Raw genomic sequence first — 72,089 nt, 5'->3', positions numbered from 1 at the left:
CCAACAGGGCATTGTCCACATAGAAGGATATCCTGTCATTCACCACCTTGTACCACTGAAATTCTCAGAACAAAGCATCCACCCACATCCAGGCCATCAATGGCTCAATGGAGAGTGAAAATAGGATAGAAGAAAAGGGGCAGCCCTGGTGAGTCCCCCTCTGGATGCTAAACTAGGTGGAGACAGTACCCCAGTGGAGATGCACCCGGGCCGCCAGGTTGGTGTACAAGGGATTGACATAGTTAATGAAGCACAGGCCAAACCTATAGTGGTGAAGCAGGGCAAAAAGGTAGTCTCAACTAACTGTGTTGAATACTTTCTCAAAGTCAACCACTCGAGTGCTTGATAACCCAGGAGTTCCTGGCTCAGCTCTAGAGTATTTTAGACCCTTTGCATGTTATGCCTGGTAGCCCGATGGGGCATAAATCCAGACTGGTCGGGGTGAATTAACTGTGGAATAACCCCAGCCAGTTGAGTAGCCAGCACCATAGCCAAATCTTTATTTCAGTATTTAGCAGAGATATCCACCTATACTCTTTGCATTTGGTGCCTGAAAGGCTGGGTTTAAGGATCACAACTATCTCCGCCGCTCTTATGTCCCGGGAAAGTTCCCTACAGTCTATGGCCTCATTGAACATGCTTAGTAACAAGGGATCAGTAAAAGGCCAGAGCAGGTGCTAGAATTCAGCCGGAAATCTGTTGGGTCCCGATGCTGTACCCACATGGAGCTGGCCCAATGCGGTCTTTCATTCCTCACAAGTAACCTCTGCCTCCAAAGAATCTTGTGCTTTAGGTGTCAAGCGGGCAGCAGCACATCTGCCACATATTGTTTTAGGTCCTCATAGTGGCCCCCCAATTCCTGCCCATATAGGTTGCCGTAATAAGTTGCAAACTCAACCTCTATTTCCACACTATCATTAATGCAAGCAACACTATCACCTTCAACAAACACCACCAGGGTCCCAAATTGGCAGAGTGTGCAGAGCTAGTGCTGAGTTCTACTCGCTTTATTGCCCCATTGGTGTGTGCAGCTACGGGTGGCCAACCATGCCTCCCTAGCCCTCTGAGTAAGCTCCCACTTAGGACGAGTTGGGCATGGAGAGAGTCCCGAAAGAACTCCTCCCGTATCGTGTCAATATATTGCCTCTCCAAGGAGAGCACTTGTGTTTCTAGGACTTCCACTCAATGGTGAATTTGAGTCCACTGGCTCTTGCAGAAACATATTATGTTTACTGCAAAGTGTGGCCTTCTAAGCCTGCCACAAGATCCCGGGTGAGTCAACAAAGCCAAGGTTCTCCTCAGGGAACCTCTGACACATCTGCGCACATGCCTCTCTCAATTTTTCCCCCTGCAGGTACTGCCTGTGTAATCTTCATTGTGTCGCCACCAAGGAGGACCCCATTCCACCGCCATCAGTAAGGGAGAGTGATCAGAAAGACCTCTTGCCATCAATAGTATATTTTGAACACAATGGCCTTCATGGTGAGGAGTCAGGAAATAAAATAATTGAAAAAAGCGATGCGCTCCAGAATAAAAGGTATATCCCCTCTCTGGATGAAGTTCCCTCCAGATCTCGTCTGCCACCATGTTATGTAAAAACCCAGATAGCAGTGTGGGGACTCCTCCAACAAGAGAGGGTGCACCAGAGTGATCCAATCCGGGGTCACAGACACCATTAACATCCCCTCCACGAACCACAGTGCCTCGGGTAGCTCATGAAGAAGAGCACCTAATATGTTTAAAAGGGTAACAGTCAGAAGGGGAGGGCATAAAAACAGAGAATGGAAATTGGGGGACCCCCCCAACATGCCAGAGATCACTATATATCTACCCATGTTGCCATGCTGTGTCCACATCACTATCAGGGGGCCCGCCTGTATTCATCGTGACCCTCAATGGAAGCCCAAATAATGAAGCTGGGAGTAACCCTTCCGGGCCAAAAAGGGGCAATTGTTGCCCATAAGGTGGTTCTCTTGGAGCAAAATGGTATGTGCGCCATAACGGTTAGCCAACCTAAGCACTGCACTTGATTTTATCTAGCAGTTTTTTACATTCCAGAATAGGAACAACAGTGCCTGTGGTGGCCTTATATAATTTATCTCCTCAGGATGGGACTGAACTCAAAAACTTAACTACCCTTCCCACCTTCCCCCCCCCTCATACTTCGCAAACTAGAAGTACCTGTCATACACCTCTCAGGTGAAGCCAACTGGGCTATGCAAGGTGTCCCTGTTCCCCTAAAGAACTAACCACCTCCTAGCTTAATAACCCAACCTTTCAATTTAATATAGAAGAAGAACTTCCTAAGAATAGGACAGGCTGGAAAGGTGATGATAAGTCAAGCACCTGTTGTTTTTGCTCGTGCCATGTCTACACATATTTCAGTGCTGTGACAGTTAGTGATTCCAGTGTCTCTAAATGTTTGATGGAGGGCTTTGTGTATGTGTAACAGTTGAACTAGATAAGAGTGCGCCCGCCGTGGTCATGGAGGCATCATGTCTCTCGAGTGTTCTCTCAGGACCCGAATACCGGGCTCTCCTGTTTCTGCATCTCAGATGTTTTTTGGCAGCTGTGTACCATGCACTCAAGTTACCCCATACTACCCTCCCTCTTCTCTTTCCCTCCATCCCGCTTCACACCCTCCTCCACAGTGTGAAGATCCCCTGCTACGGAGATTGGGGCATTCCTCAATCCAATCACAAGTGGCTTCTGGAGTGTCAAAAAACAGAGTCTTTTCCTGGAAGAGGACCTTCAGGCAGGCAGGCTGGAAAGAGCTGCATGTACTTTATACCCATGGCCCTAAGTTTCTTCTTAGCCTCCTGAAATGAGCGCCGTTGTTGTTGGACCTTTTGGGTATAATCGGTAAAAATCAATCATAGGGAGGAGTGGCATGAAAAAGATCTCCAAGACTCATGCAGCCTGGATTGTCACATTGCACTTTGAAGAGTTGAGAACCCACACAATAAAGGGCTTAGGTGGAGTCCCCACTGGTGGCTTAGCCAGCATGTCACGGTGGGCTCTTCAATCACAAAATAGTTTGATAATTCTGTTTCTGGCACCTAGCTCTTAAGCCAGTTAGAAATAAAGGAGGTAGGCACCTTCCACATCTTCAGGGATGCCCACAATAGGGAAGTTAATGCATCTAGATCTTCCCTCCACATCCTCCAGGTGGGATTCCATCAGATTGACTTGGAGATGCAGGGTCAATAGGTGAGTCTCATGTGATTTAACAATATCTTCTGTTTCAGAGACTCTGTTTTTGCCCTCCATGACCCTATGCTTTGTGTTCCGCAAGTATGGGTGAATCAGGGCAATGTCAACTTTGAGTTCACCCATTTTGCCTTCTAGGGTATCCTTGAGGTCTTTGATTGCCTGCAGAATTGTTGAGTTTTGAGGATTCTTGTCCTGCTGGGTCCCTCCCACTGCTGCACCAGCTTCATCCATCGGTGAGATGTGTTTAATGAATTTCTCAATTTTTGTTTGGACTATGCAGCAGAGGGCTTATCTCTCACCATAATGCACTTGTGACTGGTCGCCACAACCCCTCAGCACAAGGGGGGCCCCGATGAGCATAGTTCTGCTCCCCCTCTGACCCAACCCCTCACACCACTACTTTGCAGAGGGCTCCCTTCACAGAGTGTCATGTGCCCCTTCTTTGCCCGCAAGCCCATCTGGGCTCCCTCCGTCTCCCTCATCTGGTGCCCGCAGGAGGTGTAGGTTTCCTCTTGGTACATGTATATCACCATGAGTAACAGACACACAGGGCCTCCAAATGTTCCTCCCCCTCTGGGGCATCACCCCAGGCACTCTCTTGGGGATTTGTTGTGTATAGGAGATCTGACAGTCTGGGCCCTCTCACTCATCAGCCCATCACCAGTGGCCCAAAATGACGCCAGTCAGGCCAACATCCTCAGGAGAGACACAGGCAAATCCTTCCCCCAATCACCAGCACAAACTGCCATTCGCCCCCACCATCCACCTCTTCAGCACTTTCAGAACAGTTCCCCTCCATCCATCAAGCCTAATAGAAGGGCTGCCTGTATATCAAACATTCATGGATAAAAAGTACTCCAGGAAAAAAGAGTGCTAAAAATTCTGGGAAGAGGCTAACTGACTGCAGAAAAGTGATTGTGCCCTGTAGGAGGATGCTCTGTGTGTGTGTGTGTGTGTGTGTGTGTGTGTGTGTGTGTATGTGTGTATCAAAGACAAAAAAACAATGACATTAAACTTAAAAACATTAACAAATAGAAACTGTTAGAAATGGGGTTATTGGTTGAGGGGATGGAAGTCCCACTAAGGAAACAACTGCAATCCTTGTCAGGATGAACCACATAAGTCGCTAACTTAACCTGGGATTAACCCTCTGGTAGCTTGGCACACAACAGGCAGGCTCAACCTATTTGCAATGTGTAAAGTATTTATGCAGTACACAAACATTAATAAAGTGAAAACATAACACAAGGAAAATCCCAAAAGATTTAGAAAAATTAAGTAAATGATAATAAATAAAATGATACCAGAAAGACAAAAATCCGATCAGGAGAACCAGAGATATGCAATTTTTAAGTAAAGTGCCTAAAAGGACAAAGCACTTTCCGCAGGCATCTGGTCATGCTAAACGAGAGGTAAGTCACAAACTCAAGCCCGACCGCTATTGAGAGTTGACTGGACACAGGGAACAATGTAGTCGCACTGAAAAAGCTATCTTCTCAAAGTGCAGCATGAAGAGTTCCATTTGCGTTGGGAGGGGGAACAGGGAGAGCGTTGCGGAATGTTGTTGCTATGGCATGAAGAGCAGGCCTGGTATATAGTCGTTGCTATAGCACAAACATCTGATTGGGCATCAGGGACGGTTGTCGTTGGAGCTTCACTTCATAGTCGGTATGGGCTCCCCTTGCTGTAGCCCAAAGTGCAGATTTTGCATTGCTGGTTGTTGTTGGCGGTTGCTATAGTGCAAAGAGTCAGGTTCACAGGAGATTCGAGTTGGCAGCCATAGCGGGTGGCAGAAGCGCGAATGCACTAGTTCAAGGTTGTGAAGATCCCAAAACTGCAGGATACCACCTTTCTTCACAGGATGGGCTCAACTAATGCTAGTCAAGGGTCCGGGACCTGGGGTGACATGTCTTGGGGAGCATTCACTCCAGAAGAGGTCAGCAGGGCTCAGGCAGGCCACGTTGCAGGGCCAGGCAGGTCCAGTATAGCCAGTCAGCTTGACACTTGCACAGAGGCCTCTGGAGCATTTGTGTCCCTGTAGCAGAGACAGATCTGCCAAATGACACTTAGAGTCACTCAGATCAGCTTGGGATGAAGGGAGCAGGTCCAGTCTTCCTTCTCAGAGAGCAAGGCTGTCCTCCAAAAGCAGGGCAGTCATGTAGTAGCAGCTGGGCAGTCTTTTGGAGGGGCAAGGCAGTCTTTCTCCTGTAAAGTCCACAGATAGAGGAATGTACTACTAATAGGCTCTAGAAGTCCAATATTTATACCTGCTGCTAGCTTTTGAAATGTGGAGATTGCCTATTCTGCCCCCACAGCAGTTTTTTGCCTTCCCCTGTCACTAGCTTGGGATGAAGGGAGCAGGTCCAGTCTTCCGTCTCAGAGAGCAAGGCTATCCTCCAAAAGCAGGGCAGTCATGTAGTAGCAGCTGGGCAGTCTTTTGGGGGCCAAGGCAGTCCTTCTCCTGTAATGTCCACGGATAGAGAATGTACTACTGACAGGCTCTAGAAGTCCAATATTATACCTGCTGCTAGCTTTTGAAATGTGGAGATTGCCTATTCTGCCCCCACAGCTGGTTTTTGCCTTCCCTTGTCAAGGCTCGAAGAAGTGAGGGATGACAAAAAATTGTGTCAGGTTCCTTTGTGTGTGCTGGAGGCAAGCCCTTTGAAGTGTAAGTAGGGTAAGGCACAGCTCCACTTCCAGCTATTCTGACAGGATGGCCCATCATGCCCAAACATAGTTCCCCGTTGTGTCACTGTCTGGGAAAAATACACAAACTCCAACAGCAAAGCCATTCAATGTAATGCAAACGAGGATACTGGCACTATCCTCAAATGGTGCGGAAAAGAAAGTGACAACTCTCTAAAAGTGGCATTTTCAGAATTGAGACTTAAAATGCATCTTTGCCATTAAGAAGGATTTTAAATTACAATGTATTTGAGTGTAAACACCATATTTCTATCTGTTCCCTATCAAACATTATCACTTAATAAATGCAATTAGGTAACCCAGTGGTAATCAATGGGACCTGACATTAGCAGTTTTTCATTACCAGGACATGTACAACTGAGTTGTCGGGCCTACCTTAGTGTCAATGTTGAATACCATAGTACTACAGAGGAAGATTTAGCCCTGGCAAAAGGTGTAATTTTCATGTTTCAAACTACTAAAATATTTTAATACACGTAAATAAATAGTAATTATTTTCAAATTAAGGGCCTAATTAAGAGTTTGGCAGACAGGAAAGCATGTCTGTCAAACTTCTGACAGTGTGGCTACCGCCTTTGTGGCAACCACCCCGCAAGAGTTATTAAGAGTTTCCTGCTTGGTCATCGGGCGGAAACTGAGGTTTCCACCCACCGGCCTAGTGGGTAACAGGCTCCAGAATTGTCTCTGGCTTGTAATCGAGCTGGCGGCAATGCTGTGGCCAGCAGGGTGCAACAGCACCCTCGTAATGTTCACTGTCTGCAAAGCAGTGATCATTGCAACGGTGCTGGGCATCAGGCTCCTGCACTGTCCATGCCAAGTGCATGGGCAGTGCAGGGGTCCCCATGAAAAGGCTGGCGGAGAACAAGGTCGTAATCTGCAGGGCAGCGCAGCATTCAGTGCTGCAGTGGCAGATACGACCTCCGCCACCACCGGGATCATGGATCCTAGCAGTGCTGGCAGATTCCTGGCGGCCTGACTGCCAGGATTATAATGTGGCAGTCTGACTGCTGCAACAATGACAGTCCTGACTGACACTGCGAGTGTGGCAGTCTGAAGACCACCAAACTCGTAATGAGGCCATAAGTGTCCAAAACACAGGTACCAACACTGCCAAACAATGACACAAGACAATGGAAAAAGAAAATTAAGTTACAAAACTATCGGGTCATTAAATTACGACAAAGACAAAACAAATTGGAAATATTATTAAAAAACTAAACAAAGATCAATAGGTAAAACTTTTCTTGTTCTCAACAGTATATTTGAAACAGAAGAATAAAGAGAATAAGAAAATGAATGGCTATCTAATAGAACAGAACCAGTGTTGTGCACTTAAGGACATAAAATATGCATAAAATACTGTATATTTTAATCATTCTCTAATCTGTGGATGTACTGTTGGAAATTGCAACATATCTTAATTCCCTAAAGGGGAAACTTCAATTAGGTTACTGAGGAAACCCCTATAGAAAACAATGCACATCTAGTGAAAGGGCTCTTTGAAAATGAACTAAATAGTCCACTAATCATTGCTATAGCAGGACCATTACCAAAGAAGATATGGTTGAAAGTGCAAGGGAGCACAATGAGCCTTATAACATGACTGAAATCCAAGCTAGGAAAGTCCTCCAGGACTTAAGAGAAGCGGACTGAAGGTCAGAAAAGCTTGCAGTAAGTAAATTATTAAAAAATATAAATCCCCCAGATCCTGGAGAAGAAACTGGTCAACTTCCTCCCATAGAAAATCAAAAAAAGACTAATAAGTAAAGGAAGGAGAATTACCAAAGATTCATTAACCCCTTCGCTGCCAGGCCTTTTCCCCCTGCTGTGCCAGGCCTTTTTTTGGCTATTTGGGGCAGTTTGCGCTTAGGCCCTCATAACTTTTTGTCCACATAAGCTAGCCAAGCCAAATTTGCGTCCTTTTTTTCCAACATCATAGGGGTCTATAGGTACCCAGACTTTGTGGGTTCCCCTGAAGGAGGCCAAGAAATTAGCCAAAATACAGTGAAAATTTCGGTTTTTTCATAACAATGGGAAAAAGGGGCTGCAGAAGAAGGCTTGTGGTTTTACCCATGAAAATGGCATCAACAAAGGGATTTTGGTGCTTAAATCACCAGCTTCCCAGCTTTCAGGAACAGGCAGACTTGAATCAGAAAACCCCATTTTTCTACACAATTTTGGCATTTTACTGGGACATACCCCATTTTTACAATTTTTTGTGCTTTCACCCTCCTTCCAGTCAGTGACAGAAATGGGCATGAAACCAATGCTGGATCCCAGAAACCTAAACATTTCCGAAAAGTAGACAAAATTCTGAATTCAGCAAGGGGTAATTTGTGTAGATCCTACAAGGGTTTCCTACAGAAAATAACAACTGAAAAAAGAAAAATTGAAATTGAGGTGAAAAAAACAGAAATTTTTCTCTACGTTTTACTCTGTAACTTTTTCATGCAATGTCAGATTTTTTAAAGTAATATACCGTTACGTCTGCTGGACTCTTCTGGTTGCTGGGATATATAGGGCATGTAGGTTCATCAAGAACCCTACGTACCCAGAGCCAATAAATGAGCTGCACCCTGCAGTGGGTTTTCATTCTATACCGGGTATACAGCAATTCATTTGCTGAAATATAAAGAGTGAAAAATAGCTATCAAGAAAACCTTTCTATTTCCAAAATGGGCACAAGATAAGGTGCTGAGGAGCAGTGGTTATTTGCACATCTCTGAATTCCGGGGTGCCCATACTAGCATGTGAATTACAGGGCATTTCTCAAATAGACGTCTTTTTTACACACTCTCTTATATTTGGAAGGAAAAAATGTAGAGAAAGACAAGGGGCAATAACACTTGTTTTGCTATTCTATGTTCCCCCAAGTCTCCCGATAAAAATGATGCCTCACTTGTGTGGGTAGGCCTAGCGCCCACGACAGGAAATGCCCCAAAACACAACGTGGACACATCCCATTTTTTGACAGAAAACAGAGGTGTTTTTTGCAAAGTGCCTACCTGCAGATTTTGGCCTCTAGCTCAGCCGGCACCTAGGGAAACCTACCAAACCTGTGCATTTTTGAAAACTAGAGACCTAGGGGAATCCAAGATGGTGTTACTTGTGGGGCTCTGACCAGGTTCTGTCACCCAGTATCCTTTGCAAACCTCAAAATTTGGCTAAAAAAACACATTTTCCTCACATTTCGGAGACAGAAAGTTCTGGAATCTGAGAGGAGCCACAAATTTCCTTCCACCCAGCGTTCCCCCAAGTCTCCCGATAAAAATGATACCTCACTTGTGTGGGTAGGCCTAGCCCCCGCAACAGGAAATGCCCCAAAACACAACATGGACACATCCCATTTTTTGACAGAAAACAGAGGTGTTTTTTGCAAAGTGCCTACCTGTAGATTTTGGCCTCTAGTTCAGCCGGCACCTGGGGAAACCTACCAAACCTGTGCATTTTTGACAACTAGAGACCTAGGGGAATCCAAGATGGGGTGACTTGTGGAGCTCTGACCAGGTTCTGTTCCCCAGAATCCTTTGCAAACCTCAAAATTTGGCTAAAAAAACATGTTTTCCTCACATTTCAGTGACAGAAAGTTCTGGAATCTGAGAGGAGCCACACATTTCCTTCCACCCAGCGTTCCCCCAAGTCTCCCAATAAAAATGATGCCTCACTTGTGTGGGTAGGCCTAGCGCCCGCGACAGGAAATGCCCCAAAACACAACATGGACACATCCCATTTTTTTACAGAAAACAGAGGTGTTTTTTGCAAAGTGCCTAGCTGTAGATTTTGGCCTCTAGCTCAGCTGGCACCTAGGGAAACTTACCAAACCTGTGCATTTTTGAAAACTAGATACCTAGGGGAATCCAAGATGGGGTGACTTGTGGGGCTCTGACCATGTTCTGTTACCCAGACTCCTTTGCAAACCTCAAAATTTGGCTAAAAAAACATGTTTTCCTCACATTTCGGTAACAGAAAGTTCTGGAATCTGAGAGGAGCCACAAATTTCCTTCTACCCAGCATTCCCCCAAGTCTCCAGATAAAAATGATACCTCACTTGTGTCTGTAGGCCTAGCGCCCGCGACAGGAGATGCCCCAAAACAGGGGCGCCCCCCCTTGCGTGACATTGGCGAAAAAAAAAAATCCCCAGTGCCTAGTGGTTTCTGCCCCCCTTGGGGGCAGATTGACCTAAAATCGTCTGATCTGCCCCCAAGAGGGAAAGAAATGGTCTAAATACAATTTTTTCCCCAGGGGAGCGACCCTTGCCTAATGGGTCGCTCCCCATCTCTAAAAAAACAAACAAACAAAAAAAGAATTTGCCCTGGCGCCTAGAGGTTAGATCGGCCTAATAACAATAGGCCGATCTGCCCCCAGGGGGGGCAGAAAAGGCCTTCCAAAAAAAATCCCCCCCCCGGGGGCGACCCTTGCCCAAGGGGTCGCTCCCTTATACCAGTTTCATAAATATAATAGAATTCCCTGGTGTCTAGTGGGCGTTTCAAAAGCCGGATTGCTTTACAATCCGGCTTTTGAAATGCTGAGAGAGACTTCAAAGGGAAGGAAATACATTTCCTTCCCTTTGAAGCCTCTCTCGGCCTCCTCCACGTGATCGGAAACGAAATGCTTTGCATTTCTCTTCCGAGCGTGCTGGAAGCTCAAGGAGGAGGCCTCTGTGACAATCAGTGCGCAATGGGAGGATAGGGGGGTGGAAGGGGAAGGGATTCCCCTTCCATCCACGACTGGGGGGTGTGGGTGGGGGGCACATGGGGGGAGCACTAGCGCTCCCCCCCTGTTCCCGGGTGCAGGACGAGGTGATCTCGTCCAAGGCACCTGGGAACCGGTGCCTTGGACTAGATCACCTCGTCCAAGGCACCGTAGGGGTTAACAGCACCCAAAGCAAACAAAGAAATGCCCATAATACACATACTAACCAAGATTTCTTACAGTATAGCAGTGCAAATAATGACATAAGAACCATTGTCTGTGCAGCTACAAATAATGTATTAATCCTAACACAGTGCAATGCATGAGTGATGGACACTGCATTTCAATCATGTCCACCACTATTTACACAAATATACGCTATACATGAAGAACAACATTAGACTAATCCCTGCAATACATGCATTTCTGCCAAACAAGCAAAGTACAACCTATTGGAAGCTCATAACCCTAATAAAATAAAAAACAAATAATGATAATCCCCAAAAAATCATTATTGATTTCGTACAAGCTAGGATTTTGACTAATTTAATAAAAAATACCCAAACACAGCAGTGCAGGGTGTGCTACTACTGCTTCAGCCCAAGTATGTGGAGCACCTACAAAAATCTACACTTAGCATAGCTAGCACACAAATTCTGAATGTGCATAAAAAGTACAAAGATGAATAACATTAGCATACATCCCCGGCATACAAATAAGCAAACACTACAGAATGTTAAATAGAATCCTCCTACTACCGAATCCTCATACTACCTAAAAGATGAAAGCAAACTCTTGCCACTAATTAACCATTTTGAAGACACTTGGATTGGCTGCCTGTACAGATTAGGATGCAGACACTAACCCAAATTTCATATTCTATGGTGGAAAGACTATAGCAGCATCATCTTTCATGATGCAAACTCAGGGGAGTAACAGAGGCCCCCATAGCCCTGTGCTGCGAGAGCAGACTTACCCATACTGGAGGGGGCCCTCTCAGCCACTACTGATGTGAGTGTGGGGGATCCTTCAGCATATCTTGCAGGGTGGGCCCTCATATTTTGTTACAGCACTGGCTAAACCTGACAATGCAGTGGAAGGGTGGCACAATTTCGTTGAAGGAACAATTGGATGAATCTAACCAGCACTCCATCAATTCCTAGAACTAATAAAAAAAAGAACAATGCTATTAACAGCAACTAGAACAATCCATAACACAACTGAAACTAACAATTATCAAACAAACTAAACAAATGCATGAAATGCTAGCAAGCAAAGTATGTCTACTTATTAACATATAACATAACATGACGGCCTACCTTACCTCAAAACAATAGCCAGAACACTTCTGGAAAACAACAACCAGAAATTAAATCAAAATACAATCTGAAAAAAATTAAGCAACCATAACCTACACAATTTTATAGAAACATAAGTTATAAAATTATTTTAGCACTCCAAATAAAATGATAAAATTAAAAAAACATTATTTAAACATGACAAAAAATTAAAATAATTATTATTATTTACGAAATACTTCCTCCAAAATGGCAAACGTAACAAACACATATAGCAAAAAGAAATAACACAATATGAACAAACACAATACAATGAAAGGTTTCTTCCGAGCAAACAAATAATATAAAAATTAAATTACTCACAGTTTTGCAGCAGAAGTCCTCTGTAGACAATAGGATGTCTGCGAAAACACACAATACATGAAATATCTGTACAAGATAGAGCCAAAAAAAGCAAAAAATAAAATAAAAGATATATGCCATCCAATGTTACCATCTAAAATCCAGGGACACCACCCAACTTCTGAAAATAATAAAAAAAGACAAAGTCTGTTACAGGAAAAGAGCAAAAAGCTGAAAAAATAAATAGTATGCTAAAACAAATCCCAAACATATTTCTGTATTAAAAAATTAAACACATTCACCACCCAAAAATTGAAGTTCAAATTTGAATAAAATACCTTGTCAAAGAAAACAAAGGAAATCCCACCTCAAAACAAATATGTCCCAAATAAATACTAACACACATGACAAAATACCTAAAAATAAATTCAAACATTCTCAAAAATACATAACCAGTAAAACTGAATTAGGCCTATTGCATGCACCTAAAACAAATACAACAACATCACAAACTAATAACAACCCAAGAAACACATTACCATACAAATCCTTGACTTGCTAACAGAGTACCACCTCCCCAAGACTTAGGGGCTCATTATGACATTAGCGGTCCCACTAAGGGACTGCCAATGCAGTGGGTAGAATGCCACCGTCATGTCAGCAGCATTTCTCCCCCCAGTCGTATTACAGTGTCCTCGCTGGGCTGACCGGTGGGAACATTGTATTACGACCTTCCTGCAAGGAGCCGAGGCCAATCCCTTAGCTCACCAGCATAGTCAAAATCACCAGCAAAGCAGACAGTGCCCACTCCGAGGGTGCTGGGCCTGGGGGGCACTGCAATGCCCATGCCAAAAGCATGGGCACTGTAGGGGCCCCCTGTGGCCCCGCGGCACTGGTTTTTCACCAGCTTTCTCATGGCCGGTTGACTGCCATGGAAGAGCTGGCAGAAAGCTGAGCTGTAATCAGCACGGCATTGATGAGTTCAGCGCTGCTATGGCTGAGCACAACTCAGACCGCCGACTACCTTTCAGGAACCACATTCCTGGCAGTAATGGCAGTCCCCTGGAGGGTCCGCCCACCAGGGTTGTAATGCTGAACTTTAGCAAAGAAAAGTAAAAATCAACCACGAAGCCAGCACCCAAAAATAGTGAAAATTGACTACAAAATAAAGCAAGTTGTAAATAAAAATATGGAAATAATCGAAATTTTAAAAAACTGCTTGACACCTTTTTACTATGTTAACCAACGCAACAAATAAATGCCGATAATGACTAAAGATTGCCAAAGAAATGCAAAATGTTCACATTTGTATAGATATGTAAAAGCACTTTTACAATGTCTTTATAAAATATAAATACGTATAGAAATTCTATTAAATAAATGAAAAACATGTATTTACAATATTTCTAAAATATAAAATTAAAATGAATTAAAAAAATTAAAAAGTTGTAAAAAGTGTGGTAAAATTTGAACAGCAATATGCTTGTAAATGTGCATGGAAAAAGTCCACAAAAAAATGTAAATGCAAATGAATATAATTTTTTTATGAATGCAAAATTTTAAAATGTTTGTTAAAAAAAATAACCGGTTTTATGTTCAATAACCATTGTTAGGATAAACTGAGTCACTTATCTATTGTTTAAAATATGTTTAAAAGGTTATACATTTTAAACATGTAAATTAAGTTTGTCTTTTTACTAAACAAAATATTAATAGTTTTAACTCCTAAGTAACATTGTAACCAAATTAACTAGCAACTCTAGGTCTTTGGGGATTATATTTACCATTGCCACTTCGAACATAACCACACTGGGCAAAGTGTTGGATTTGGAGGGAAAGAGGTCTAGATTTACCATTTCTACTCCAAACAAACAAACAAACAAACAAACATTGTATAAAATGTTGTACTTTGGGGGTTATGTTTACTATGCCTTCTCCAAACCTTATAACATTGGGAAAGGGTTAGACTTTGGGGATGTTAAATTTAATACATCCATTCCAAACTTAACCATAAACAGGAAAGAGTTGGGCACTGGGGGGTTAGATTTACTATTCCCACTCCAAACATAACCACATTAGGGAAAGCATTGGACAGAATTCCTGCTCCAAATCTAATCACTTTGGGGAAACTGTTGGACTTGTCAAATGGATTCTTTTACATTTTCCACTCCCAACTTAATCACATTGGGGAAAATTGTGGACTTTGGAGGTGTTAAATGTAATATTTCCATTCCACGCTTAACCATATGGGTGAAAGTGTTGGATGTTTGGGGGAGGGTCTAGACTTATAATTTTCAATCCAAACATTACCACATTGGGGAAAGCTGTGCTTTGCTGGGGATAGATTTACTATTCTCAATCTTAATGTAACAACACTGAGGAAAGTATTGCACTTTGGGAGGTGTGGCTTACATTCACTATCCCTAGTCCAAACTTAACCATGTTTGGGACACAGTTGGACTTTGGGGGTGTGGGCTAGACTAACTATTCCCACTCCATCTGAACCTCACTGGCGAAAATGCTAGACTCTGGGTGTTAAACTTACTATTACCTCTCCAAACTTAACCACATTGAAGAAAGTGATGGTCTTTGGCAGGGTAGATGTACTACTCCCACTCCAAACCTAACCACATGAGGGGAACTATTTGATTGGGGGGGAGCTACATTAAAAATTCCAACTCCACACTTAACCACATTTGGGAAAGTGTTTAACTTTAGGGTGGCTAGATTTTCTATTACTACTCCAAACTTCTAAACTTAACAATATTGGAGAAAAAGTTGGTTTTGGTAGGGTGGGTTAGGTTCATAAGTTCCCTTCTAAATATTGTCACTTTGGTAAATGTGTTGGACTTTGCAGTGGAAAGATATACTATTTCTACTATGAAATTGTTGGATTTTGTGGTCTTACATTTACTATTTCCACTTCAAATATAACCTTATTGGGAAAAGTGTTGGATTTTGTGTTGTTCGGGCGAGGGGGTACATTGAGCGTTCTCACTCCAAATGTAACCACACTGGGGGAAAGTATTGGATTTTAAAGAAATGGCAAAGCTACTATTAAATGTCAAAACAAACCCATGTTTCAGATGCATATATACACAACACATTACATAAAAAACTAAAACATTACATTAAAACAAATACATAACCAATGAAATATAAAACCAATGTATTAATAATAATAGCTAAACTAAAAGCTAAAGAGGAAAATTCAAAATTAAGTGAATTGAAACAGTTAATTCAAGGCAGAATGTGATAGAATATTTTTAACCACAACAGATTAAAAATGTTAAATAAAAATGTACAGTTTCTAAAAGTAATTACAAAATAACATAAAGAATTAACAAAAATATTAAAAAAACTTCCCACCCTATTCACCTACTAAACGTCATCTGAAATATGTAAAATCAAAACAGCATACACAATAATATTATAGGTAAAACAATTATACTATCAATTACTTTAAAAATATATAAAAACATATTAACAACATGATATACAACAATATTTAAAAACTCAATGTTAAGTATAGTGGCATTAGAAATGAATGAAAAACAAAAACAATTTTCTTAGCTGTAATACAATTTCACACAATATAAATGACATCACAATATTACAGCAACAATATTAAAGACTGACAATATTATTGGTAAAATATTAAGGCTCTCATTACGAGTATGGTGGACAGGAACACCCGTCCTTTAAACTTCAGACAGGGTAGCCACAATTGTAGTGGTGACCTACCCGGCAGACCCATTATGGCTTTCCCTCTAGGCTGACAGGCAGAAACCAAAGTTTCCACCCGTCAGCCCAGTGAGAAAGTGGTGGCAGCATTGTCGCCGGCTCGTAATGGAGCCAGCGACAATGCTGCCACCTGCAGGAGGTACCAGTACCCCAATGTAAGGCTGCATTCCCCATTCTGGCTCTGGTCCACCCTCTGATCCATTGTCCATTTAGCCATCCCTCAGGCAGTACCAGCTCTTGCCTTTTCCAAGCAATTTTTATTGATTTCGTAGCTTGGTGGTGCTTTGGCAGCCACCATTGCTTTTGAGAGGAGCTTCTCATGCTGCCTCTACAAGTACCAATATGTTTTTTTACTGCCAAGCATTAATTTAACATAGTCCAGCACTGCTGTTACCACTAACCATGGACACAATCATAACTATTGCCATCACCGCTATAACATTCACCACTATTGAGACAATACCGTCTGTCACCAGCATCAACACAACTACCACCACTAGCACTACAATTACTACCACCATAATACAATAGTCAACACCACCAACATCAACACCACAAGCACAGTTGCCACCGAAATCACCATTACCACCATTATGATTAACTCCACCATTACAACACAACTGCAACCACCATTACCACTACTATTACCACCACAACCAGCACAATTACAACTACCACTATTGCGAATAACATTGTTACTATCATCAACTCAACTATCACCATCATCAACACTATCACTCACATTATTATACCAACTACCACCATCACCACCACTACTGTCACAAACAAATACACTGCTACCACCAATTCAACCACCAGCATCAATCACTATTATTATCCCACAGCTCTCACCAACACTATTATCATCAACATTGTGACACTACCAATCCACCTGCCAGTACCAATCCTACCACTATAACCACCACTATCATCATCACTATCACAACCACTATCACCACTATTACTATCACCACCACTAGCGCTATTGCCGGTATTACCACCATCATTACTACTTTCACCATCAGTTCCACTACTATATCAACTACCACCACCACTATAGCCAACACTATAATCCTGACTACCACCTCTTCTAATAATAGCACCACTATTACTATCACTGCCACATCACTGCTACAACAAATACTATTTCTACTACTGCCGCTCCTACCTTAATCACCAACATTTTTGCATTTGCCAATGGTTGTGCAGTTCGCACTCTCTGCGGTGTGTTTGTGGGAGGCCAGCAAATGCCTCACTTAAACCCACTGGTGTGTCGAAGTCGAGGTGTGTTAAAGCAGAACCATCTAACGCCCATGAGAATTGCCTCTGTGGCAGGAAGGAAGGCACCACATTCCACTTTTCCAACGGGCGGAATCATCTCCGCAGGCGAGTGTTAAAAATCTTTATGCGGCCAAATGTTTACTGACTAAGCATAAGATCTGACTCAGGATCAAACTGTGGAAAGGTAAAGAAATCCCAATTCGTTCTGTGAATTCTTCCTAGGCAACCGTCCTCAGATTAGGAGAGCTGCCTAGGGACGCCGTTCAGCTTCTTGTGCGGTGGGAAATATTAACAAGTGTAAAATTAGCCGCAAAATCCGGATAATTGGAAATGTTCTGCTTCTGTGTGGGCCAGAGAAGCAGTTTTCTTGTGTCAAACTGACCGGGTACCATTCAGGCGAATTTTCACCAGTTTCACGCTAAATCTAGGGAGGCAGAACCGTGGTAATGAATGACCTTGTGCATTAACTAAAGACCAAATTTCGCTCAAAGGTGTCGAAAATGTTTCCCAAGAGTAGACGTTGCAATGCTGAACAGACCCACTAAGCAGTAGTCTGCTGTTAAACAACAACTTTATCATCTACATCATTTACATGGAATGTTACTGGAAATAATGTTTCTTCGCGTTTATTTTTATGACCATGTGTATGTGGTGCGATGGACACAAAAGCACTTGAGTATTTTAGAACAAATAAGATAACCGCTATCCAGCCATCTACCTGAAGTGATATACACAAACATATTTGAGAACACTGTACTGAATGAACATGATTAGTTTTATAGGAAATATAAAATCTCAAAATCGGGAACGAAAAGGCTCAGTCTTTTCATTTATGATTTACTGAGCCGTGATTAAGAAAATATTCTGACGTGTTTCCTTGTAACATAAGAGAGGGCATATTTGTGTACATGGCGATAACTAGAACAGAAATATTAATTCAGTAAGACTCTTTAAAGAGCTTTCATGCCATTATAATGACATACTGTGCACTATATAAATACCAGATAACAATTATAATATATATGTCATAATTTAGCTGAATTTATAAACGGCCTCATTCTTACTCTACAAGAATTAATATCTGAAAGTGAAAATTGTGAATTAAACATTGAAGGTAACTGTAATTCCTCTTTTAAGATTTACTAGACAATGTAACAACTTTGAAAGTATTCAGATCTCCTTTGGAAATTTAACCTGTGCATTACTGAAAAGGTATCATAATCTCCTACATGTTGTCCAGTATTCACAGGTCGATTATTCTCGAAAATGAAATTGTCTACATTAATGTATAGTTATGGTTCAGAAGCACTTTCTGCTGTATATTAATGTTTTGATTTGCCTATAACGCTTGACCAGGGCTCGGTGGAATTTCAGTTATGCCAGAGTAATCAGAGTAATTTGGTACTAGCATAAATATGCCTACGTAATCTAAAATGTAATTTGGGGGGGAAATCCTACTGCAACAGCACATTTAAAGAGAGTAAGGGGCTGTTCGTGCTGCTGTTTATGTTCTGTTGCATTTGGCACTAGTTTCTTAGTGCAAACAACATCCCTGCCTCCATACTTTTATCCCTCCTCGTTTTTTGTTTTTTTCTATGTGTCATGCATTCTGCAGCACACATAGAAGAAGCAAAATGCCATGGATGATTGTTTAAGTGCAGGAAGGCACACCTTCCTGCACATAAACAATCATTCAAAATGACGCTTTAGTACTTCTATGTTTGCTGCATTTTGCAGCACACACAGAAGTGCCAAATCACCATTATAGATGGCTTATATGCAGGAAGGGACACCTTCCTGCACATAATCAAACTATCCCCACAGTGCAGACACCCTTGCACGGTGGTGCAAGGATGCCTGCGTTGGCACTAGGCAGCTTAAATCAGCACCAGTGCAGGGGGAAACTCAGGGGTGCACTGTATTCATCTAAATAAGGTGCACATCTGCATTTCAAAAGTGGCGCAGTTCAGCGCTGCTATTTTTGGCGCAGCACCTCTCTGCGCCACTTTAGCATAAATCTGGGCAGATATATTCACACTCAATGGATCTTTTCATTGCAGGAGTATGGGTACTCATATGATTAACAATACAAAGTTGCGTCTATCCTCCTTGTTATGGAAGTATTTATGCCTTAAAGATCCTTGCTGCCATATTGCATAGACCACTTGAATATAATGCAATTACATATAGATAGCAGAGGCTGGTTTACATAAACTCATTGAGCACATACACATTCTTCTGATGTGTTTGTTTTTACACGAAAAAAGATTGGCACATTTTAGGCTTATGAATATCAATTTATTAATTCTTTATTTTTGCAGCTGATAAACTATCACATCACAATTATATATTACAAACATCTTCCCACTGCTCCAGTTTAGTATAAAAAACTAATTATGCATGTGAACGTTTTACTGCAAGTAATGTGAAGGTGGCTTGGTCGATTTTGCAAATGTGTCTGTCTAAATTGTGGTTGGAAGCATGTGAAAATGACCTGGGGTAGAGTGCGAGGCTGGTGCAGCAAAGAGGTTTGCAAGTTAGGAAGCAGTACCTCAAAGTAAAAGATTGAGGCAAACAAGCTTTGTCTTCCCACAGCTTTCCTGAGGCACCTGCCCGCGCCAATGAAAGTTAACTTTTCAAGCCTGTTTGTTTGCATTTTGTATCCAGTATAGCTACAGACGCATGGTCCTTGTTGTGATATTGTGTGTCAGCATGCTGTATGAAAAATACTATAGAAAAGACACCATCTGGCTACGGCGCGAGTGTTTTTTGTTAAATTCATGTGCAGTGGGCATTAATAACAAGTGGAACGGCGACCAATAAGTCCAGCTAATTTGAAATTTTCTGCTCTTAGTGTGGGCTGAGATGTTCTAACTCATTGTCAGGCTCCGCGAATTCCATTCAGTTTAATTTTCTGCACTTTCACGCTCCAGCTTTGGAAACAGAACCCTTCTGGCGCTCCCTCTTCCCCTGCAGAATGAGGAGTTTGCTAATGATGTGAAACATGTTTTACCAACTCAAATGAGAAGCGCCTGCTTTTACTCAACCTGCCAGTTACTTCTTCTACATATTCACATCTATCGACACGCCTACAGAGTGCTAAACAACAACTAGACAACAACCGCAGCATTCGAGACACGGCAAAGTGTCAAGGCACTGGATTGACAAATGTCAGTCATACTAACCCAGTGGTGACAACATAATGACAGTGCCTAGTTCTTTAACTATTATTGGGAAGCAAATCACGGAAAGTGTGGGAACAACCCTAGAACTGGCAGCAAATGTATCGAAGTCTTCAACCAATTACACTATAAATTAAAGTCACTCGACGTCTGAGTTGGGTTTATACCAAGCTTTTTGTTTCTCAATTTAAAACCCAGTGTTAGGTGCATGGATTGATGCAAGAGGCAGTTGCTAAAACTAGAGAGTTGCAGGATTGAACAAGACATTTTAGGTAGTGTAGGTGACCACAAAGGACGATGAACATGCACGCAGACGAATTGATAGATACATTTACTGAAGGCTGGACATGTCTTAATTTTTCAGTACGGGAAAAATTTAACATAAATACGTTTTTTAAGTAGATTGCAAATTTCAGATATGGTTTAATTATTTGTGAATTGGGGTCTAGTAATTTCTGATTTCTGTGTTCATGGATGTATCTTGGGTTTCATAGTCATAGTGGGTTAGGATCTTCTTCACCCTTGCTATTCCACTTCTTTTCCTGATATTTGATTCTTCTTCTATAATAAAAGAATCCGACTCTCCTTTAATGTAGATTTCTGCTATTACAAGGTCCGTCAAAAACACTTTTGTGGTACAGTGGTACAGTTTGCTTTAACTGTACATTTTAACGAGTGACAATGTTTTCTTTCTAAAATACTCAATGATAGCCTTGACCTTCGTGTATTTTTTACTTGTTTTGCATTTCTTTCTTGCAAAATTCAATAAAGGTTTTAGAAACGAAAAAAATATTGAACCAACAGTGACTGACTGTTTGGTTCAAGCACACTTTACAGAAAGACATGGATTAAATGTGGATTGCTCCTCTAGCATCAGACACTTGCAACTTGTGCGGTGTAATTTATTAATAAGCTGAACTCTAACTGAATAATTCATCTAGTTGGAACCATTCTGCTCCTGGCGCGCTGGTCTGTGGGTGAGCAGTAGCGCCCCGGTGTCCTACCCTGGATTCCCATTCAGCTCAATTTTTCCGCCATTTCACGCACCATCCTTTAGGACAAGATTATTCCAATGAAACTGGCACTCCAACCACAAACCAATGCGTCAACAGTTTGAATGGCATCCTGCTGCCATGACCCACTCTCCAATGTAGGGTCATCAGTCCCCAGTTGTAGCCCTCAATTTAGGTGCAGTACAAAAGACCTATCAAATATAATAAATCACTTTCTATTATTAGTTGTGTTACACCTGGAAGCAAAAATATGTTATTCCTCCGATTTTTGGACTGCAGATACATAATCGCAGGCCATTTGATGTTCTTCTAGGTCAACATTGACCATTATTTCTTCTGCCCGTCTTCTTTTTGCCAAATGTCTTTATCCCCTGATGATCAGTTCACTTTATACATAATTTTCACAGTTCTAAGATCTAACCTAGAGGATCGCACACATGAAATGGAACAAGGAGATCTATTATATCAATGGGATGATGTATTTGTAATACAGACCTTATTGGATGAATGAATTGCACCAATCCAACTTGCCACACGAGGTAGTTGTCCGAACAAAGCATTTCATTGTTATAGTGCACTGTGAATATGTATTGGAAACTCACTTTAAAAAACAAATACATTTTTTTAGTTTAAAAAATAATTTCATAAGATCAATATCTTGATATGCACAGTCTTATAAGGAGACGCTTTAGCACCATACACAATTAAACATGCATCATAAGTTTACATCCAACCGTTAACATGATTCAGGGACTTGCAAGTTTTCAGAGTCCCATATCTACGTGTGGTAAAGAAAGTCGAATATCTAAATCTTAATTGTCAAATTAATAAATTGACCGTTTAACAAATGCGCTTTCTTTGCAGTGATGCCGAATTTTCAAATGTATGAGGTTTGTTCAAATCCTCACTTTGAGTTTTTAAGATAAAAAACTATCTTTATGTTATATTAAAGTTTTTATTCACAATCAATTTCTTGCAAATATTTTGCGTCTGCTCATTAAGGTACATGTTTTGATGCTTTAACAATCTGCTGTCTTGCCCGCAGGTTATTTTAGCTTCTTGTGTGATGGGAATTATTAACAAGTGGAACATTAACCGAAAAATCCAGCTAATTGAAAATGTTCTGCTCTGAGTGTGGGAGCACGAAGCCTCATTTTAGCATCAAACCGAAGGCCGATTCAGATCCCATTTCCCTATTTTCACGCTTCGTTCCTGATGCAGAACCGTGGTAATGGTCCTTATGCACTAAATCAAAGGAATGGTCTGCCAACGTTGTCGTACATGTTTGTAGGACAAACATAAACCTAAAGATTCCCATGCCTGTTTGACAGTTTCAGTACAGGATACGCATCAGTGCATGTACCCCTTTACCCTCTTTGTGGATCTGAGACAACCGCCCTAGGAAAAATTTAGCACTGCTTTATTTCGCAACTGAAATGTAATTACAAGGTGTCCATATTGAATCTGGTGTAACCAAATAGGTGGTTGTTCTTTCGAATTTTAATGACCTTTTCTTATAATTTCCAAGTAATACAAACTCAATGATATATAATTTGGCAAAAACACCACAGCACAACCTTAACAAGTACCCGACAGCCAGTCTCAATCTGCAATCTCCAGCACCATATAGTATAATTTTTAGGCTGCAAATTCTAAATTAAAATATGTCCTGTTCAGGTCACCACCGGTGCTGGTTTCAAAGAACACACAATTCAGTTATAAAAACTACATGAAAAGCCGCACCTCACAGCACTGTAGTCAACATTTGTTTCCATTTTGTTGATGGTGAAATACGACTCAGAAAATATGTTTGCTACATAGCTGGGTAAGAATTTTCAAATTTAGTGAATGGCTGTAGTCGCCTCCTTTAGAATCAATTAAATGTTTTCTGCAAAGCTTGTTTAGAGCAGCTCCTCCTATCTATTGCAACACTATGTTAGTAAGAGGTAGATAAAAAAGAACTGACAAGGAATATTTTTATGAGCCGTTCAGTAAAAACAAGGGATCAATGGAAGCACAAATCAGGTAAATACTTCATTAAAAGTCTATTTTTTAAACTGATTTGTCCCGATCTGCAAAGCATTTTTGTGGTTGCAAAGCTCGAGATTTGCAAAATCACATGTTTTGCAAATGTAAAAAAACAGGTTGCATTATGCAAAAGGTAGGTTAAGAATTGTGAATCTTTTTTCTGACTCAAAATGCATCTTGCGAACCATAACCAACTGAAAGGTAAAAGGTGCAAGTAATGGACGTCCCCTTTTTTTTGGCACTCTGAAATGGAATGTCTCAGTGCTTTGCAACTGCAATTGCAGTCTCAAATCATTGTGGGTTGGGGCTCCCTGTGCCTCATGGTCTGCAGGGACCTAAGTTGTGCTCCTGGCTTGCAGGCCACCTATTGCTTACCACTGGTTGGCTCTACTGTCACTCTAATTTGCCTGCTTCTTATTCTGTGGCTTGTCATATTTCCACTTGTCAATCTTGTGCTTGTCCCTGTCATGGAGCATAGCCTCTTTACTATCGCTCTGATTTGCTGGCTTCTATGCTTTCATCGATTGCTGTTGGAGGAGTACTTTTTTCCTTTTGTTTAAGCACTCTATGAGAGTGCATGCATTTTTCAGCTATCTCCGTTGTGTGCTTTTTTCCCCCTTCTACTTGTGTTGGTGTCTCTCATCCATATACTCCCAGGGCTTGAAGCTGCTCTCTTTCACCAGCGTGTTTCTTCCTTTACCTCATGTTCTGTGTTCTCTCTCTTGCGCTGCTTCTTTCCTGCAGTGTTGCTGCATCCTTCACTCCCTCACCAATCCACCCCCACAACTTGTTCATCAGTTTACATTTTTTTGAAAATGCTTTTGCATAATATTGCAAAAAGAGCTTTCACGCTATGTTTTAGAACAGCACATTTATGCTGCTTTTTTTATTTACCGATTCATCTCAGATTGGTAAAAAAAATATGTACTTGTATCACATTGTAGCCATGCACATGCTTGTTGCATGCCCACATGCACCTACCAAAAGAGATACTGGCCATGTCATCACACTATTTATTCTATTTTTTTAAGCAATACTGCACAGCAGCCACAATGCTGTACTGCATGGCAAACAAAGGGGCAAAGTCAGTAGGTCTTCTAAGCCTCAACGTTTGGCTTTGGCCTCGCCTGTTTCTGAAAGCCACCCCTGCACTCTTAAGAGCCAGGGGCTGTAACACAACAGAGGCTGCTCTAAAATCATGCACTGGCAAAGGCAATTAGTTGTGCCGTTTTAAAAGTGATTGGTGAGCTATATGCTTTTGAGGTGCTTTTTTGAATTTGTCCCAAGCAAATAAAAAAATTAAAACTGCTGTCATTGCATGTACACGTGCTGTGACATCACGGCACATGGGTATCACATGGAACCCATTATAAAAAGACTGCAAAAACAACATTTCAGTATTTCCATGATAACGTTATTTGTTTATAAAGCACCTGTTACCCAAAGGGTGTCTTGGCATAATAAAGAAAGGGTATGATGGAAAAAGAGAGGCATTTTAGCAAGGAAAACACATTCCAAGATGGCCATCAGTGCATGTGTACGCATCACACATCATTGGTGGTCATTTTGGAATGAATTGTTGTAAGCTTAATTTGCAGTTTAAAGATGGCAAAGGCCGTTTTCATGCAGTAAATTATAAAATTCACGTGTGGCTGAATAAAAAGGAATGAGGTCAAGTAGCAGTATACAGCTGCTACACTTTCAGCAAAAATTTATTTTCTTAAAATAAATGAATAAATAAAAAACAGGAACGGGAAACAGCAGGGGAGAAATGGATGAGCTGAGGTCAAAGGGTGGACAGCAAAATGAAAGTGGCCTAGAAGCAGTGTGCAGCTGCTGGACGAGTGCTCAATTTGAGCTGGTGGTTGTTGGTTGGGACCATCAGCACTCATTTGTGGCGACCACCACTTGTCTCTGTGCAACGGCATTGGACTCAGGTCCATGTGGTGCCGAGCCCAATGGCGCCCACATTTTCCACTGGGTCAGCCCAGGGGAAAACTCATAATGGGGCCGGTGGCGAGCTTGCCACCACCGAGGTGGTCTCCTTATTGGGAGTTTGACACTCAGGTTTTTCCGACCACCAAACTCGTATTCAGCCCCGGAGTGTCTACCCAGGGCTGCAACACTAATTGTGCCACCCTGAATGTGGTAAAGGACAAAATGACTCCCAGCCTGCCACTGCAGACTAGAAGAGCAGTGTTTACGCTGCTAGTTGGATTTTGCCATTTAAACCAATGGCAAAGCCACCACTTCCCTTAACTTAATCTCTAAGTCTCCCCTAAGAAAGGCCTATGGATCCCTATCGCAGGGAGCTATATATTGTTAAGTAAAACATATATTTTTTATATGTCTTAACAGCAACACTTCCAAATGGCCTGTTTTGCTGGGGAAAGGTTTAGTAGCCCCATTGGCAAACACAGGGCTACCAACTGGCACCCTAGCCTGGCTAACTCCTGAATGGGACTACCTAACTGGGTACTTTAAGGTATCAAATTAATCGTGGCATTAAACCCGATCTGATGTCCAGGTCGAATTTAATGTTACAATTAAGGTTCTGCAACTTTTAGAAAGTTGCCACTCTGTGCCCCAGCTGGCCCAGTGGCCGCACATTGGCTCTTTCACACAGACAGCTTTCTGCCCACCTCAGGAGACATGTGGCCCACTCTGAGGCTAAGAACAAAGTCAGTTGCTGTAGACTGAGGTGTGACCTCCTCTCCCAGGATGGTCACTCAGGGTGTTAGCCCGAAAGGAGAGCTTCAAAAGGGAAGGTGCCTTTGTTGGGCAGATGGTGATAACATTCCAGGGCAGGCAGCCTTATATTTATGTAGACAAATTGGAGACAGAGAGGAAACCCGTTGCCCAAACAAGTTATCCTCGGGTAGCCACACCTCTTGGGTGGGTTACCAATCTCCTGATGACGAAGAAGGATTGTGACATCTTGAGCATGGCTAGAATAGTGCACTCTGGCATAGCCAAACAACTGCATGAAAAGAGGCTGCATCATCAAGGAATGCACCGGCTGCACTGTGGCTGGTGAAGTTTGGACTGTGCCTCCTGGCTTGGGGAAAAGTTGGTTCCTGGCCCCAGATCAAAGCAATGAGTTCAAGGATCAGTTGGCTGATCCCTTGGAACCTACTTCAGGGACAAAAGAGCTGAAGAAACCCAAATTCATGAGGTGGTGGCCACTGCAGATGTTTTGCCGCTTCCAGTCGCCAGCCACACCCAGAGACCAATCTGAGATAAACCAAAAGTTGCACCCGAGTCTGCCAGACCCAGTAGTGCTATCAGAGTCTGGATTCATCACCCACAAATTACACTAGCCCCCACCTAAGGATTTTGCACCAACCACTCTGTAAGGAGACCAGTAGCCCATCATCGGCTAGCCAGCAACTGCAACGTGGAGGACATTGAGGGACCCCCACCTTTGTGGCCAAAGTTGCCCTACTTTACCTGTGGACCGAGGAAGAACCATAAAGGCACCCCAATTTACCCCACCTCAACCAGAACATCCTTGAGCATCTTTTCACTTACATAGCCAGCATCAGGACCACTCCATTGAAGTCTATAGTGGTCGTCCCATAAAATTTGGAACTTACCTTAAAGGTGCTCTGGTAGTCAGGTAACTGTCCAAAGTATCCTTTCTGGTCCCCTAGACCTCCATCCTATTGAATTTGGATGGCCAAGCTGAGCTGGGTAGCTGAACTAACTCTTTCAAACTTTTTGATGACCAATGCTTGTTTGCCGTTGCATCCAAAAGTAATAATATATTTTAAAATCTGTATCTCTGGAACCCTCCAGTAGATTCTGTTTGTTAAGGTCTCTAAAAACTTACCAATCACCTTGGTTATATTCTTGATTTACAATGAGAGGAGGCAGCATATGAATCTGTAGTGGCTGGATTGACCTATGTAGCACACAGAGGTGTGGTGGATACAGGAAGACAACTCGTGAAAGTGCATTCTCACAGCAATAACTGCTTGGTTCCTCCAATTACTCAGTTCCATGGCATGAAAGCAGTGTTGGTACAAGGCTGGGATATTGACAGAACTTCCAAACCTAGCAACTGTGCATCTTGCTGAGGATTTGTGCTCTTATCTCATTCTGCAGCCAACCCTCTTGTAGTCCTTCCATTTTATTATCTTCTCCCCTTCTTCACTTTCCTCGGGTTACTACTGACTATCCACTTCAATATAAGTACTGCAGATACTTTTTTACTGAATCCCCTTTTCCACGGACAGCACCTGCTGATCCCAGTGACTACCTTTTCTCCCCATGTTATGGTGACAGTATCCTGGTATTTACACACAATTTTCACTGTGTTTCCTAATACCATACTAAACACATTTAAGTTGATGGTCCTTCTTTAGAACGTTTAGGGTTGAAATGCATGAGCTCCTGCAAAGAGGTTTGCTAAGGTACATACAGTTTAGAAGAGTTAACATCTACAGAATTTGATCAAAATTTGGCTACATACACCTTTTCTCCCAAGATTGAAAGAGGGCCCTGTTTATTAAATTTATTGAGGAGGATGCTGAGGGTTTACATTTACTCTGAGAACCCAGTGTTTAGAAAATGTGTAATTAGGGTGTTCTGGTGCAATCACTTATCCTTGAAGCGATTTGTCTCCTGTCTTCTCAAGAGTTTGGCTAAGCTTAAGTTGGTAGCCTGGACATTAGTTCCTTCTTTGGACACACCATACGTTATTGACACGTTAGAAAACCACCCTTTGATACTGTGATGTTGATCTTATCAAAAACCATGACTTTGCAGCAATAACAGTGGATAAAAGATTAAGGGAACTAGGATTAGTAATCAGGATTTTCACTGTCTCAAAATGGTTCCATAGTGGCAGTTCTGTAACATGGCTTTTAATTTCCTTCCCAAAGTAGCTTCGTTTACAATTCTTGATCGGGAAATTGTGCTCTCTCTGATGTAATGTCTGAGGCTAAGATGTGGATGCAATCTTTAATGAATGATTTAAGGGTAAGGCTGAGCAATTGCTCTTTGGAGAAAATGAGGTCAGTGGCGCCTGATTTATAAGTAGTTGATGGATTTGAAGGGAATGGATCAGAATTGTTCGAGGTGGAAGTGCAGATTGCTTCTGATTATTGTCCCAAAATGGTTAGTAGGTCATTTGAAGGTTGGTTAAAGCTAAGGGGATCTATTCTGAGTTTAAAGTGCTGTAACCTTAGACTAGAACTTGAGAAGCTTAAATGCACTCTCAGAAACAATGCATCTGTACTTCCTTTCCACATTAACATTATTTTTCAAGCATTGTTTCAGGAACTGTCCAGCCTTCTTCATATTTGCCTTCTCCAAGCAGAACCAATGTGGACTGCATTGGTTCTAGACTTTAAACTGCATTAGCTGGAGTGACGCTGTTATGTCAAGGGATTTGAAGATACTGGAAGGGCAGTTCTTCTAGAACCACTACAGCTCATTGCCCATTAGTGGAGTGGAATGGAATGCAATGAACACGTCTCTGAAGATGGCTTGGGCTACATTTTTCTGGAGTATGTCAGGACCAAAGCAATGGGAGAGGTTGTAATGGGTCATGGTTTGTCAAATGTAGCTATAAGCATGGCAATTAGGGATTTGTCTGATTATGACTGGTGCCAAATGAAGACTTTTCTATGTTGAATAATTGACGTTCTTTGAACAGTGAAAACAGGCAATGGGTCATTCCATTGGATAATATAGTGACATTTAGGATTTAAGAGAAGGTAGGGTTTCTAAGAGGCCATCATAGCATCTGTGTTACCTTTGGAGTCCAGTCAGCATCTTTCAAAAAGAGGAACAGACTGAATAGCGAAGTAGAGGTTCATATGTTAGCAAACGCTATGGTTCTCATGTGTAGTTCAGTTACTTTGTTTTGCCACGATGCATTAACTAATTGAAAAAACTATCTTCTAGGTGTATTAGTAGGAAAGCTTTCCATTTTCCAAACAATATTGATTTTGTCTCATTTTTCATTTTGTAACATTATGGAAAGAGTTATTTTTCATATTGTGGAACATAACAATTCATAAACGGGCACATTGTGGCTTTGTGAGGTAAAAAAAGAACAAATAATATTAAAACCTACAAAATGTCCAGCAGCCTTAGTTACAGATTGTAATACTACTAAGAACTTGCAAAAGGTGCACTAGTAAAAACGTGAAAAAATGTGAGTTAAAGTTGAGCTGGTGAGATGGTGCACAGCACAAGAAAATATAGGATTACCATTATTGATGCAAAGTTGTAAGTGGCACACAAAGACTCAGCAGGAAACTGTTGCAGATCTAACTTGTATCATGAAGGTTTGCATTTAATTTTAGCAGCAGACTCTCAATGCCTTTTAAAAAGTATCAACATCACTTTACAGGCTTCAGTTCTTGCAAAACTGGAGTGTACAGAGAATAATGCAGATGGGTGAACCCACTCTTCTGCAAAGGTTTTTATTGTAGGTGCAGTGTGAGGAGCACCCAACTTACTGGACCGTGTCATTAGGGCCCTGGATCCCTGAGGGTCAAACCCCTTCCCCTGTTTGTGACTTGCTGTACTGGAGGAGGGGGAGGGGCAGAATGACAGGATTGCCACAGGGAAAGTTGGTCCAACATCTTCGCTGGTGGTATTCTGGGTGTCACATTGACTCTCATTATCCGAATGAGGCTGCAGGATTGGGGCGGCAGCATCTCCTGAATTGTGGGGAACTGAGCCCAATCCCACACCATGTGACAACTGTCAGCCTAATCCGTTTTCGGCCAGCTAGGAGCACCTCATCTCCGACCAAGAGCAGGGATGATTTGCAGCAATCAGGCACATGACATAATGACTTCTCAGGGAAATAATGGTGGATCAGATCTCATCCTTTTCTCTCATTTATATTAGTCTCACACATGCAAGACAAACAGAGGCAGGAAATGGTTCAATAATGGTTATTGAATCAGCTGCGTCCTAGATAAAATGGCATGAAATGCAATAATGAGAATGATGAAACATACTAGAATCAAAATGGTAACAAGGAAAGTGAAACACTGGAAAAGTCCCACCATATTGTCACTATGCAAACTATATGCGATTCCTACCTAAACTATGTTAGAGCACAGCACGATATGCCCTAATCCACCCTTCAGGATTCCCCCTTGGGAAGACATCATTCCTAAAACCTGAAAATGATAGTAGCAAGGAAGCCTGCTGTCTATAGAGACACCATCCCCAGGTAGGCCCGGGAATCAATAGTCTCAGCAAGCAGCTGTAACAAAGTCAGTCAGCATGCAGTTGTGATCATGTGGCTGGAACCTCCCATTAATTTGTATGGAACAGGGAAAATGTTTTATAATAAAACAGCTGATGTTCTGACAAATGTTCGTACGTAAGTATACCTGTGTTTCTGTGAACGTTAGAGATGCAGTGCAACACTTGTGGCAGCAATCCTATCTTGCTGCAGCCTTGAGGAAAGCACAGAGTGAAAAGAATATTGTGCTAAGAAATCTGTCTGGAACCTCCCTCTAATCTGTAAGGGACAGGGAAAATATTTTATAATAAAACAGCTGATGTTCTGATAAATGTCTCTATGTAAGAATATGTGTGTTTCTGTGAACATTAGAGATGCAGTGTACCACTTGTGGCAGCAATACTATCTTGCTGAAGCCTTGAGGAAAGCACAGAATGAAAAGAATATCGTGCTAAGAAATGTAATGCTTTCCTAAGCAAAAGAACAACTAGAGAATGAAAATGAAACACCACCACGAATATGGCAGATTCTGGAATATTAATAAAATGTTACTAGGCTAAAGGGCACAAGCAGCAGGCCTTGTTGCTAAAATAACATGCCCAGAGACATCATGCTTTAAAACATATATATACATAAATGTCAATTATGGCAAGCTAAAACACAATTGAGCATGTGAAAAAATTGGAAGGAGTCAATTTAAAAGTTTAGCAGTGGCGCCAGTGAAACCAAATTCAAAAGTCAATGCCATTTTTAAAATCTCTAATTACAGCCGGGACATTTGAAGCAACAAAATGTTCCACTTCAGCAGGTGGTAATGTGACCAAATCGGTGCCAAGGATAACCAAGGAGCACTCATGTTCCAAACCCTGCGCTCCAGCTGAGGCAGCAGCATTCCATGTTGTGCCCGATGTTAAGGCAAGAGCAGCATGATCCATGAAGGGCAGGTCATAGACAGCTTTCCATAGCAAACACACCCTCAACGCGCACGTCTAGTAATGAGCCCTCAGCGAGAACATCAACAGATTAGCATCCAATGAAAGTAAGCGCTGCGTAGAAAGACAAACTTTCAGTGCACATTCGAAAAGGCACCAGAGGCATCGAAACACGGGCTGCACACAATCATAAACCGGTCTGAATGACAGAGACGAGTTGCAATCCAGTTCTTCTAGGAGTGGTGCTCTAAAATACTGCATTATGCGTTCGGGACACAGTTGCACTGATTGAAGAGCTTTCAGTCCTACTTGTTGAAGTGGGACAGCCATTGCGAATAAAAAACAGCAACGGGAAGATGCCACCTATTATAGCCAAAGTAATCGGAAATCCCCCGAAAATACTAAAAAATATTGAGTGTATTGCTGAAAGTATTAAGCCAAATATAGAGGAGAAAGTTTGAACAAACTCAGAACCAGCAGCCTTTAAAAAATGTACAATCCCAGTAGTACTAGAAGCACTAAACATTTATCCCACAAGCTCACCAAAGTGTCCCGGAAAGTTTGTATTTAAAAGTGACTGTATTTCTGCAGATGGCCTCACCACTTGGAGTGCATAGGTCGCGTGAGCAGATGTCAGCACCACGTGTTTTTTAAACAATAAAGCCTTTGGTCTGCTCAACTTGTCCAAATTCACATTTGAAGTAACAATGTAAGGCCAAAAATCTGCTACTTTCATCTGTTGTATAGGTGAAAAAAGGACATTCCTGCAACAGCGGACAATTTGGGAGACCGAAGCGAAGTAAGCAATTCCTGCTCGCATTCCACAACAGCTCTTACTGTTAAGAAGCACATACCTTCCATTGGAGAGCACCTGGAATGCAGGTCTAATTAAGGGGACTGGAACTCCCTTCGCTGTCAAAGCGTTACATGCCCGGTGCAAGGACAATTGCTTACAAACCATTGAGTGGCTCACAGAAGTCTTGCATTCACTGCTGCTAAGAAAGATCTCCTTTATGCCATTGAAACATTTGTGCAAAAAGTGGAGCTCCCACACCTCATGAATGTAAATATCTCTTAGCCTTTCATATCTGCCTACTGGAATGTGTTTCAAGCAGGACGTGAATTGCAGTGTTGAAATAGGAAGATTAATAACCCTGTGTATTAACCATTCAGCAGATGGTATTTCAGCCACAGTAAAAGGCAACTTTTCTAATTTATCAATGTTTAACATAACATAAGTCACTTCCTTCTTAGCTATTGTTTGTTGCTCACGCGTCAAATTAAATGCAGAAAATATATCCCTCGTGCTGAAATGTTGCCAGGGAACGAGACCAGATTTCAGTGTTTGTAGTGCCAACCCAGCTGCATGATGAAACTTAGCTGACTCTGTTCATGGTGTAAAAATGACATGTCACTTTGCACAATGTCTATTGCAGATAAAACAATGTTGTTTAAAGTGTATATGCATTCAGACAAGGTGTCAATCCCATTATCTACAACAGCCAAAGCTTTCTGTAAGTTTTCCTGAACTAGGCAGCAGCTTCTTGTTGAGAAAGTTTTCAAATTTCATTGTAGACTACATACAAGAAGCACTTTTTACACGTCGTCTGGGCCCTAACAGGAAATCCTGCAAATCTGTGTTATTAGACAGGAGACTAAGTGCAACTAGTGAGGAACTTTTTAACCATTGCTGGCATAATTTCCCTACACTGTGTGTCGTTGCTTCTGATGACATATAGCAAGGGTCTGGTCTATGCGTTCTGAAACCCCCTGTGGAGTTGAACAAAACAGGTGTGACAACCATTTGTGTCCACTTGCCACAATAACTACCCACCAGGATGTGAAAGTGATATGTACAATTTTCCATTTTGAACCCACCCATCGAGCTGATCTTCAGTTGCATTGATGTATTTTTGCCATTTATAAAATTTAGCAGGGGCAGTGATACTGGGCGCATTCAAATCCTTAAATTTTGCCATGCCTAAACAACTTGTCTGTTGTACAGTTTAATTTAAAATATCAGTTGGACAGGTATCAGGCATGCTCTAAATAAAGCTTCCTTCCCCCTTATTTGACAATTTTTAGTTCCCCATATACCTTTTAAATCATTCAACTTTAGCCAGTATTCATAGCCTTCTACTGGCAACCGGGAAACAAAGGAATCAGAATAAATCAATTTTGTATCAGTTAATAGGACATGTTGCATTTCCATTAATGGCAATTTAAAATAGTACGACTCAGCATTTTTAACATTGTGCCCAGAAAAATATGCAAACTTTTCAGAGTATGTTTTTGAACTCCCCATTGGCAGAGTTGAACAATGTTGAACAGTGTAATTAAAAATAGTCTTTGGGGTACTTGCTCTGTGAATGTAATGATGTTCATAATAATTATATCAGAACATATCTCCATAATTTTCTTTTGATTGATAAACATCTTCACTTTCAAATACAGAAAAATATTCTAATTCAGATAGCATAGAATCAACAGTTTTGCATCCCAAACATCAGAAACAACTAAAGTGTTATTACATCATTCATTGAAAGTTTAAATATATTTGGAATTTGATTAACCTCAGTCAGGCTATATATATCAAAAGGTACTTTATCCCAAACAATCCCATCAGGAATTGGTATAGCTAAAATATTCACTAGGGAGAAGTCTCTGAGGGCCTTGTGGGAGGAAAAATGTGGTTTTAGGACCTCATCCATCAGTTCAACTATAGAGTGTTCAGGAAGGTAATGATCAGGTATTAATAGGAAAAAATACGATGACTAACCCAATCCAAAGAAGGAAGGCAAATACAGTTAATAAAAGCCACAGATAGTTCCATGGAAGAACGAAATAGCTTATTTTGAGACAATTTATCAGCTACGTACTCTTGACAGTCTTGTTGCGGAAGAGGCAGATGAGTCAGAAAAGGTGTCATTGACATCAGGAAAATATCCAGAAGCAGTTTGTGCAAACACTGGAGCCGTGTTTGGAAGAGGAGGGCTGGCAGAAGTCTACCTTGGTGGTTCATGGTAGACTATTCCATCCGTTTGAGTTGAATTTTAGTAAAATTCTTCAAGATTGTTGACATTGCTTCTCACAGAAGAAGTTAGTGGGACTAATGAAAGATCATTTTCCATCCTCCCCAAGCTCAGAGAGGTGTCAGCGTTGCTGTTTAAAACCATTAGAGGAACATCCTGGTCTGTAGTGAGAGGGAGTCAGGTACTACCCAGGAGTCCTCTCGGTCTGCTGTGCAAGATCAGTCATATGGTGTACCTTGACATTGTCGATGGAGACAAAGTGATATTCTTTAGTACCAGACAGCTGTAGTAGAATAACAGTTCTGGTACTGTGTATTCCCAGGATTTGAACTGGTGCACAATAAGAAGGACCAAACTCCTTTTTCACAGCAATCGTTTCATGCACTAGATCCCCAACTTTAGGAATCAAGTCGGTAGAAGTTGTTGGTGCATCCCTTATTCCCAAGGAGGCAGCAATGACAGATGTGTTGTCATCACAGAACTGTTGCAAGTCCGGCAAGACAGTGATACATTCATTTATGTCAAAAGGTGTATCTGCCGCCTCCGCGCAAGAACAATCAAGATCTGGAACATACATTTGTGTTCCGAACAGATATTAATAAGGGGTACGCCCTCCCAGGGACCTTCTGGGCAGATTATTAAGTGCTCTCTGGACTCCATACAGGTGATTAAGCCAACTACGACTCATGCCTAACACTCTATTGGAATAAGTATGACATGCAGGAGTTGGGGTAGACCACTCCCAAGCGTGTGGATATGGGGAAATGCAACATATTCGTAACTTGTGTTTCAGATAAAACATTACCAAGGAGTGGGTGGGGAATTCCCCCAGAGTACTGACACCTAATGTGGCTATTTTGGAAGGAACGATTTCCCAGGCACAAGGAGTGGATGAGAGGACAAAGAATTGAGTTGTATAGACAAGTGTGGCCGTTGATGGGTGAGTTTGTTTCAATACAGTTTATGCACATTTATTTGTATTACGAATACAAATTTAGATTTTACTCACTTGATCTATTACTGCAACTCATGTTGAGCACCACATAATATCGATGTCTTATTTATTCTCGGCAGCGCTAATGAGCGGTTTGGAAAGTTGGAAAATTAGTGATTGGGTACTATTTTGATTACAATACGTATTAACACTAGACTTTTACAAGTAATTTCCATTGGGTATGGATGTTACCCCTGACATGAGATTAACACACAAGAGCTTCTAATTAATGGTTGGTTCCAAATGTGTGTGCATGCACTAATTACATGATATTGGATTCTTGCTCAGGATATTTTTGGATGTATATCACTTGAACTGAGGGTTTAACATATGATAACTAAATCAGGATACAGAATTTAGAAGGAGGGATAAGCACAGCATGTTTGCACAAATATTCAGATGTATTGCAGTGTTATATGGGCCTTATTGGTTTCCACCTACAATACACAGGAGACTGATGGGGTATACGGTAGTGACAAACAATGTGTGAGGTTGACTCTACAATGCTATGGATGTATAATATTCTCAGCCCTGAAGAAGTCATTGGGTTATATCCCAGATGAAACATGTGTTGGCTGGAGATGGAATTGAAGGATTAAATATGAAGATCACATCACAGTATTGGACACTACAAGACATGTGCCTTGATTTGAACTTCTGTTCTTAACAGTCATTGATTGTTAATGTATGGGGTTGTGGGTGGGTTCCCTATAAAGAGCACCACCTTGCGAATAGTGGACTGTGCAGTAGAACACAACAGAGGTGTTTACGGGTGCGAGCGCGATTTTCCCCTGAAAAACCACCCACGTATGTAGTAGTCTAGCTGTTAAGGATTGCTTTAAGTCCTAGTCTCTTCGCTTCACAACACTGTTTCCCTCAGGATGATATGGAGATAAAGACATTGGTTAGACTCCTAACAAAGCCATGGTGTCCCTTAATGCCTTTGTGGAGAAAGCAGGGCCCTGGTCCAAGTGGAAAGCCACAACTGCATATGTGCCAATAAAGACTTGCAAATCTTTAATAACAGTTTGAGCATCAGCTGAGTGTTGTGGCCATACCCATAGAAATCTGGAGCATGTGCCAACCACAATGGTCCAGGTGCACACACTGTAGGGGTTTCTTGGAAATTAAGAGGGTGTCTGCGGTGGATGTTTGACAATGGACTCTTTTATTTGCTGACAGATGTCACAGCAAAGGACATACTGCTTGGTCTCTTTGTATAGACCTGTCCACAAGTAGCATGCTTGTAACAGTGAAATAGTAGCCACCACACCAACATGGGCAGAAGCAACTCCCTCACGTGCTGCTTTAATCAACTCAGATCTTTGATCTTGGTTGGGGAACACAGAAGCACCCACCCCTGGTATTGTTACTAGGGAAGTATTGAGGCTAGATATGTGGTAGGAATATTTGGCAGGGTATGCCTTTGGCATGGGCTTGCCTTCAGCTGAAGCTTTCACAGCAGTCAATGTTTCATCATCGAACCTCGTCCATGAACAAGTCATTGCAACAATAGAAGCCGTAGCTACTGCTTACTTTTCCGCTTTATCAGCCAGTATTACTACATGGACATTGAGTAGCATTTCTTTCAGATCCGCTAGTTTCTCCCACAGTGATTTGTGTTTAATTGTGTTGCTTTTTGAATCTCGGAACCCATTCTAGCACCGGTAATGCAGATATTCATTGAAAAGCTGGCCACAGTAATACGAATCACAGACTATTAATGTTAACTATCCTGGATCAATGTGTTGCAGTGCCATTAACAGAGCTTTGAGCTCTACTAGTTCTGCAGTGCAGTCCTCTAAGGTCTGCGTGTAACTGTGTTGTGGATGGAATTCACCATGCTTCATGTAGCCACTCACAACTACATAGGTGGTGGAGTATTGATTTTTAGTGCCTATTGCAGGTTGGGCTGAGCCATCTGTGTACATAATTGTTTGATGTTGTTCAATAGGCAATGTGTTTGCTGGAACTGGATATTCAAGTTCATATTGGAGAAATTCTTGAGTGTTTAATTTTGGGTCAAAAACATACCCAACATCAGTGGCCATCAGAGACATAGCCCATTGAATCCAATGTGATGTAGTGCCTTCACGTTAGAAACACTGGCTTTAGTGACAGCCTTGAGGGCTGGGATAAGAGATGCGACAATGATAAGTTTCTCCTGGGCCAGAGGTCTCTCTTTCATGACAGCCATCTGAACAGCAGTCAGGATTTTTTCTGTGGGAGCAAGACGTTGTTCAGCTGTAGAATACAAATGTGACCTGTATGGATTAGGGACGGTATCACTCTCATTGAACATTACATAGGTGAAACCAATGGCACCAGCAATTACTCTGATGTCCAAATGTGTTTTGTTGTCTCTTGCATGTAAGTGTTTAGCTGCAAGCATGTCTTATTATAATGGTCCAAGAATGCATGTATGTTCGACTGTCCAATATTTACTTGAAAAGTCAGGACATATTAAGTCATATTATGGTTTAATGCGTTCTGGAATGTATCTTCTGCCAAAGTTTAAAAAGCCAGACAGTGACTGGAGCTTTTTGATAATGATTGGTAATTGCAGTTGTGCGCATTTTTCAAAAAAATTGGGCGCTGGACTGTTGCCTTCATCTGATAGCCTGTATCCCAAAAATAGGACACTAGAAAAGGCTATTTTTTTTTTTTTTTTTTTAATTAAATTTGTAGCCAAAGTTGTCAAGTCCCACAACAATGCGGCTCACCTGTCTTACATGTTGAAAGAGATCATCCGTAAGGTAGATATCGTCTACATAGGACAATGCCTCAGGGTCAATGTCGTGTATCTCCACCAGAGCAAGAGTTTGTTTCTGAACAGGTGGAGGCGGAGCATCCGAGGCGGTCACATTTTTCCCCGCCGGCAGCCTTCCCACCTATGAAAAGAAGAGCTAAGAAGCAGTTGAGCCAACCCTCCACATAGAGTGTAGTAGGAGTTTAGCCCAGTGGTTCAGTGACGTCATTAGTAAAGGAGTCTCAGACTGGCTTGGTAGCAACTGACCCCAATCATGACCCAGCCCTTCTGCCCTTGGCACACGTGCCTCTTCCATCCAGGTGGTACCTCAGCAGGTAGATTCAGGTTCCAGTGATGTGCTTGCTGTCTTGATTGAGATTAAACAGTCACCGAGGCAACTCACATATCAAAGGAATGGGGATACCATGGGACAATCTGGGTCAGTGCCCAATACACCATTGCCAAGAGTGAGTGAGAGTCAGCCGGTAGGGTCATTGCCTCAGGTACACACAGACTGACTCAGGGAAGAGATCTGGAGTCCAGACAGATCCTTCCAGGGGGGTCCTTTCTTCAACTGCATCCTTTGTGTCTCATTTAGGAAATCCAACAATAGGGAATTAGGGAGCATCCGCACTAACTGCCCCTTGGTCCCCATCTCCCACTGTGTTATCGACTATCACTGACTTACAAAGGCAGTTTGAGTCCCTGGTGAAGGCACGCAATGGAGCTGCGCTAGAGCTGGGATCCCAGAAAAAAGTTGCGGGCCATCAGGGAGCATCAGTTCAGCCACAGCTGCATCATCAGGTAAAGCAACCGAGGGTCCTGCGAAGGACTCTGGCTATGGAGACACAGTGTTGGGTGGGGAGGACACTCTAGTCTCCAGGCCAGGAAAGTTAACATTGTATCTGCTGAGGCCAAAGAAACGATTTGGAAAGGGGAATTTGTTGATATTTTCTCACTGATCAGGGCCAAGAGGTGGGAAGGGAAAGCGAAAGAAAAAAAGGGAAGGATACCTCCTTAAAGGAGAAGAAACATAGTAGAAGAGTTGATTACTAATTGGTTTCGGCTTTAATGTTTTCATGACAGTCGTGCTAGAAAAGAAGCCTGAGCAAGTGGCTGCCATGATCTCTTATGCAAATAAGATACTAAAGGCGCATCAGACATATGACGGTTCGGCCTGGTTAGATTATGATTGGGACTTTAGGTGGGCTAAAGTGGATTACCCAGATATTGGGTGGGACCAGGCAGAGGTTAATGTTTGGCTCGAAAGTGTGACTAACAAGACTCCTCTTAAACAGCCTTTTTGATCCCAATGGGGTTCAGGAGACAAGAAGGGATCCTGTTGGGCATTCAACAGGAAGATGTGTACTCGGCCAGCGGGATCTTGTACCTTTAAACGTGTATGTTCATTCTGCGGGCACCCCTCTGACCCGGAATTCAAGTGTGTTAAAATGTCCAAATTGAAAGGGAGGGGTTCATCTAAGTCAATCAATCAGTGAAGCCTTTCCCACCCAGGTCCGTTTGGAGAAACTTCTTCCTTGGCTCAATTTGTACCCTAACAACAAGACAGTTCAGTTGTTATATCATGGTTTTTCAAGTGGGTTTTGTATCCCGGCCCGTGGGGCTTTACCCATCCCACGTGGCAGTAATCTGTTGTCAGTGTGGGCCCATCCTGAGGTGGTCTCTCATAAGTTGGAAAAGGAAGGTTTGTTGGGCATGATTGAGGGGCCCTTTGTTGAGCCCCATTGGTCTGGTTTTGTCTGTTCCCTCTTGGGTGTGGTACCTAAAAAGAGTCTGGTCAGTTTAGGTTAATCCATAATCTTATGGCATCTCAGGGCTTCTCTGTCAATGACACAATCGATCCGGAGCTCTGCTCAGTGACTTATGCTTCCGTGGACATGGCTTTGGCTACGTTATGTGCACTGGGCCCTGGGGCACTCTTGGCAGAAACTTGACATTGAGTCCACCTTCAGACTGCTCCCCGTCCACCCTGACGACTACCACCTATTCAATTTCAGTAAGGCGGTCAATATTATTTGGACAAGTGTTAGCTGTGCAGTTTCTTGTAACTACTTTGAACAGTTCAGCTCTATGTTGCAATTGTTGTTCACCCAGTAAACTGGTTATCATGACATCATTCATTACCTCAGTGACTTTCTTGCTATGGGTCCGCCAGCCTCAGGGGCCTGTAATTGGGCCATGGAGGTGCTGGCCTCTTTATTCCAGGATCTAGGAGTTCCACTTGCCCCAGGAATAACAGTGTGCCTATCTGCATGTCTTTCTTTATTGGGCATTGAAATTGATACAATTGCTGGCAAATGCAGATTGCCTCCTGACAAAGTCCAAGCCTTTCCTTTGGCTATTGATCTCACTCTCTCTAAAAAGAAGGTAACTTTGCATCAACTACAGGTGCTAGTGAGCCAACTCAATTTTGCACTGCACATTATTCCCATGGGGCACCCATTCTCCAGGTCAATAGCCAGGGCGATGGGAGGGCTCACACAGAAGCACCATCATACTAGACTGCAGACCGAAGTGAGGGAGGACTTAAGGATCTGGTGGGAAATTTTGCACCAATTTAATGTGTCAGTAGTATGGCCAACCCCGCCCATTTCCAGTGAGACCTTGGGCTTGTTTACTAATACGGCTGGCCGTGTTTGTTTTGGGGCCATTTTGGGGCATCAAAAGTGTAGGATGGACTGGACTGCACTGTGGCATGATATTTGCCTAACTGGCCATGTTGCATTTTTTGAATTTTTTGCCATTGTGGTGGCAGTCACTATTTGGTCAACCATGTTTCAGAACATGTCAGTAATATTTTGGTTGGACAATATAACAGTGGTTAAGGTTTTTAACAAACAGGAAGCCTTGTGTAGATAGGTTCTGAGATTACTGAAACACCTTGTCTTGCTATGCTGAAATAATATTGTCTTTAAGGTGAGGCATGTACCGGGTGTTTATAATAAGGTGGCTGACGCTTTATCTCACTCCAAGTTACAGGAATTCCAGGAGTTCCACCTACATGCAGCAGAGCGGATGATGGAGTTTCCGATATCTCTGTGGAAGATTGCGCCCCACACTACCGGATTTAGTGGCAGCCTCCTTGACCAAATGCACATGGGGGGCTTACCAGAGACGCTTCAGGACCTACAGAACCTTTTTGCAAGAGAAAGTGGTGTCTGAGCCATTTTCACCCACTTCTGCCTGCCTTTTCTTAGCAGCTTTGAGATAGCTGGGCAGGCCAGTCTCATATGCAAGGGCACATTTGGTGGCCATTACCGCCTTTGCCAAGCTGAAGGGCTAACGGGATGCCCAGAGTTTCTTATTGGTGGTGAGAAAGGCCTTAGCCAGATGGGCTAGGTTGGAGAGTATAATCAAGGAGGGGAGGAGGCCCCTTGACACGTTTTGGGTGTACTACTGGTCAACCTCCATAGGGTCTGTACCTTCACATATGAGGTTGCATTCCTCGTCACCTTTTATGGGGCTTTCAGGGTCGGCGAGTTGGTGGGGTCATCAAAAACTTATTTTTCTGGCAGCCTGCAATGGTTGGACGTTTTATTATACCTAGACAAGCTTACCCTTAGGCACAGGAGATCCAAAACTGACCAAGCTGGTAGGGGATCCATAGTATCCTTATCCAGCCTCGTGTAGGAAGGTTTATTTTGTGGTTAGGCCCACTGTTCAATACTCTGCCCCTTTCATCCATGCTAATGGAGAGGGCCTGTCATGGTACCAGTTATAGATGGTTTTCTGCACTGTGCTCACCAGCACTGGAATAGATCATGATGGTTACTCTTCACATGCGTTTAGAATTGGGGCGGCAACTGTGCCAACTGTAGCTGGTCTTTCTTCCATTGGTGTCAAGCAGATTGTTCGCTGGTCTTCATCTTTGTTTTCAGTCCTACATCACCCAAGTTGCTATGATTCTGCTCTTTCACATCATGTTGATCATTTATTCCTGCTTATTCTCAATTTTTCTCTTTCAGTGTGCCTCCCAAGGTTGTGTGGGTCCTCAGTCATTCCTTTGTACGACACGCTGCCTACCATTTGCAACTGTGACGTAGGTCAAAGCCTGCGTGGTTGAATGACATCCTTTTTTGATGGTGTGCAGTTGGGGGCCTCAGGATCAGTCAACTATGCCAACTAGTGGAAGATATGAAAAGTCATGCGTTACTGCAGTTCATGGATCTGACCATCATTCACATTTGTGGTAATGACATGGTGGCATTAAGGTGTAGGGCGGTCAGGGAAGCTTTCTTGTGGGAGTTTTACTGGCTGAGCAAGACTCCCAAATGTGGCCATTGCCTGTTCGCATATGATACCACAGCACAAGTGGGGGCCAGAAGTGCAGGCAAGGGCCCTGAATGTGTCAGTAAGGTGCCTGAATGCAGAAATGGTTAAGCTTTGCCCGAGGCTGGGACAGCTTCGGAACATACCACAAAAACTGATCAGGGGTGACCAAATGTTTCATTGGGACAGGGTTCACTTGTCTGATTTGGGTACCGACTTTATTGATGCCATCTGGGCCTTCGCCCAAGAACTGTTCTCTGGTGGGAGAGACAAAGAGCTGGCAGGCCCCGATTGTCCTTGTGGCACAGAAGTGAACCCCAGACTCACCCTGTGCCATTGGGGGAATCCTTCAACTAGTTTCCTAGAGCAGCACTGAGGGGAGGACACCAATCTGAATCCCTAGGAGTAACTTTCATACCGGCTGGGAGGCAAGGGTGCACAGTTACATGGTGTAGGGCATTGGGCTCCAGCCCCTGGTCTCACTTTAGGACCCCTGTGGGCAGCCTGGTGTTGGAGGAGCGGCCCCCTAGGGTGCAGACAAGGTTACCAGGAGCGAGGACCATCCATCAAGGATGCAGGTGGAATTCACCTGTGTGGTTCTCCAGGGGTAAAGGTTGACTGGACTTTTAGTGCTGAAAGATTGATTAGGGGGAGATCTACTAAGTTGCACACTGTTTTGTAATCCCCTTTAGTCTGAATTACTGTACTTTGGTTATAGATGTCTTGTTTGATACTCCTGAATTTCTGTTCATTATTTGAAAGTGTCTTCTCATTTTGATTCTTTGATAAAGTAAATGTATTTACCCTATTTTGATCTGATTTATGAATGTGAATGTAAAGTGTCATGTTTTCACTCACTGTTGTCTGTAATAATCTAGGCCCTCTTCCCCAAAGACAAATCCATTGCCTGTCATTGACTCGTTGGTTGTTCGGAGGGGGCATGGCCCGCTGTCGGAGGCTCTTGATCCTATGCACTTGAATGGATGACAGTGCCATGCTGTATTCCTCATTTTCTGCTCTTTCTCTTCCTTTCCTGTACTTCTTCCTCGTTTCTCTTTCTCTTGTCCTCTCTTTCTTTATGGCTAAATTATTTTCTTCACTTCCTCAGTTGCCTGACTCTTGTGCTTTCTTATCCATCATTGTTTTGTTTTCTTCCCTTTGTACTCAGTTCATTCATACTCCAACTGTGTCTATTTGCTTTTCGGCCCTTCTCTGTTTTTTATCTAGCTCATCTATCTCTTGCCTCCCTCTCTCGCACTTTTTTTTTATTCCACACTCTGTTCTTCCCGTCGTTCTCTATTTTCAGTCCTGTGATCTGCTTTGTATAGCCCCATGTCGTCATTTCCTCGCTATGCTGTGTGTTGTCAGTTATCTAACTATATTTTCTCCTGTCCCTGTCTCCCTTTCTCTCTCTCTTTCTCTCTCTCTCTGTCTCTCTCTGTCGTATCCCTCTGTCACTTTTCCTCTCTCGCCCTTATCTATATCTCGCAAATCTGTTTTCTTTCTCTCCGGTGCGCTGAAGCCCGTCGAATGCATGTATGCTGTCTCCTTTGCTGTCTCACAGTCTCGCTTACCACTCAAACCAACATTTGACCCTCTCGTTTGACTTTTTCTCACGTTTTTAAAGAGCGGTGTATACTGAAATAATCTCTACCTTTGTGTAATAGAGATAGACCATAAAAATGCAGATTTTTTGGTAATAATGCACTTTACAGCAGGATATGGCTGCAAGTCGCTAAGTGGAAAGTTATATATTTGCTTACATTAAGTTCTTTATTTCTAGAGTGCCACTGCATTATTTGTGGTAGGTACAAGATGAAATTATACTTAACAAAAATAAGGGCAGCTGACAGAAAGATAAAGATCCAGTCAGTCGTCAACCTTCTGTGTATAACAATGTGACTGGGCTTAGCCTGAACTGCAGCTGGGGCAGACCACCATTATCATTCAGTTTTATAGCGCCCAACCCTTTAGTGAGATATTCAAGCACTCTGCACTGCTTGCCCATCATGAAAAATATAAGAACACGAGTCTTAATAAAAATATTTGCAAGAAGCAGGGGCAGACACAAACGCACCAAATAGCGTTGTCCTCTTTCTATTGCTCATATCACTAATTCAACTGTGTCGCTCTCGATGTTGGACTGACTTCACTGAAGCAAAGGCATGGCTTCTTTGAATGTCCATGTGGGGGGCTCGTGAAGGAAAGAGGGGAAAATTTACCGGAAAATTGCTGGCAGAATAGGTTTGTCATGGTCTGGGTGGGCTGTGAGATGGCAGCCAGCAGGCAGCCATGAGTTTCCATTCACTGCCTCCATGCAGGGCACCATCTACTCTCCTCCCACACTTGCCCTGCCTCGGAGGGGCCTTCCACGCCCAACAAAATCACAATTTTATGCTCCTAATTTCCTCAACCTCCCTCTTCGTGTCCCATGTCCTGCTTCTTCACTAACATGCCACACAATTAGAGTCCGTCTGGTTGTTGACTAGGGCGGTCGTCACACTTTATTCAGCTGTAGGTTGCCAATGTCCACGTTTTCTGTTGTAGGTGAAGATCCCTGCGTAAGAGGAATGGCTCGATGTGACGCAGGCTACGGTGTTAGCCATGGATTCAAATGTAAACCAACAACAGCAGTAAACAGAAGTAGCTGACAGCCCTTCCTCGTTCTATTTTTCTAGCAGCGTCAATCAAGTGCACGTGCACTTTACATTTACAACAGCAATGTGCTCGAAGTATTGACTGGGACACAACATTCTGATCAAGTTTATCCGTGGTTCCCTTGTCTAAGGTCCAGGTCCACTCACTTTTTTTTTTTAATGTCTTTGAACGTAATCAGTATCAAAATCTCATCAAATAAATGATAAAATATTGAAAATTGTGACAAGGAAAACCGAAAAAATATAGTTTATTTTCTGTTTAAAAGAATTCTACCTGAAATAGACAAAGTGTAATATGCGATTTGTATGGCAGATACTCAATGGGAAATTCAAAAATATTTCATTAATGGTAGTTAAGTGCAGTTTTCCAGTAAATGCGTTTGAGGAAAGGAACAGAGGAGTACACAGTTTTGAGCAGGCTGGAGGGGCACCATACATAAGAAATGCCACGTGCTAATTGTCACCACTAAACACGCACTAAAAATGACGAGTGTTCGGCTTTTCCGCTAAACTGAGTGAGGTGTGTCTTTTGTCAGATTTGTACTAAGGGCATCATCACCTTGAGTGCAAATCTCCGTACACAAACCACCACCTAAGCGTCAATAGCGTAATTTGTAACTTTCGCAGAAATTACATGTAATGCATATGGAAATATCATACAATTTCCTTTTGTCCGTTATTTCTCGCCTGTGTTGATTTGGTGCTGGGTTTCCATGAATAGGCAGGTAGCATCTCTTTGTGTGACTTTAGTTGATGTGACTTTGGGTGGAATTCTAGGGATGTGTGAGTTGTTGTTACCCAGCAATGCCCTTCTCGAATAAAAAGGATGTTTACACTATATGGCATTTAGCAGTGCACTTGCCTTTTGTGGTGAAAGTTCGTAGCCACCACTATTTGCCCTTTTAAGTGTCACACATGTGCCCGTGCTAATGGTTACTAAATCGGGGCCTTCATTTGCTGAAGCCGCTCTTGAGGAAATGAAGTAAAATGTAATTCATACTGCTGTGAAGCGGGTTTACTGAAGCTACAAGACACTCTTCTAAAACGGAGATAGAGAGTTAAATCTTACTTATTTTAAAGGCAAAGGTTGATTCATTACCCACATTATTCTTGTCCAGCGCTGCCTCCAGCCGTGTGTGTGATTTAAGGCAACGGGCTGGTTCCCAGGGAGAACCAGCTGCCTTGAATGCAAGTGTGTCGAATCTCTCAGGGAAGCGGGACAAGTAAGGAGGGCCGGGGATTATGCACGCTTCACACAGGCCGATAGACGGGTTCTACGCGCTTCAGGGCCTGTCCTTTCTTTGTTTTTGAAAGCTTGCCCTCCCTGCACTAAACGAGCCAACACTTTGGAAACTGGGACCCCACTGTCTAGATGGCACGGCACATATTGCTTCCACCGAAAGAGTTGAAATGTTTACAACTGTTCCCGCTACACATTGGACTACCAATAGAAAATAGTGCGTTTTCCAGGGACCTGTAATGGCGCAACAGAGAAACAGCAAAACGACTGCAATTCGATACAATACAAGGCAGATTTTATACTCAATAACAGATTGCGAGTAAATGTGCTTTCGTTGGTCTGTTAGATTTGTTTTATGTTATGCACGCCAGTGCTTTTAATGGGCAGGTACTTCCCGGCACTGATTACCTGCACTTTTTTAATTTGAAAGGAAGCGTACAGGTACTTTTAAGTTCTACTGCAATACATTTAATTGGAGAGTACCTGCATCAGGAGCAAATAGATACTCTGAACAGAGAGTAGCAGCACCTTTGGAGTTTTATTTAAAGCCATTTAAAGCACTGATGCAGGCTGCAAAATACATTTCTGGTAGTTGCAATGTTGTGCTTGTCAGCTACATCACACGGATCAAGCTCTGGTGGCTGGGAAGGCAGTAAAGACTTTGTGCCTATTTTGTCCTTGGCCCTCTCTTAAAGCAGATAGTGTGAGACGAAGGTACGGAAGTGGGCAAGCCAGTAAATTCACAGGGTGGGCCGGGCTAGAGCTAGGTGCCCAGGCATCCCGAATTTGCCAGGGGCAGTCTCAGATTTTCACCAGCTGTCCCAGCAGATGTCAGCAAATTTAGCTCATGTCCCGGTTTTTAGAGGGAATCGACTTAAAAAAGGGAGAGGCAATTTCTTTAGGTGTTCTAAGGGTGTGCTAGTCAGGAGCTGTAATAAGCAAGCACTTTAATAAACAGATATGATGCTGGTTTTGAAAATTACATTTTATTTATTTCCTTAGTGCCGCTTCTGTCTTCCTGTGTTGATGAGAGCTGTCATTCTGTGACGCTCTGTTGATGTAAAATTGTAGTCCTCCTTCTGTTTTTGCAAAATGTCCCAGTTTTTGGTTCTCAAGATCTGGTCACCCTAGCCCAAGCGGAACCAGGGATCTGACTTGGGTCTGAAAGGCAAAGCACTAGCTGAGCTATCGAAAGATTCAACATGAAAATGATACAGCAAACACCATGCATAAACATGATGAAGAGTCTTTTGAGTTAAAAATAAGTTATTTCCTCAACATGGTTCACTTTTGAACATTATAATATATCCCTGCATTGACATCTGTTATATTTAACTGTTTTTTAAATGTGACCATTTCCCCATCTCTAAGCTCCAGTCAGTATTCAAACAAGTAAACCAAGTAAACCATGCTGGTCATGCAAACAAATAGTATTGTACTCGTATGCGAAGCAATACTGTTGCCTTTTAAGCAATTCACGAGGGAGGTTGCTATATAGTACATAGCCTGAACTAAGTTCCTCCAGGTTGCTCTCATACTCGACAATCACCAAAATCATATACATTGATGTAAAGTGATTTACCTGGGATCACACAAATAGGTCGATTGGGAAGGCCAGGATTTGAATCCAGGTTTCTTTGTTCAACATTGTGTAATTCAGTGACTGGATGAATATCTCCTTCTCTCTCTCACTTTTACCACCGAAGGACAATGCGTTATGTTCAATTATTTAATTACCCAACTGTTTACTATGTTCGATAAATGCAAGAATCACATTAATTCAAATTCAGATAGCACCACCTCGATAACTTTTGACAATGGGAGAAGCCTGACATTAATTGATTATATTTTAATCAATGTGGAGGGGTGGAAATTTGTGTGCGATTTGTCTTTCACAAGAAGGGTGGAAAGCAATCATGGCCCTGTTGTACTCTGTTTAAAACTTTGCTCATGGTGGCCAGAGTGCAGATAAGTCTGGGGGGGGGGAGAATTTTTGTCCCAATGATTACTCCATACAACAGTAAAAGGAGAATAAGATGGAACACTGAAAAATATCAACATGAGCTCCCCCTTTCTTGAAGATATTATGGACAGCTTCAGATCTATAATCATGGATCCTCTGTGTACTGATAATAAGGTAGCGATGGTTGTTTATGAGGGGATGGTGAAGGTACTGGAGGCCCAGCGGGCTAGTTGGTTTGATGATGAATTTTACAAAATGAAGAAAGATGATTCTGCCGCTCTGGTCCAGTGCTACTCTGGCAACAAGCGTGAATTGCTGTTCCAGGAGTGCAGGGGAAAGTACAAGCACCTCTTGAAAACTAAAAACTCGTTGCATCAGCTGGCACTTTGGGAGGAATTGAGGGGGCCTCTCATGGGAAAGATACTAGAAGATTTTGGGAGTTGGTTACACCGGTCGAGAAGACAGTAATAAATAGTGTAGAAACCCATATCAGCCCAGTGGTGTGGACCAGGCATTTCAGTTCTTTATAGTGTACCAATCACATAGTTCTGCCTGGTCTGCATTCACACCAGGAGATGGCTCACATTGATCCCCATGCCATGGTTATTTTGTTACCCAAGGTCGAAAGAGCACTAAAAGAAATGAAGAGACATAAGGCCATAGGTCCTGATTTAGTGCCTATTTATATTTATCATGAGAATTCTGCTGGTGGGCCGGTATCCTCAATAAGGTGTTTAATGCTGCATTAACTGGCAATGTCGTGCCCACCCTTACTGGTGCTCCACCATTTTTGTGCCTGTCTTCAAGAAAGGACATGGGGATGGCCCATCCAACTATTGCCCGATTCCTCTTCTTGACGGGGCAGGTAAAGTGCTAGGGAAGGTTTCGTTTAATCGCCTCCAGAGATGGATGGATGCTCACAACATCCTGACAGAAGTTCAAACTGGCTTTCGGCCGTCAGTAGGGATCAATCATCAGGCTCTACATGACTGTCTACAAGATTACCGAAGTTAGGAAGTCAAAATTGTATCTTCTTTTATATAGATTTGAAAGCAGCTTTTGATTTTTTGGACAGAGAGAAGCTATGGAGGTCCTTGCTGGCTATAGGAGTAAATCCAACACTGGTAACTGCTATACCAGCCCTCTACACTAGTAATATGGGTAGAGTTAGATACGGTTGGGGGTGGGGCAAATGTACTGACTGTTTTCCAGTTGAGAAGGGCGCCTGGCAAGGGTGTGTGTTGGCACCCCTGCTTTTTAGTCTTTTCTTGAATGATTATGCAGAATATCTGATGGAGGACTCTTCAATAGTCCGCATTATAGCTGGAAAAGGGTGCCATTGCTACTTTATGCGGATGATGCCGTACAAATGGCACAAACTGAGAATGCCACCCATAGTCTTCTACAGCAGTTGGGGGATGTTGGAAAGTAGGTTATTGGTAGTGGTAAGTATGAACCTCCCACTGGCAATAAGTCCACTAACCAATTACAGGTTCAGTATAGGTTTCAGTAAATTAGCCCCTTGCTCAACCTTTGGTGCTGCAACCGAGCAGGAGGCCTAAATTACAAACCCAAGGCTCTGGAACCTCCTACATGGTCCTACATGGTCCTTGGAAAGTTGGGCTACAGTACCCACAATGCACCTGGACAAATCCTTAAAAGTCCACTGGATGTACTCAAGGCTGGGGGCTCTTGCTGGAAATGATACAAGTGAACCTCTGTTAGCTTGTAGCTGCATGGATTTCGCTGTGAGTTCTTCTTGAAGCAAGGCACCGTCCCTAGGGCTGTAGTACCGGATTGAGCAGCAAGTCCAGTTCACTCAGAAATGCAGGCCAAGGGTGCAGATCCAGATTCCAGCAGGGCAGCTCTTCTTCCTCTTGTAGGTTCCGGCAGCAGATCTGAGAGGTTATGCACCTCTCACATATTTATTCCCAGCTCCTGGGCATCAGAAAGGGGGGTACCCCAACCAATAGAATGCAGAGTAACACCAAGATGCATGGCCACTTCATCCAAAGTGTGGCACATTCCTGTCTCAGAAAGTACCATGCTCAACGATGGCTGAAATTTCAGCAGAGCAGTAAGAGCTAACGAAACCATCCCCACAATCTGGCTCATTTCCATAGCTCTCCTCCTCCGAACATCTGCAAATTCCCTCCTAAAGCCTGGTATCTGGCTGAGGGGTCCAGAAGGTGGGGGTTAGGTGATGTGACATTCCCTCCTATCCTGCTCTTCTTTGAGTCTGTATGTTTTATTACCCCTCCCCCTGCCCTGGCATTCCTGTGTATCCCCAGAGCTGCCCTTCACCAGATAGGCTCTCCGTTGGACAGCCACTTATCACTTAATAAAGCAGTTTTGCTAATCCTGTTAGCACTGACCAATCAGAGGGGACCTTCAGAAGGCTGGATTTTGGTTTTCAGAAAGAAAAGCCTTATAACTTATTTTCTGTACAAGTTGTGATAAATTCATCAATGTCAAATTGCTGGATTTATAAAAAACAATCTTTTAAGTCCTTGAAGGACTTGTCTATGCTTTTCCTTACAATAATTACAGTAAAATACAATATTGCAATGATGGCCTATGAAGCCAAGTAACTATGATGGGGGAGAACTGAAATGATCAGTTTTCCCTCACCAGGGTTTATAAAACACTTTTTATGAGGCCCCCACCCCACTCCACAGGACACCTAGGGAAAACCCTGGGTTTGCCTAATATGTGAAAATAAGGTAGATCATCATATTTAAAGTGCCCATAGCACCAACATCGAATTGGGACACCATTTCCATTTAAACGCAGTCTGCAGAGTCAGGCTGCATTTAAAAATGACAGAAACCTCCAGCAGTGCCAACACGCAAAGGGAAGCAAATCTGCTGGGCCTCTACTTCCATGCCCTACTATGCATTAGGGTCTTATAGGTAGTTGGCACCCCTTGCCATACTATTTACTAGGGACCTACAGGGGCTGTCATGCAAATGGTATGAATTTAACTTTTAAAAACAGGCTGCAAGGCAGGCTTGCATGTAAAAACACAGAAAGCACACAGCAGCGCACACATGCAAGTGCCAAAATTCTGCTGGGTATCTCAGCTCCATGCCCTATTATATACTAGGGGCTTATAGGCAGATTGTCCCCCTTGCCGTCGTATATACTAGGGACTTAAGGGTCTGTCAGGCCTATTGGAAGGGTAACCTAATACCTAGTGTACTCTACCGCATGTGTGTGTGTTTTACCATAGCACTGGCATGAGTCTGGCTAACAGAGCCCAGGGCACAGTGAGAGTCAGTTACCATCAGCACCATTCAGCTACAAAAAATGGTGTGAACAGGGCAACAAGATGACTTTGCAACATGGCCCCCTCTCAAACAAGAGGTGATGAGTCGCTAACCTGCACCCAGGTAGTCCTAAGTGGAAAAACCTGGAAAGTCCATCTACATTAGCATGTGCAACCCCAAGTCTGTGTTCCACTGAAAAGTCCATCCCCTTTAGGGAAATGGACCACCTCAAAAGCTTGGAATTCTCACCCCTCATCTGCATGAGCCACCTGAGAGGTGTGTGGTCAGTATGAAAACAAAAGTGAGTACCAAACAGATATAGTCTCAGCTTTTTCAGGGCAAAAAGATGGCTTTGCAACAGTGGAATACTGTACAAGAAGTAATTGACTATTAATGGTGGCACAACAAAGAGTGTGGTACTCGGGCCGTCCCCCAGTTTCAAGCAGGTTCCCACGATAGAGGGTGCCCCTGTAGAAATCGTTAAGCAGTTTGACTACCTAAAAATCTGTTTCTCAGGTAACTGACAATGGAATTATGAGGTGCAGAAGCTAGCCCAAGTTGTACAACAAATGCCTGGTGCAGTACTTAAATTTAGGTGCAAAGCCGGCACCAGAAGCATTTGTATCATTTAACAAATATATAAGCATAGGGCAGTAATGGCTGCACTCTAATGGGCAGACCTCTTGGAGTTTGCAAATGTGCGATCACTCCAAGTGGCTTAGAACAACTTCTTAAGAGCCCTATTGAGGTTGGGGCCGGGTACCACTGGTGGCACTTTATAGGAAGCTAAACTTTACACCAATCACTGAAACTGCAGCGTTGAGACCAGTCCTTTATACGCTCACATTGATAAGAAATCCAAAGGCTGCAGTTTGTTTGGAAACCATAAAAGATGCTAGGCACAAAAATGAGTGCAGGAGGAGAACATGGTCAGCTCATGTATGGAATATCGTAAATGACCTACAGATGAGATCCCTATGGGAAGCCCCCAGCAGTCTCAGGCAGGACACCACAGACCTAATTGAAGAGCTGTACCTTTTGCATACGATGATGAAGAGCCTGGAGTTGAGGCCATGTTCCATTGCATATAATTACTTTAGCAATACCCAATGTTCTGTGTGCACTAGGTATCTGGATGTGTTATACACTGAGTTAAAAAGAATGCTGTATGTAAAGTATGGGTGTGGTGACCTGCCAACAAGAGATTACTTAACCCGCATCTTCAGGCTTGCCGTGGGATCAGACCTCTGTGACTGTAGCTTTAGTGATATAGATAACATAACACGCCTCCTCTTGTTTAGTAACAAATCTAATTCTGCCAAACAGTGCTGGCTGAATACATTTTATGCAGTTAGAGATGTCAAGTCACCATTGGCACTTTGCATGAGGTCAGATGCTCTACATGTGGTTCACACTGTAGCATCATTCCTACGGGCTGTGTGGCCCTATTTGAGGGAACTGCCCTCCCTGTTAGGGATTAGTTCAGCCTGTTAACTTAAAAAGCCCTGTACATTTCGTACCACATGTGAATTACATACTTTGTGAGGGCTACCAGAGAGAAGGCCGACCATCCATAGTGGGACTGTTCACAAACCCCAAGTGTTCTGTTCTGTGTCCCTGTATTGTTCATACTCCTCATGAATTTGTTGTCCACTTGGTGGTAATGCTATGCTGTTCCTAATTGTGGATTGGTTTATATCACACAAGTATTTTCTTCCTGTACTTGAACTTTTATAGACCTCATGATTTCATGATTGTTATACTGGGTTGTAATGTTGCGTTTGATCATGACCTTGCTTTTTAGTGGATTATGTTTTAGATATTCTTCTTTAGTTTTTAACAAATTATATTGTATTTATTGCATTTTTAAGTGAGTTATAGTTAGTGGATGGCTGGCAGCTGAAAAAATAAATTTGACTTTGACTTTGATTAATTAAATTATAGGGTATTTAAAGTGGTACTGGTCTTGCTTAAAAAGCACAATGTTAGGGAAGGCATTGTTTTTAAGTTAATGTCACTGGCTTCCCCATTATGTCACAAAAAGTAAAGAGGGAGAGGGTCAGCACCTCAATGACACAATTATATCAACAAAGAGTGCTCTGACTTCCCACAGACTGGTCTCTGATTATATGTCTTCAGTGACACATAAGCAAAATTGCAGCTCAGCTGGTCTGCCGAAACACACAGGGGAAAAACTACTTTTAAAATTTCAAGTGCTGATTTGTCCTTCAGCTAGCATTTTATTTTCCTAAATGCATTACCTCTACATCCCTTGTCCTCGACCCAGTCCAACTAAATGAGTTATTGCCCAATCAAAGACGGGAAACAAAACAGGAAATACTTGCTGACTCCATCCACCCTCCAGCGAAGGCATATAACCATAACCTTACCTTAGCACTTCTTGTTCTGTTTCCTGTCATAAACTGTTTTAACGGGATGCTGAGGTGGCTGCCGATCTTCTCTCCTCCATCATGTTGCAGGTTATCTTTCTGCTCCAGGGTTGGAGGGACCCCAGAACCCTTGAAGGTGTGGCAAAGGACGGAGGAACGTGTGCTTGGTATCTGGTGATGTCCTACAGGCAGATGAGTGATCAGGACATAGACTCCGACATCCGTTGACTAGTGTAAAAGGCCATTAATTAGGACAGGCTTGCTCATCATGATAATACATCAACATAACTGGAACTTTAAATGAACAACTTTTCATCTTTAACCTTTGGAACGCCCCTGTCTTCCATTCTCACTTCATTCCCCCACTTATCCTTAATTCACCCAGCCTCCACTTCCATTCTCCCACACATCCCCCTTTTACTTTCACCCCCTGTCTGAATTGGGCATCCCCCAATCTGTCATCCTTCACCTGTTTCTTTTTCCCCCCTGGAAGGGTGGACAGGCCCGCACATGACTCTCCACACTCCCCCATCTACTGCCATCCAGCACAAACCCTTTTGGCATTTTGCTGCCCCACCAGCGATCCCACTGCAACACCTCATGCCCATGCAACAGGCTCACTCCACCAAAGTTTCTCTCCCCACAAATTGGTCAGCAAGAAACGCAACTCCAACATGTAATGTGCATTCCCCACCTCTGAGAGATGCACACTTTCATCCCTGAAAAGCCCCTGCTCATCTTCTTGTATCCCACTGCACTTTAATGTCATGCGCCCAGCAGAAAACACGCATAGCCCTATTGAGCTTCTTCTGAGCCCTTTCAATAGCCCCATGTTTCAGTGATCCTCTCCATTTCCTCCTTGGCACAAATTCCGTCCACACTAAACAAGTCCCATGCAGCAGCAGTGCCAGATCCCATTGCATGTTTTGCAGTAGGGTGAGCCCACAGAGATGGTCCCAGATCATTCTCCCCTAGGTGTAATACCAAAACATCAGGACATCCCCATGTTGGCATAATCGATGTGATAAAAGGAAGCAAATGATCCCACCTGATTCCGCTCTTTCCCCACCACAACACCTCGTGCCTGCTACTCGGAAGTCCCAGATATCGTCCATAAACCTGCTTCTCTGCATATTTAGCCACCCAATGAATGAAAGAGTGTCCGACCAACCACGTGACCGCCTTAACTTTCTCCGGGCCAGGCACACAACCTGGAAGGAGAAACAAATGTCAGCGTGCAACAGTAATCCCCCTCCATCTCAGAAACCCCACACCTGAAGAACGAACCCTGACCCCAACTTTGGCACACCTACCACATCCCTAAAAGCATCAAGTCAGGCCCTTACATATCTCTTGCAACATTTGGACCACTACCTCCCAATACGCCTGATTCGATCCCAACCCCACCCCAACGGGCCGCTTCAGTCACTGCGCCAATTCTGAAGGAGTGAGTACCAAAATTACCCACCTGCCTCCCCAGGCATCTCAAAACCATTCTCAAGACGGACAACAAATGGAAAGCTGTAAACTTCTTACCATTCTCGTGACAAAAAACACTCTCCTATCGACTCACCCTGTGCTCCTTGAAAATATCCCATTCCTGCACCGGGGATGCTTCCAACCCCCCCCCATCCAACCATATCCACTCTCCCTTACCCAGTTGATCCGTCTTTGATCGCAACAACCAGATCCCCAAGCACTCACCCTGTCGTTACACATCCCCCACCCCTACACCACAAGCTTTCCCCACACCCAATAATTCAGACACGTGAAATGCCCAAAAAACATCCATATCATACACAAACCAAAAACAGCCACCTCGTGGGCATTCAAATGACAAACGGGCAGCACATGCAAGATATCCAAAAGCATCTCAAACGTAATAGCTTGACGCACTGTACCACCTGACCCTGAGCGCACTCTCCCCCAACCTTTCAGCATTTTTCCCAAAATGTCATCCTTCGCCGGGTCCCAGCCAAAAAACAGCTTCCCATGAAAGGACACTCCTGCCAACTTGCTCCCAACCGTGGCTGACCATAAACCCTTCTGAATAAAAAATATAACAAAACGCTGCACCCGAGGCTCAAGCATTTCTTTCTCCTGCCTCCAAAACTGCCCTCCTAAAAATTCAAAGCCATGAAATTCCAACCATGCTAGGCAATAACTCCTGAGGGTTGACTCTGCTAGTGACAACTCCACCAGTCTCATGACCATCATGCCCTCCACTCCCAAATGTCTGCTGGGACCACTGTCTTGTGCTCCTCTGAGCTGGCTGCCAAGTGGCAGAAACACTGCCACTGCAAACAAGATAGGGAACAAGATAGGGAATCTGTAATGAAATTGTTGACCCCTGGAATATGCGCAGCCTTAAATATGATATTCAACGTCAAGCAACGCAACATAAACCTCCTCAGCAACTGCCGTACCCTGAGATCCCTGGCCCTCTGTCTGTTCACCAATTCAACCACTGTCAGATTGTCCATATGGAACATCACTGTCTCACCCCACACCGACAAAGCCACCAGCAGAGGAAAGAATTCCAGAAAGGCAATGCTCCTGCCCTGACTCAACCATTGTGCAGGCCATGTCTCCGCACACAACCGCCCATCCTAGAAAAGACAAAAACCAGAGGCACTTGCTGTGTCCGAAAAAAGCTGCACCTGCCAGATAGTGTCCTCCTCCCGAAAAGACATGGAGACCCCGTTAAAATGTGTGAAGAACAGGTCCCATACCTTGATGTCTTCTCGCAAACCCATGGTCAGCCGAATGCTGTGAAGAGGGAGGGATGCACCTGACATCGCCAGCCTCATGTGCCTGCAGAAAGTCCTACCACTCCAGGCCATCCTACATGCAAAGTTAAGGAAACCCAGGAGTTGTTGTGCCACACGCAGTTCAATCTTCTTTTTCGACCTGAATCTGTCACAAAAATAGCAGCATCTCCCCAACCTTCACAGCAGGTAGACGTGCCATGAAATCCATTGTGTCCAGTTCGATGCCCAAAAAGGTCAAGACACAGCTAGGGCCCTCTGTCTTCTCAGGAGCCAAAGGCACTACAAAATATAGTGCCAATTGCTCAAAACACCACAGTGCCCTACCACACGAGTCAGAATGTGGCATCCCCACAAAAAAGAAAATTATCCAAATAGTGCGACACCGTCTGATGTCCACTCACCTGAATAAAGACCCACTGCAAGAAGGTACTGAATGCCTCAAACAAAGCACATTAAATCGCGCACCCCATAGGCAGCACTCTGTCCACGTAAATGCCCCCCCACCAACTGCATCCCTAGCAGAGAGAAGTCCTCGGAGTTGAATGGGGAGCAGCCGAAAAGCTGCTTTGATGTCGCTCAGCACCCTTGCCACACCTCCTTATGAGCCAAATGTGTGAGAAAGTAGCCTCTTTCTAGTATGGTTACCCCTACTTTTGGCCTGTTTGTGAGTGTGTGTCAGTGTATTTTTACTGCCTCACTGGGATCCTGCTAGCCAGGACCCCACTGCTCATAGTTAAAACACTATTTATCAGTGTGTTTACCTGTCTCACTGGGATCCTGTTAGCCAGGACCCCAGTGCTCATAGTTTGTGGCCTATATGTGTGTTGTCAGTAGTGCTTAACTGTGTCACTGAAGTTCTGCTAACCAGAACTCCAGTGCTTATGCTCTCTCTGCTTCCAAATTAGGCACTATAGTTTAGTGACTTCATATACCAATTCCAATTGGCACACTGGACCCCCCTTATAAGTCCCTAGTATATGGTACCTAGGTACCCAGGGCATTGGGGTTCCTGGAGATCCTTATGGGCTGCAGCATTTGTTTTGCCACCCATGAGGAGCTTAGACAAACCCTTTCACAGGACTGCCACTGCAGCCTTTGTGAAATAGTGCACACACTATTTCACAGCCATTTTCACTGCACTAAAGTAACGTATAAGTCATCTATATGTCTAACCTTCATTTACTGAAGGCTAGGTGCAAAGTTACTAAGTGTGAGGTCACCCTTGCACTAGAAAAGGTGCCCACATGCTGTCCAGAGCCAATGCCCCAGACTTCGTGAGTGCGGGGATACCATTACACATGTGCACTACATATGGGTCAATACCTATATGTAGCTTCACAATGGTAACTCCGAATATAGATCATGGAATTGTCCCCCCATTCCAAATTTGGCATTGGGGGCCCAATCCCATGCATCCTGGGGGCTCCAGCATGGAGCCCCAGTACTGCCAAACCAGCTCTCTGAGGCTTGCACTGCAGCTACAGCTGCTGCCACCTCACAGACAGGGTTCTGCCCTCCTGGGATCTGAGCAGCTCAGTCCCAGGAAGGCAGAACAACGCATTTCCTTTGGGAGGAGGGTGTTACACCCTCTCCTTTTGGAAATAGGTATTACAGGCTTGGGAGGGGTAGCCTCCCAGAGCCTCTGGAAATGCTTTGAAGGACGCAGATGGTGCCCTCCTTGCATAAGCCAGTCTACACCGGCTCAGGGAACCCCAGTCCCTGCTCTGGGGTGAAACTGGACAAAGGAAAGGGGAGTGACCCCAGGGGTGGTGCCCAGAGCTCCTCCAGTGTGTCCCTGATGTTAGCCATCTTGTTTTCCAAGGTGTGGGGAGATTCTGGAGATCTCTGAGTGGCCAGTGGCAGCAGGTGACGTCTGAGACCCCTCCTGATAGGTGCATACCTAGTTAGGTAGCCAATCCCCCTCTCAGGGCTATTTAGGGTCTCTCCAGTGTGTTTCTCTTCAGATTCAGCTTGCAAGTTTTCACCAGGAATCCTCTGCAACTTCTGCTTCAGCCTCTGACCATCAGATCAACCACAGACTGCTCCAGGAACTGCTCTAACTGCAACAAAGTATCCAGAAAGGCTACTGTGACCCTGCAACTTCAGCTCCAGCCAGCAACTGCAACAGTTTCCAAGTTGTGCATACTCTGAGGACTCCCTGCCTTCACGCTGCACCAGAAGAACCAAAGGAATCTCCCGTGGAGTGATGGAGTCACTTCCCTGCTCCAGCAGGCACCTTCTAAGATGACAACTGGTTCTCTGGGACGCCATCGTCCACAGGAACACCATCAGAATCTTGACCAACACCGAAGACACCCTTGATGCCGTCGAACACCTGCACTTCCAGATTCACATCAATGCTAACACCACCCTCAGAGGAATACTTGTCTACAGACCCCACGGACCCCAGCCACAGTTCAGTGACTCCATCGCCGACGTAATCAGCACTCACGCCCTTGCCTCTACAGACTACATCCTCCTCTGTGACCTGAACTTTCACCTCGAGAATACCAATGACAGCAACTCCACCGCCCTGCTCGACAACCTCGCCAATCTCGGTCTCAAACTACTAGTCGCAACACCCACCCACTCCGCTGGCCACACGCTCGACCCCATCTTCTCCGCCAGTAGCTACGTCACCTTCAGCCACACCACTGAACTACACTGGACCGACCACCGCTGCGTCCACTTCACCTTCTAGAGGCCCACCACGCACCACCACCCACAAAAAATCCCCCGCCACAGCTAGAAGGTCACTGAAGACCAACTGAGCTCCACCCTCACCCGAGCCCCACCACCCAACACCGCCAACACCAAGACAGCCGCCCACAACCTCAGGTAAAGGATTGACGACTGCACCAACACCCTCACCCTGATCAAGAAACCCTCCAACAAGCACACCAACACTAAGGCCATCTGGTTCACCGCCGACCTCCAGGCCTCCAAACGGGAGTGCCCAAAACTCGAGAAGAAGTGGCGCCATGAACAAACAGAGATCAACCACACTGCCCTCAAGAACACCATCTGCAGGCACCACCAGCTCATCCAGACCACCAAGAGATCCTCCTACAAGGAGTGCATCGACAACAATGCACATGACAGCAAAGAGCTCTTCAACATTGTGAAGGAACTCACCAACCCCAGATCCTGCTCCAATGACACCCCACCTTTGCAGGACCTCTGCAACTCCCTCTCCACCTTCTTCCACCGAAAGATCACAGACATCCACAATAGCTCAGTACCTCGACCCCCACGACAGCCGCTGTCACCACAATCCCCGACTCACCGGACCCCAGCCACACCAACCTCCTGCTCTCCTGGACCCGCGTCAACGACGATGATACCATCAAAATCATGAACACCATTCACTCGGACTCACCATCCGACCCCTGCCCTCATCACGTCTTTAACAAAGCAAGCTCCATCATCGCCCCCCCAACTCCGAATGATCAACAACAGCTCCTTCGAGACCGCCACCTTCCCAGAAAGCTGGAAGCACGCCGAAATCAACGCCCTACTAAAGAAACCAAAGGCAGACCCAAGTAATCTCAAGAACTACCGGCCCATCTCCCTGCTCCCTTTCCCGGCAAAGGCTTCAAGAAGATCATCAACAGTCAACTGACCCGCTTCCTTGAAGACAACAACACTCTGGACCCATCTCAATCCGACTTCCGCAGCAACCACAGCCCCGAGACCGCCCTCATCGCTGCCACCGACGACGTCAGGACCATGCTAGACAGAGATGAAAGTGCAGCCCTCATCCTCCTAGATCTCTCAGCCGCCTTCGACACCATCTGCCACCAAACCCTGCGCACAAGCCTCCAGGACACAGGGATCCACTACAAAGCCCTGGACCGGACTACTTCCTTCCTCACCGGCAGAACCCAGAGAGTCCTCCTCTCTCCCTTCCGATCTGAAGCAACCGAGACCATCTGTGGCGTTCCCCAAGGATCCTCCCTCAGCCCACCCCTTTTCAACGTCTACATGGCACCGATCGCCTACATCGTGTGATCACACAACCTCAACATTGTCTCATACGCTGATGACACCCAGCTGATCCTCTCACTCACCAAGAACCCCGCCACTGCCAAAACCAACCTCCACAACGGAATGAAGGCCATCGCCGACTGGATGGAGAGCAGCCGCCTGAAACTGAACTTGGACAAGACGGAGATCCTCACCCTTGGCTCCACCCCCTCCACCTGGGACGACTCCTGGTGGCCGGCCACTCTAGGTACCGCACCAACGCCCACCAACCACTCACACAACCTGGGATTTATCCTGTACTCATCGTTCTCCATGACCCAGCAAGTCAAAGCCGTCTCATCATCCTGCTTTCACACCCTCTGCATGCTCCGCAAGATCTTCAGGTGGATCCCCACCGAAACCAGAAGGACTGTCACCCAGGCCCTCGTCAGCAGCAGTCTGGACTACGGCAACGCTCTCTACACGGGAACAACAGCCAAACTCCAGAAAAGACTGCAACGTATACAGAACGCCTCTGCACGCCTCATCCTCGACATCCCATGCCGCAGTCACATCTTGGCCCACCTGAGAGACCTACACTGGCTCCCCGTCAACAAGCTCCTCACCCACATCCACAAAGCACTCCACAATGCCGGTCCAGCTTACCTCAACGAATGACTCACCTTCTACACCCCAAACCGAGAACTCCGCTCCACCAACCACACCCTTGCCACCGTTCCACTCATCCACAGGACTACAGCCGGCGGAAGATCATTCTCCCACCTTGCCGCCAAGACCTGGAACACCCTCCCCATCCACCTACGGCAGACCGGGACCTGCTGACCTTCAGGAGATGCCTCAAAACCTGGCTGTTCAAACAGTACCAACTTCCCCTCCCCCCAGCACCTTGAGACCCTTGTGGGTGAGTAGCGTGCTCTACAAATGATTGATTGATTTGCAAGAATCCTTCATGCACAGCATGGCCCAGGTCCCCAGCACTCCATCATGTGAGGCGCAACTCACTGAGTTGTTCTCCGGCGGCGTGGGCCCTTCTTTTGTAGTGTTGCAACAACAGCAATTTGCACCTTATTTGTCCCAGTCTCCTGGGACTCCCGTGGGTGCTGCTTGGTCATCTGTGGGTTCCCTCCAGTGTTGGGAGCCCTCTCTGCCTCCTCAGTCTGAGTTGAGGCCCCCAGATCCCTCCTGGGCCCAGGCAGTGCCATTTTGATGCAAACCATGGCATTGCTCAAACCAACGCTTGTTGGACAAATCCAGCGCTGCAACTTGCCTGCATCCAACATCTTCACGTGGGACATCTGTTGCATCATGCAGGAACCTGAAGCCATCTTCTTTGGTGCTCTTCTGCAGACTTCTTCTAACCGGAGAATCCTCTTTTGCACCATCTTCTAGGTTGGCAGGGGCTCCTGTCTTTCCTGGAATTTTCTTCGACTTCTGGACTTATGCCCTCATTACAACTTTGGCGGGCGGCCTCTGCCGCCCGCCAAGGTTGAACTGCAGGGCGGCCGCCAATGCGGCTGCACTCCTGTGGGGTCTATTTTGAGATCCCCGCTGGGCCGGCGGGCAGAAACCTGGTTTCCGCCTGCCAGCCCAGCGGGGATCTCGGCCACAACACGGGAGCCGGCTCCAAATGGAGCCGGCGGTGTTGCGGCTGTTCGACTCCCCTTTCCGCCAGCCATTTCATGGCAGTTCAAACTGCCATGAAAAGGCTGGCGGGAGGGGGACTCGTAATCCCCTGGGCAGCGCTGCAAGCAGCGCTGCCCTGGGGGTTTTCAACCGCCGGGACTAAAGTGGCGGGAAACCGCCGCGGTCATAATTCCCCAAGAAGCACCGCCAGCCTGTTGGCGGTGCTTCCGTCAAAACAGCCCTGGCGGTCAAAGACCGCCAGGGTTGCAATGACTCCCTTAGTCTCCTCTCTTCACAGGTCTTCAGGTCCAGGAATTCACCATTTGTTGCTTGCAGTCTTGCGTGGTTCTTGAAATAACTCTTATCATGACTTGTAGTGTGTCCTGAGGAAACGTACAGTACTTTTCTTCTACTTTCCTGGGCTCTGGGGTGGGTTATTTTACTCACCTTTGTGTTTTTCTTACACTCCCAGCGACCCTCTTCACACTACGCTTGCCTAGGGGGGAATTTGTGATTCGCCTTTCACTTTCTTAGTATATGGTTGTGTTGCCCCTAGGCCTATTGCATCCTATTACATTCTATTGTATTTTCTACTGTTTGCACTATTATGTGACTATTTACTTACCTGATTTTGGTCTCTAGTGTATATATTGTGTATAATACTTACCTCCAGAAGGAGTATTGCCTCTAAGATATTTTTTGCTTTGTGTCACTAAAATAAAGTACCTTTCTTTTTGGTAACACTGAGTATTATCTTTTATTGTGTATAAGTACTGTGTAACCATAGTGGTATTGCAGGAGCTTTGCATGTCTCCTAGTTCAGCCTTAGCTGCTCTGCTACAGCTACCTCTAACAGCCTAAGCTGCTAGAATACTGACTACATTTCACTGATAAGGGATAACTGGACCTGTAATAAGGTGTAAGCACCTACGTTACCCACTACAAACCAGGCAAGCCTCCTACAACTGGCATCATCTACCGAGACGTATACTGCCCGTGTATCCTCTGGGGCGATGAAATCGTTCACCAATGCCCATTCAGGCCATGACAAGTGATGTGTCAGCTGAAAATCCCCTTTGCTCCTTTGTGGTACCACCTCCAAAGGTGAAATCATGAAACTATCCATTAGCCACTCGTAAAAGGGGCCCACAATTCTGCCCCCTGACACTTCCTTTCTCAATTTCTTTGCCACCACTTCTGGCATGTCCTTAGCTGACCGCAACTTGTCCGCCCATCTCGTCAACCATGGCGCTTGGTATCCCACCCGGAAACCTTCTCTAAAACCCCATTCCAATTTGAGCGCCATGTCCGTATCTGGGTACATGCGCAATCAAGGCAGTAACCTCTCCAACTTAATTGGAGTAGGTGCTCTTCGGCCCAGGAGCACATTGCCCCCCTCTGCCCCTCGTAGATCTCCACTGCTCCACCAGACTGGCAAGGGAAAAACATTGCATGACTGGATGTCTCCCTCCACATTTGGAACACTCATGTTTAAATTTGTAGGGGTGCCTAGAGCAAAACCCCTTGGTGAAGTTCCAACATGCTCCTGAGCTAGGTACCGGGGCCCTCTGCCATACCTGCCCCTCGCTGAGCGGGACGCTGCTGAAAAGGCTTGTAAACTACCGGGAGACCACTAGCAGTGTGGGTGGATGCCGCTGAATGCGAAGAAGCCATCCATTGCACCCATAACTCCGAGTCCACATCACCCCCTGGCTTTTCTGGATTAATGCTCATTCGAGTCCTGAATTCTTCATCATAGCTCAGCCACGGAAAGCCCCCAAAATGCATTTGGGCTTTACGAATAATGTCAAAATCAAAAATGCGGAGGTCCAATTGTCCATAGTTATGGGGACCCTAGACCTACGCACCAGTTACCACTCCTCCTCCTTAGAACCTTCTTTCGCCTGAATATCCGTGTGAAGAAGTTTGAAAACTTCAACATACTCGTAACTCCAAATCCTTGCTTTACTCTTATCTGCTACATGTGACCCGAAAGGCATAGAGAGTTCCAAATGTGGGAGTCTCTTCTTGTGTCCTGCCCCATCCTTGGCATCATCCTCCTTGTCCCCGCTTGCTGCATCCTCCCTGTACCCGCCTTGTGTCTGCAGCACTTTTTCTCCCACTTGGTCCTTACTGCCTATAAGTACCGCACCTGTACTAGGCATAATGTGTATCAAGCCTTCCCCCACACCAATAGACTTGTATTGGGCCGTGCCAGCCCTGCCCCTCCGATCAAGCCATGGGGCCCACCAGTCCCCCTTACGTTGAACACCGTGACCAGGAGTACCAGCATCCAACAGTGACTTGCGCCCGCTGCCTTCCTTGCAGGAGACCTCCTGCCCACGCGTGCTAGACGTTGAAGCCTGCAACACAGTAACAGAAGAGGGTGTTGGACCACTCCTGTGCCCCTTTCCCTTCCCTTGTACCCCACTCACCTCTTTTTCGCCAATCTCCCCTTCCTCCCAGTCTTCCAGGTCCTCATCATAATCCAACTCAAACACATTCTCTTCATCCACACCCCATACTTCATCAGCACCCGCTGCATCCCCATGTCATGCTCGTCATCCAACCCGAGTCCCCGTGGCATAAGCCAGGTGTGTGCTAAATGCGTTCCCGTGGTGTAGAGAAGGCCACCGAAGTCCCCTCTATGACTTACGACCAACGTCCTGGGGCCGTGTTGCACCCTGTTGGCTTCACCACCTTTCTGCCAACCTCTGATGCTGGCATTGACTCCCCGTGCCACACTTGGCCGTGTGCACCCAGTGCTGCCATCAAACTGCCTGGCCCACCATCCGCACTACCCTCCTGATCCTTCCCTTGTTCCTCATAACTGACCCACACCCATCTACCCAGCCCCGAACCATGCCCTTCTTTGTGGCCCCCACTAACCACCACTGACTTACTCATTGCCTGCCAGGACCTCCCCCCTCTCCTTGCATAGCTTGGCCCACCTTTCCCCTGTCTCCGCCACTAGCTTCCTCTGCTCTTGAATCCTGGCCTCAATGTCCACTGCCGACCAGACAGTGGATGGGTGCTGCTGTGTCTTTACTGCCACCTGTCCTCAGCCACACACTTCCATCTGTTTTCCAGCACACCTAAAGTCTGCCTCCCCCCCACTGCCAGCCAGTGGTCCCCTCGGGCCCCAACAGCAGCTGCGCTGACTTTCTTCCCCTTCCCCTTGCTGTCCCCCAGCCCTTGCCCCTCTTCTTTCTTTTGTAAACCAACCACAGAGAGGTCCAGGGGCTGCTCCAGCCCACCAGGCCCACCAGTCTTCTGCCCTGCCTGCTGATCATGCATATCCTGTGGCAGGCCCTGCTCAAAGGGGCCTGTCGAGCCCCCAGCTGACCCTCCACTAATAGGCTTTGCCCCCTCCCTGCATCTGTTTGGGGCTCCCCCTGCTGCCCTGCAGTCACTCGATGAGAAGGGGGGTGGGTGCGCTGCACCCTTGCCCCCTTTCCTGCCCCCTTTTGTGGGGAGCACCATGCGGCAACCGCCGCTGCTACTCCGTGTGCTGACAGGCGCATCACCCCTACCCAGGCCTGATCTAGGACCCCAGGCCTGAGTATGTCACTATGGCCGGCTTCGCCCAAAACGTGAAGCGCGGCCCGTACTGCCTCTGTGTCATGGCCCACGGCCATGCTTACTGTGATACTGTCAACACCAGGACAGTGCGCGCTCTACGGGCATCTAGAATGCAAAAACCCAACGCTCGCAAGATAATGTAATTTATGCATTGTGATGATATGTTATTGTTTAACCTTTTGCATTGCAGAATTCCATCCAAAAGATTCATTTTTAAGGTGCTTATAAATACTGTACATTTGCAATGTATTACTGCAGACATTCAGAGTGTGTTAGGGTGTGGTCCCTTTCCAGGGCCTTCTAGAGACTTTCCCTGCAACATGCCTGGGCGTGGTTCTAGGCTGGGCCAAGACTCTATAAAAGAGAGTCAGCCCAACTTCCAGTGCTCACTATTCAGAGGTCCTGGTGCAGAGCAGCAGCTTCTTCCTGAGCTCCTGTCCCGGCGGCCTATTTGGATTTTCCAGTATTCTGCACTCATCTCTCATTGGTGATCACTGTTTCCAGGCGGTAAGATGGTGTTTGGACATTTCCCAACACCGTAATTGAGAATTTTCATATTCTTGATTTTAATTCTTAAATGAATAACAGATTACTTGTGTGCTGCCATTTTTTGACATTTGTATGGTGGTTTGCAAATAGGGAGAATGCGCAATTTATTCCATAAAGATTTGACTTTGTTATTACATTGTTGTTCATTGCGCGCTGATATTTCTTGACATTTACATGATGTTTTACGAGTTGGCAAGACGTGCAACTCGTTTCATGAGCATTTAACTTTGTTGTTCATTGCGCGCTACCTTTTCTTGACATTTACATGGTGGCATTCGAATCGGCAAAACGCGCGATTTACTTCTCGTGTGTAATTCATGCTGTTCATTGTGCGCTACCATTTTCTGGCATTTACATGGTGGCATTCGAATCGGCAACACGCGCGATTCTTTCCTTGAGTATTTTTTCATGTTATTAATTGTACGCTACCATTTCTTGGCATTCGCATGGTGGCATTTGAATCGACAAGACGCGCAATTCTTTCCCTGAGTGCTTTTCATGTTGTTCATTGTGCGCTACCATTTCTTGGCATTTGTATGGTGGCATTTGAATCGGCAAGACGCGCAATTCTTTCCTCATGTATAAATAATGTAAATTACTGTGCGCTACTATTCTAAGACATTTTCTTCGTAGCATTTCAAGTTGACACGTTGCGTGATTTATTCCTTGAATCTACGTTGTGTGATTTCATGGTGCACAATCCTTTATGGTGTTTAATACTCATATAAAAATCTGCAATGTGCGCAATTCACTTCCCAATGCTTTTTCTGAGATGAACACAACAATACCAGAGTTCTAGATGTAATGCTGTGTGTTCCTGATATATATTCTTAAAAGGAGATTCATATGGTTGTTTAGAAATTGCTCAGAGTGTTTCCTGATTCTCATGCTAAAGAAAGTACTCGAATCTGAAAGTCCTATTTAACTTTTCCTGTTTCCTCCTCAGGCATTCAGTCATCTAAAGCCTAGCCAGTTTTAGGACTATTTTAGGGTTGTTCATGTTTTTTCGGAAAAGACAAAGCTTAGAGTTGTAGCATGGTACTGATTTCATGAGATATAATTTTGATGTTGTGTTTTAACCTTTTGCTTCCTACAGGTCTCCTTCCCAGCTGTTCCCGTCCTAATCCCCTTTTCCCCACTTGGACTCTCTTAGACTCTGTGATAAATCTAATCAGAGTATTGGAGCTGTCTTGTGGTGGAAGTGTTGGGAACGTGCACAGACCCCGAGGATCTGGTGACTCTGACAGAATAGTGAGCCCACAAATTATTATCCTCCTGGTTTGTGTATGTTCTCAGCATGGCCACACTGGACGAACTAGTCAAGGCTATCACCCCCAGCTCCAGTCACAAGTGGTATCATCAAAGGATTTGACAAATAGTCTAGCTGAGAGGGTGAGTCAGTTACAGAATAAGGTTGAGAAGAAAGAACAAAGTCCCACAGGTGTGTCTTGGCCAGGTACTTCTTCTCAGACTTCTGGAGGTAATCCGACTAACATTTCCCTCAATGTTCCTTCAGCCATTCCTTTAGCTCCCCCAGAACGCTTCTCAGGTGATCCCTTGAAAGCGCAATCTTTTCTGGTTCAAGTGGAACTTCACTTCACCTGCAGACCACATACTTTCCCCCGATGCCCAGTCTAAAGTAGCTTTCTTGTTGTCATATCTGTCTGGAGATGCAGCTACCTGGGCTATTCCTCTTGTGCGTAAAAATAGTCCCCTGTTGTACAACTGGAAAAATTTTGTTCGTGAATTTGAGAGAGTTTTCGATCGTAGTACTGTAACACAGTCAGCAGATCGTGAATTATTAGACTTACGCCAAGGGAATCAGGACTTAGGGGGTCATTCCGACCCTTGTCGGGGACCGCGGAAGCACCGCCAACAGGCTGGCGGTGCTTCCTGGGCCATTCTGACCGTGGCGTTAAAGCCGTGGTCAGAAAAGGGCAACCGGCGGTTTCCCGCCGGTTTACCCCTGGCCCAGGGAATCCTCCATGGGGATTCCGACCCCCTTCCCGCCATCCTGTTCCTGGCGGTTTTTACCGCCAGGAACAGGATGGCGGGAACGGGTGTCGTGGGGAGTGCAGGGGCCCCCTAACAGGGCCCCATAATGATTTTCAGTGTCTGCTTTGCAGACACTGAAAATCGCGACGGGTGCCACTGCACCCGTCGCACCCCTACAACTCCACCGGCTCCATTCGGAGCCGGCTTCATTGTTGAGGGGGGTTTCCCGCTGGGCCGGTGGGCGGTCTTCTGGCGGTTGCCCGCCGGCCCAGTGGGAAAGCCAGAATGGCCGCCGCGGTCTTTTGACCGCGGTGCGGTCATTCGGCGGTTCCCTTCAGGCGGGCGGCTCCCGCTGCCCCCGGGGTCAGAATGACCCCCTTAGTGTCATATTTAGCCAACTTTAATCGGCTGGTCGCTGAGACATCCTGGCCTGAAGAAAAACAAGCGGCCTTGTTTTACAGAGGACTCAAAGAGGAGCTCAAAGACATCTTAGCGCAAATCGACCCACAACCTGCAAACTGTTAAGATTTAATAAACCTTGTCTTGAGGCTTGATCATCGTTTAAATGAACGAAAAGGAACGTGTAAAAAGACTGAAAAACATTCTTGGCATGCTCATGATAACAAAGACTCAAGAACTCAGAGAGAAAGAACGCCGGAACCGATGGAAATTGGAACCATCAGGAGACCTTTGACCAAAGATGAAAAGGACCTACGCAGAAAAAATGGGCAATGTCTCTATTGTGGACGGAAAGGTCATTTCGCCAAAGATTGTCCAATCAAAACAAAGAGCAAGCGAGGCTCAATTCAGAAAGTTGCAACCAATGCATCAGTCGAGTCGGAAAATCTAAAGCACCCAAGTTGCAGAGAAGGGTTGCTCTTGGGGGTCACCGTGGATCCTTCACAATCCAAACATCTAATATTGGGAATAAGAGTTCAGGTCAAGAAAAAGACCTATTTCAAGAAGGCTCTAGTCGACTCTGGGGCTACCGGAAACTTTGTTGACGCCCAATTGGTTCGTGCATGGGGGATCCCATGTATTGAAAAGAAGACCCCAAAAACCATCCAGGCAGTTGATGGAAAACTCTTGACTGGAGGTCCGATAACTCTTCAGACTGTCCCCTTGACAATAATTTGTGAAGGTAAAAATCAAAGAAAGAAACATAAAGAGGAACTCATCCTTGACGTGATCCATGTTTCCCAGTATGGGATCATCCTTGGCTTGCCATGGTTAACTCATCACAATCCAGAGATTAATTGGGCAGAACGAAAGATCGTGTTCTCATCAGTGCTATGTAAAGAACAGTGTCTCCAAAGGACTCAAGAATCGGAAGTTCGCCATTCTTACATAGCTACCGCCGCAGAGAAAGAAGTTCAGTTGCCCAAACAGTATTCGTCTTATGAAGATGTATTTGATGAGAAGGAAGCAGAGAACTTACCCCCTCATAGATCTTATGACTGTCAAATTGATCTAGTCCCAGGGGGGATGCTTCCCAACTGTCGTGTGTATGCCCTGTCAGAACATGAAAATCAACATTTACGAAAATACTTGGATCAATTCTTAGAGAATGGTTTCATCCGCCCCTCTAAGGCCCATATTTATACTTTTTGACGCAAAACTGCGCCAACGCAGTTTTGCGTCAAAAAAATTTGCGCCGGCTAACGCCATTCTGAAGCGCCATGTGGGCGCCGTATTTATTGAATGACGTTAGCCGGCGTTAGCCGCCGGCGCCGTCTGGTGTGCGTTAAAAAAGAACGACGTACACCAGGCAGCGCCGGCATAGGGGCATATGGAGCTTGGGCGTCAAGAAATGGGGCAAGTCAGGTTGAGGCAATTTTTTCGCCTCAACCCGATTTGCGCCATTTTTTTTCACTCCCAACCCCCATAGAAATGACTCCTGTCTTAGCAAAGACAGGAGTCATGCCCCCTTGCCCAATGGCCATGCCCAGGGGACTTCCGTCCCCTGGGCATTGTCATTGGGCATAGTGGCATGTAGGGGGGCACAAATCAGGCCCCGCTATGCCACAAAAAAAAAAAAAAAAACACTTACCTGAACTTACCTTAATGTCCCTGGGATGGGTCCCTCCAGCCTTGGGTGTCCTCCTGGGGTGGGCATGGGTGACAGGGGATGTCCCTGGGGGCATGGGAGGGCACCTCTGGGCTCCTTCAGAGCCCACAGGTCCCTTAACGCCTGCCTTTTGCAGGCGCTAAAAAACGGCGCAAAAGCGGCCGTACATCATTTTTTTTAGACCCGCCCACTCCCGGGCGTGATTTTTGCCCGGGAGTATAAATCCCACGCACATGCCTCGGAGTCGATTTTTTAGACGTGAACGCCTACCTTGCATATAATTAACGCAAAGTAGGTGTCCACGCTAAAAAATGACGCTAACTCCATGGACTTTCGCGCGAGACGCGTCTAACGCCAAAGTATAAATATGGAGTGAGTTTTGCGTCGAAATTGCGTAAAAAAAACGACGCAATTCCGGCGCAAACGGAGTATAAATATGCCCCTGAGTCTCCCACAGCTTCTCCTTTATTTTTTGTTCCAAAAGCGAACGGAGAGCTTCGAACTTGTATCGACTATAGGGGCTTGAATAAAATCACCATCAAGAACAAATATCCTTTGCCTCTAACTCCGGTCTTACTGGAACAAGTAAAGAAAGCAAAAATCTACATGAAGCTTGATCTTCGAGGTGCTTACCATTTGGTCAGAATGAGAGAGGGTGACGAATGGAAAACGGCATTCAAAACAAGATATGGCCTTTTTGAATACACCGTCATGCCTTTTGGTCTGTGCAATGCTCCAGCAGCATTTCAATTTTTCTTAAATGACGTTCTTAGAGAGTACCTCGATATCTTTGCCATAGTTTACGTTGATGACATTTTGATCTACTCAGACAATGAGAATGAACATGTTCAACATGTCAAGAAAATTTTGGCAGCCCTTCGTAAACACCATTTATATTGCAAGCTAACCAAGTGTGAGTTTCATGTTACCACAGTTGAGTTTTTAGGGGTTATCCTTACCCCTCAAGGTATGGTGATGGCAGAAAAGAAAGTAAAAGCCGTATCTGAATGGCCCATCCCAAAGAGTGTTCGTGATGTACAATGGTTCCTGGGCTTTGCAAATTTTTACCGGAGGTTCATCAATCATTTCTCCCAGACAGTGCCTCCAATTACTAAGTTATTAAGAAAGAAAGAAAAATTTGTATGGTCCCCAGAAGCAGACCAAGCCTTTTCAACTTTGAAAGAAGCTTTCTCCACTGCCCCAGTCTTGACTCATCCAGATGCGGATCGACCTTTCATAGTGGAAGCTGATGCATTCAGATGTGGCGATAGGAGCAGTCTTGT

This window comes from Pleurodeles waltl, chromosome 6 (genome assembly GCF_031143425.1).
Source record: "Pleurodeles waltl isolate 20211129_DDA chromosome 6, aPleWal1.hap1.20221129, whole genome shotgun sequence".
NCBI classification, from domain to species: Eukaryota; Metazoa; Chordata; class Amphibia; order Caudata; family Salamandridae; genus Pleurodeles; species Pleurodeles waltl.
This window is presented reverse-complemented; position numbering follows the sequence as displayed.